The sequence below is a fragment of the Adiantum capillus-veneris genome, chromosome 9 (assembly GCF_014529385.1).
Source record: "Adiantum capillus-veneris isolate H3 chromosome 9, ASM1452938v2, whole genome shotgun sequence".
In the NCBI taxonomy this organism is placed as follows: domain Eukaryota; kingdom Viridiplantae; phylum Streptophyta; class Polypodiopsida; order Polypodiales; family Pteridaceae; genus Adiantum; species Adiantum capillus-veneris.
The window spans coordinates 54,911,671-54,983,759 of NC_140939.1; the positions used below are offsets into that span (position 1 = coordinate 54,911,671).

Here is a 72,089-nt window from a genome sequence, read left to right on the forward strand (position 1 = left end):
GCTCTCATGAATTTTAGTGTTGACCACATTGATCTTATGGCAAAGAGAAAGACAAGCGTGCAAAAGGACAAGCGGGTTTTCGTCGATCCTATAGCACCATTGATCATCTTGTAACTCTTCATGTTCTCATGGAGGAATGTCGGTTGAAAGGAAAGTGATTGTATTGTTGTTCTGTGGGCTTTAAAAAAGTCTTTGATATAATTCTACGTAAAAATTTATGGAGAAGGATGGAAGAACTCCAAGTTCCAAGTGAGTATGTTTGCAGTTTCTCAAATATATTATGTCAATTCAACATGGGAAGAGAAATTTCAAAAAACATTGTAAGCACTATTGGGGTTAAACAAGGATGTTCGTTGTCACCAACTCTCTTTGGTCTATGCATCAATCAATTGAAACAAATGATATTTGACTTTATGCAAGAAGAAGGTATTGAAGAGGTCACTATTTACAATGAAGTATTCATGTTTTTGTTCTATGCGGATGATGTAGTGCTTCTCGCACACACTTTATAAGATGCACAAAAGCTTATGGTTATCCTTGAGAACTTTGGCTTGCATAGTGGGCTAAATGTGAATGAATCCAAAACAAAGGTTATGGTTGTAAAAGCTAACCATAAGGAGAAGCCATGCATTGTATACAACAAAGAGACAACTTGAAGTTGTTAAGAGCTTTAAGTACCTTGGTCTTGAGGTTTCGTCTAATCACAAGTGGCATGAATTTGCTATGCATCATTTGACAGCGGGAAAGAGAGCATAGTATGCATTTGAGAACATGTGTAATGCAAGAAACATCAAGTATTGGGTTCTCAAGAAGTACCTTTTTGACGCATTGGTGACACCGGTTCTTCTTTATGGAAATAAAGTGTGGGGTGGAAGCATCTTAAAGTTTACTTGGTAGGAGTTTGAGAATGTCCAAAAGCATTTTCTTACAAGTTTTTTCCAAGTTAAGACACAAACACCATATATGCTCCTACTTCTTGACCCTTCCAATTGAGGTTATGGACATGGAAAGGGTTGTGGAGTACATGATAAAGATGAGTCAAAACCCCTCACATCGACTTCCTACAATTGCATGGGAATCAATCAAAAAAGTTCAAAAGACGCATGAAAGAAATATCTTAAGCATCATAAGGATGCAAGACATAAAGAAGTGGTTTGGGAGATGTAATTCATTACAATTGCTACATGATGCTTCAATTGACTCCCAAACGAATGAAGCTTTTCTACACGCCAATGTATTACCACTTGGGAGAAATCCGGTGGGTCATGCTTCATACATTACACCACCTATATTGCCCCCAACTACAAAACCATATTCTTCGCTGAAAGAGAAAACTGTACTCACACTTATATGCTTGAGTCTATCCCCTTGTTGGCAATATGCACTATCGCAGCCATCTGGTTTAGCTCGCATTCCCTTCGATGGGAGACAAGACGTTGGGGCAATGGAGAAGAGTCAAATCGATTGTGCACATTATGCTCACTGCAAGTTCGAGAGTTTGAGTACATTGTACCACAGACTACTAGAGTGCTCAACTTTTGGTCACATCCGAGCTTGCTTTTCTCACATTTTCAGCTATGACTTAGACCTACACACTTTCCTCTCTCAGCCACAGTGTGGGCTCTCCATTGCGACTCTCATCACCACAATCTTTAGGCATTGAGAGTCACTCATAAACCATACACATACTACATCACATGTAACCTTGGTCCCATAGGTCATATTTGACCTCCGAGGACGATAATTAATTCTCTCTCTCTCTCTCTCTCTCTCTCTCTCTCTCTCTCTCTCTCTCTCTCTCTCTCTGGCACGTGCTTAGGACCTACTAGTTTGTGAGGTGTAGGTTGTAAGCTGATTATGATATCTCTCAAAGCATAGAACATCATCATTGTGGTTAGAGATAAACAAGAAAGGTAAACACACAGAAAACTAACATCATCGTCTGATTAATTAGAGGTGATTGGAGAAAACTAAGCAAAGTAAATGACAATTACCTCTGCACCGACTTTGTCTGCGATAATAGCTGCTATGTGTGTGTGCACCGAACCTACTTGAAGGATTCATTATATGCTAGGGTGTCGTAAATCTGTAAATTTAGGGCCGTCCCTTTCATCTCTTTATTTTAAAGCCATAGCTTTCATCTACTAACATAATATGGCGGAAGGGGGAGCCCTTTACACGTGTCGCAACCTGCGACCTGAAAGCTAAAGTCCAAAACAAAAACAAGCCTGTTTGCATGTGACAAAGAGGGAGAGAGGGGGAGAGAGAGAGGCCGCCGAAGGCGGCCGGCCGTACTAGTCTTGTTTAAAAGCCATTGCTTTCTTCTCTGCCAACCCTTTCATCTCTTTACCTCGTTTTATTTCAAAGTTACACTCTCTCTCTCTCTCTCTCTCTCCACATGGCATAGCTAACATTGCTCAAAGCTAAAAATCTATATTACACAATCGAGGTAACAAGGTCTCGTGTGACCACCTGCACCTAATTGATGTTCCTAATTCAAAGATTCCTCTCAACAACAAGAAAAGAATAAAAGGTATTCCTAATCGGTGCAACAATTGCCAAATACGCATAGTAACAAAGTACTTTGCAGATCGTATATAACGGTAAGTATGCCATACATAACTGCTAACGTTGCTTCGCGTGACCACTGCCTTAAAAGTAAGCCTTGGCTTTAGGAACTTGGAAGAAAAGGAGGATAGGAAGCATGCAATGATAACAAACAGAAAAGCACAGGTTGACGGAGAGTAGCAAGATGCTAAAGTTGCCAACCAGAGCTGACGGCAGCTGCGATGGAGGCATCTTACCAGCAGTACTTACATGACAAGCACTGATATAGTAGTAGTACGAGCACTATACTAGTTGAGGTAATCATAGCAATGATAACAATATAATTGAGGGGCAAACGGTAAAAGAAGCCAACACGGCGGACTCGGGAGCAACATGCAAAATCTCAACAGCATGCCGCCTTGCGTGAGTGTGTGCGCGCGCGCGCGCGAGAGAGAGAGAGAGAGAGAGAGAGAGAGAGACCTGATTGCAAACTCTCAACAGCATGCCGCCTTGCGTGAGTGTGTGTTTGTGCGCGCGCGCGCGCGAGAGAGAGAGAGAGAGAGAGAGAGAGAGAGAGAGAGAGATACCTGATTGTCTATGCAATGAAGACAACGGCTCCGTGCGAAATCCTTGAAAACGTGGCGCAATATAGTCTCTTCACAATTGACTCCCCTTCCCCTTCCCCCAAAAGAGTCACATTTTTAAGGACCCTTTTGCCATCATAATTGTCTCTTTTGGAATCTTCCTTTCTGGGTCGTTCGGATGTTTCATTTTGCTTCCATTTCAAGTCAACAAAAGTATCTCTCACTCAAAGTTCGATCTTGTCTTTACCCAACCTACTCTTGGTCAATGGATTGATGCACAAACATGTACCACACCAATGTTACCTTTGGTCACTTGGCAATTGTCGCCTTAGCAAACTACCATAACTTCGATATTGATATGCTAACGGTATTAGAATCCATAATGCTAGGTGACATTCCCTACTTCCAAGTAAATTGGTTTTTATCGCTATATAAACCAGGTAAGAAAGCTTAACGTGGAGTACGTTAGTTATGCACTCCAATTCCATAACCATCACTAGTGTATCAACAAGGAACCCCACAAACACACATAGAGAGAAATAGAGGCGAGAGAACCTCATCCATGGTTTGTGACCACCTCAATTCAATTAAAAGTAAACCACTGAATCAATGAACCTTTGCATGCTTTGTTTTTTATTTGGAAAGTTATTATACTTATAGTGTATTTTTTAGCTTATCTAGACGCATAGAAATCTTTTGTTTACATAGAATCGGATGATTCTCAACCGAATACTTATTGTTGCACTTTTTTTTGCCAAGGGCATGGAGATTTTGACCAAGAGAGAGAGCATATGCATGAGATATTGAGCACTTGAAGCGAGCTTGAAATGTTGTTTTATTATAAATGTTCATGGCGATGGTCTCACTTGCTCTACCATGAGGAGTTATTTTTCACAGGCAATGAAGACGCCGAACCCATTATCATCATGCTTAAAGATAAGAAAACCTGAAGACGCTCAACTCCACGACATTGACTTGATCGTGCACATTGCAAAAAGAAAAAAGAGGGGGAGATCAGCTGGGTCTTACCCCAAAACTGTACTCATATAAACAATCTTGGTGCTATAGATAAAATAGGAGATCTATTGAATTTGGAATCATATTCACAACTAGATCTTTTCTAGACCCCTAAATCCATAATCTTGGGTTTGTATGAACAGTCGTGCTGTCTAAAATGTTGGCTTCATCTATACACCTTGGTAGAGATAAGCCCTTACGAGTTTAAGACGTTCAAAAACTCAACTTGATTTTCAGACTTAAAGTTTGTAGTAATAAAATAATGCCAAAAATTTGCTAATGGCAAGACTCTTGCTTGTCCATTAGAATTGATGGGTACTCAACTGAATAGAATTGTTCAATCTTGAATGCAATCACTAATGGATTACAAACAAATGGTTTTTAGCCATTCCAAATAGGTGGCAATAGATGGCTCTTAGCCCTTCCTGTTATTGTATTACATAGAAAGATGTCAATAATATCATGTCTAATTTCACCTTTCCCCCGTAGAAGAGAGAAAGAGAGAGAGACACAGAGAGAGAGAGAGAGAGAGAATGCAGGGCTGAGGAAAACTCCTTATTTGAATGTGATGTATGCCCCTTGCATATGATCCAGTGCAGACGATGTTTGTGTCTTCGCTGATTGTATAAGCATAGAACAATGTACTTGTACCACACCCTCGTAGAGAGAGGTACCATAAATCACATCTTGACCCACTTAACTTGTATGTGATCGTGATTGTTCAGGGTGCATATGTATGGCACTTTGCCTGTGATTAAACATAAACACAAAATGGTTTAAAATATCAATAACTGAGCGGTCCTTGACAGAGTAGCTAGTACTATAGCGAAAACGTATGCTATGATGGGTGTTGTATTATGATTCTACTAGTATCCCATGCATACAAAGCAAGCAATAATAGAATAACCCCTTGGCGTGAATGATAGTCTCAACCATGTGAGCCTTGTTATACATGGAATGGACACAATGCATTGTTGCGTAAACTTGTGAGCTTATATCCACGTAGTGCTAAAGATGTGTGCCGTTATCATTGATAAAAATTCAATCAATAATACCTTTTCACATAAGATAAGCCTTGCTTCGCATGAAATCTGGCAAAGCACTTTGCTTTTATAACGACTTTGTATGGAGTTTGCCCAAGCACTTTGCTTTACAGATCAGAGAGATCTTTTGCAAAGTAAAAAGTAAAAAATAGATAAAACAAACATAATAACCTTGTCACCCACTTGGGGCCAGATGTTGGGTTATTCATCCCAATGTGGCTCATAGCCATATGTACTGCTCGAGTGAGTTAGGAAATTTATTTTATACATCCTCATGGGATGTAAAAACCTACACATATTTTGACAAGTTTTTCCAATTTCGTATGCTAATAGCATATTCCAAACCGAGAAAACAGCAATGCCAAATGCCAAAAGAGAAGCCTTGCTTCACATAAGTACTCATGGAGTTCTGGTGCGCATAGCTAACATATACTCTTGCCAATTGACAATGGCATAACAAGAGAAAGGCGACCTTCTTGAGTATTCACAAATAATCGGCCTTGTCAAGTTGTACAATGTGCTGAAAAACAAAAACAAATTACTTGCAATAAATGTGTGTCATGCCTACTTAACTTGATTACATAGACGGAGCCTTTCGCGAGTGATGCAATAGGCCGTGCCAACCGTCATGAGATTTGCAAGCACTACCATGCCATGCAGGGGAATAAGCCTTTCTTGTAAATGAAACCATTTCTCACTCAAGCCCTTGTTGATTGTGAGTGGTTTTTGGACACCATGTGTTCAAAAACTAAAATATCATGCTTTTGGAAATGATCACAAGCCTTGCTTGTGCCTTGAGTGCTTAGTAAGCGCTCCTACCGCCCGGTCTTACCATCCTACTAATCGAAGGAAGTGGCAAACAAAGAAAACCTCGATGTCAGATGTCGTTGTCTGTTGCTCACATGCCTCGCATGTGTTCAAAAAAAGATTTGCAATACTTTGCAGCATGACAAAGTGGCTGCTTGCCAGGTTGCCTTCCCTCGATCCTTGGTATCTTTGTTGATTTTGGCCTTATCTTGGCCAATCTGAAGTCATAGCGAGGCTCTTGGCTTGCCTGAACAGTGATTGGTTTCAATTTTTCTGCTCCCCACTTGGCATGCCTTGCATGATTTGTGTGTTCGAGTTGCCATGGTTCTTGAACCGGCTGCTCCTCGGTAGGCTCTGTCCTTGGTGTCCTTATCAATGCCGACTATCCACGGCGACTACGATTGCACTTTTGTGCATGAGAACGTGAAAAAGACTTGATAACAAAAAAAATTATGCAGCTCATGGCCACCTAACAGGCCTTGCTTGGGTTGCACACTTCACATCTCTCTTGGCGGGAGGCCCACTGTGGGAACAACCCCTTCAAAGAAATAAAAACTCAAACAATTGGGCTCTTGGTGTGAACAAAGGGCTCATGCCCAAGAATGCCAATGGTGTCTCAGCGTCAGCGCGAACAACAAAGAACGACACCCCTCCGCCTGCACTGCTGAACGCACCCTACTCCAAAAACATGATTTGCTTGCCTGGCTGACGCGAATATATGTTCGTGCATGGCGTCCTGCAATTGATTCCATCATGGTAGTGCACCATCCCATGGACCCCCCGTCGGAGAACAGGGATGGTTTCTTGCGGAATTAGCTAGTCGAAAATCCCGTCCACAGCAAAGCGAGTGCTCCCATATCTGTGCACCCGAAACCCTCTCCATGGCTTTTTCCTTGATGAGTTTGAGGAAGAAAACCAAGCCGAGCGTCCATGCCTCTTCCATGCTTCATGAGAGAGAGAGAGAGAGAGAGAGAGAGAGAGAGAGAGAGAGAGAGAGAGAGAGAGAGAGAGAGAGAGAGAGAGAGAGAGAGAGAGAGAGAGAGAGAGAGAGAGAGAGAGAGAGAGAGAGAGAGAGAGAGAGAGAGAGAGAGAGAGAATGGGGTAGCGAGTTCCACTATTCTGCCATCGCCCTCGCCGTGTTGCTGCTACAGCTCCTAGCCCTGGAAGCAGAGCCTCGCCTTCATCCTTTCAGGTCTCCTCTTGACCCTTGAAGCATGTCCCTCCCCGAAGCGTTCCTCCTTAACCCTAATGGTGAAGCATCTTCTTCTGTGTTGAGTGGTGAGAATGTCCCGTTTGACCCCTTAGCTAGGTCCATTGCTCTTAAAGACTCTCTCACTTCTGACCCGTCTATCAAAGGACATCATAAGGTATCTCTGAACTCTGCTAAAGTCTGGAATGAGGTCACCGTCTTTCAAACAAGGGCTGTAGTTCTGTACTTAACTGGAAATCTCCCGACCATTGGGGAGGTTGCAGGCTTCATTGACCATGGATTTAGGAGAACAGTGGTGGACAAAATCTTTTATTCTGGTTCTGGCTTATTTGAGGTGCTCTTCTTCAAGGTTGAGGATCAAAAATACTTTCTTTCATCTTCTACTGTGATCCGCTGTGGGCAAGTGGTCCATGTGTTGCAATGGCAGCCAATCAAGACCATCAAGGAAGAGCTAATGCCCTGTGTGGGTAGAACTGGTAGATCTCCCCTCATACTTGTGGCATTGTATCTCTGAAATAGTAGCCCCCTTAGGGAAGGTTCTATTTAGCCTGACTATTAACTACCCTAATAGGAATAAATCTTTCATCTTGTGGGATACTGACAGAGAATTTCCATCCACTTTGAGCACGCTCTTGTTTCCATAGTGGAAAATTAGGCCACTTCTCCAAAAACTGTCCAACATTGAAAGAAGGCACAGTAGAGTTGATCCCTTCCTATCCAGGGAGCAAGAACTTGATATCTAGGAGCCAAATTCTTGGCAAACCCATGGGTAAACCTACTACCCCTCCTGTACCAACTCCATCTCAGATGGTGGTTCCTTTGGCTGGTACCAAAACCCCCTCTTATGCTAGACCGCCTGGGTCACTCATCAATACTAGAAGTACCTCTTCTCAACCCTCTTCCTAAAAAGTTTTGAGAGTAGGGAACAAAGGGAAAAGAACTGTTGATTCTGAAGGATTTCAGGCTCCCCCTACCAGGAAGACCTTCACACCAAGAAATTTGACCTTTGGCTACACCTCTTCTATTGTCTATGACATCTTGCAAGACATGCCCTCTCCAGAAACCCTGGAGGCTATTGAAGTTATGGTGAAGGATTATCATCAAAAGAGGACTACAGATCCTCGTGAAGTTAATTTGGAAGTGAATAGCAGGAAGTAGAAGAGGATACTCTGATTATTGTTAATACCCCTCAATGATTGTCACAACCTTCAATGTTAAAGGGATCAAGGATCCCTCTAAAATCCTATCCTTCAATGCTTGGTTGCTAAGGAATAATGTTGATGTAGGCTGTTTTCAAGAGCATAAATTTCATGAAAGAGCTGGTAAGATTTTCTTTTACAAAGGCTACTATATGTTCTATGGAGGGCAACTTGGTGGCTATTCAAGTGTCCTGACATGCATTAGACAGGATTTGAATCCCCAATGGATTCTGGATCATCCCTCGGGTAATTGTTCTGTTTTTCTTATTGATGCTGCCTTTGGACCCCTACATGTAGTCAACATCTATGCCTCCAATTTTTCTAAAGAGAGAATTTTACTTTGGAAATGGTGTTTGGATCTTCAATTGTATGCAGGAGTTGTAGGGGGTGATTTCAATATGGTATTACATAGTAATGATACAACCTCTCTAGCTTCCGTCTGTAACTCAAAGGAAGCTGGAATTTGGGAATCTCTTACCACTGGTTGCTTACTGATGCCTGGGATGAACACTCTCAACAGGTTGGCTACACATTTCATTCCCTTTCCCACCTATCCTCCTGGTCTAGGCTAGATAGGGTTTATTTCATGCATTTTGATTGGCTGCCAATGAAGAAAACTTGCTTGGTGGATGTTGGAATGGTGTTGTTTGATCATTTCCCTCTGATTTGTTCTTTGTCTGACCTGGATGCTAACTCCTACATGCATGGTCTGAAACGTCCCTTGATGGTTAATAATAAATTGATTGATGATGGCTGCTTTAGCTTGGAGGTAATACAAATGATTAACAAGAATAAGCTAATGTTTTCTCACCCTCTGCATGTCCGGATGCATATATGCTCTGATTTGCAACATATTTTAAGGAAATATGGAAAGAAGAATGTTGCATTCAGAAGGGGGAAATGCAAATCTGCTCAAGACAAAATTGAGCATTTCACTCAGTTGGCTAAGATCACTAACCTGTGTCAAGAGCAACTTGTGAAACTGCAGTAGGCTAGAGATGTATTGAAACAAGATGATTTGGAAATGGCCACAAAATGTAGATTTCTATGCAGGGTTCATGCACTACAGGACTGTAATGATGTCTCCAAGGGCTTTTTTAACAAACTGAAAGCTAAGAGGAAGAGAGATTTGATGCATTGTTTACAGATTGAGAATGACACTGAAATATCCATCCCTACTGACGTCATGCAATACTGTGAAAAATTTTACTCAGAGCTTCTATCTGAGAAGAAGACTCAGCCTCTTGGCAGGGATACTGCTATTAACACTAGTTTGGTACCAAAACAGGACACTTAAGTGTCTTTTTTGAGGTTTAAAAGAAAAAATATAGCGCTTTTTTCATGAAGTATCTTATCAAATACTTTTGGTGGAATCTTATACATTATATAAGGTATGTGCAAAAACTCATAGACGTTGAAAAAAGCACAATTAGACATGCCTTTACACCTTCCAAAGAAGACATGGTACAAAAGAACAGGTTCACATATAGACCAACGCGAATCCTAGTCAAAAAAAATCTCCTCCATAAGATGTAAATTTGTGGCGTCTCTATGGAACCAAGGCAATTGACAACCATTGGAGTTCCATACCAAAAAAATAAAATTCCACATGAAAAAATTCAGATTTGTGTGGCCTCTTTACTAAAACAGGACAGGCCGATTGTATAATCTTGCAACACGGCATGCACTCGTAGTGAGTCGATCATGTCCTGCCTGCGCATGATACTTGTAGAAGCATGGTTCTACACACAAAAATTTCTTGCACTTTGGACATCCATAAAAGGTTCTTGTTGGCTTAGAACCAAGCACTTCTTTCCCTCGCGCAATAACCTTTTTCTTTCGTTTGCACATACATAGAAAAACCTGCTTGCATGTGATGCCATTTTCATCAAAGCATGCCCACCCATTGCATCACTAGTGTACATGTATGCCCTTGAAGTATGCAACCCAGTAAAATGATTGTCTACAAGCTACTCTTGCAGACTTACCATAAAAGAAAAACGACTTGTGTTCTTCTTCTCATGTATGCATCTCCATATTATGTATGCATTTGCAAAGACCGAGTCCATCATGCCCCAAAACAAGGCATTCCACCACTTCCAACCATGAATGCTCATCTCTAAGCTATAGCCAGATCCCAACACCATTGAGTCAAACACATCACAACCTGCTTTACACTTGTTGTATTGGATAGCAATGTCCGGACATGTAACTGCCACCTTGTGGCATGATCCAACCTGCCTCTGAACTTCTCCTCTTTTCATCCCATATACATTTGAAGAAAAAAAAAAATGGGCTTCTTGTCCATCCAAGAGCATGCAACAAGCCCCTTCCTTGCATCAAAAGCAAAACGACATGATCCACGCTCATGACGATCCATGTGCAGCATATGAGCATCAGGAAAGTTTTTACGATTCGTCATATACGTTCCTGTAGCACCATATCCCTCATGGGTCAAATGCATCAATAGCTTAACAGAAGTAAACCATCGATCAAAAAAGACATGGTGTTCTCTTTGTTTCAGATCTTGCACTAGCTTTGACACAACATGGAATGACAATTCCTTACATGGCACCTTATCATAAATGCGAAAGGAGAAGCTATAACCAGTCTCTAAATCGCACAAATTCCATAATTGAATCCCAAACTTATGCGGTTTCTTTGGATTATAAACCCTGCATGGATTCAATTTACATTTTGAGGGAATAATCCGCTCATCCACAGTTACATATTTTCCACAATTATAGTGCAATTGAAATGTAGCATTTAATCTCTCCTCTAAAGGCAAGACCTGCCATAACTTGTATTCACGAGTCCCCTTCACAAGCGGGCGTTGAGTATTATTCCGTACATGCAAAAACCTCTTTATCTGCTGATATTCAGTCTGTCCCATCTTCTCTGAATAATTTGGGTATCGAACTACACCACAAGTCTCTCCCTTCCAATAATAATTCTTATCAGACATAAATTGCAAAGACATGCCGAGAGACACAGCCAAAAAACGCATAAAAGAGTGTCTATCAATTGGATTCCATTTCCATGTGGACTCATGCTCAGCCAAAACTTTATCACGTTTCTCCATTGCATCTATTGGTCTCTTCCACAATTGCATCAACTACATCCAAAGGAAAAAGAGCCAAGAAAATCAAAATTTCTGTAAACTCTCTTGGGACTTGTCCCAAGTCAGGACCTGCAATGTTCACAAACAACGCCAGCTTCTTGAATGTTCCCTCAGGCTCAACCTGCAACTTTTCACCACTTTTCCACAACGGCATGCATGTATTTGAACAATTAGTATCATCATCGCTATCACGCAAAACCGGACCTTCTGCTTCTAACCCACGGAAGCATGCTCATCTTCGGATTCATCTTGCTCTTGCATATCCGAAGGTCTACCTTTTTTGACAACCTTATTTTGCATTTTACCACGCTTTTTGACAAGCTTGTATCCCTTGTTTTGAGCATGCTTGCTCTCACGTACAACATCAAGAATAGGGGCATCATTGTGTGTCTCTTGACAAGCATTGGCATCACAAAAAAAATCAGCCTTTGGTCGGCCTCGACCCACAATGGTACTCTTTGGAGGGTGACCTCTCTTACTCATGACAGGAGGTGCACCACTACATCCAACAATAGGCATACTAGCAATTGGAGCAGCTCTTGATAAGCTTGGACTTTCTTCATGTGCATCCTCATGAAAAGATATAGTATGCATAGTCAAAGCAACGTCCAAAGCATAGTAGACATGCATAATATTGACATCATTGCAACCATTTTCGACCGCATCAAAAACCATCGGAATCTCCAGAGAAGGTAATACATCAGATCTCCTTGCCATAACACTCTCTCTTTTCTTGCATGCCAAAAACTGAGCAAGAGAGAGCTCATCATCTAACTATTCTGCATTCTGCACAGGCATAGCGATGGCTTCTTCCTCTTCGGGAAGAAGATGCATCCGTATGGATTCCCAAGAAAGCATGTATGTTGTTGCATCCCCATCAAACTTTCATTTAAACAAATTTTTGCGTGCAAGGTAGGACTAAATAACACCTGCATACATCTTGCTTTGCCAATCAACAAGATGAGCATGCTTTGCCCAATCAAGCCCGAAGCCAACAATTGGATAGAGGAGTTTTCGGCCTTCTAACCCTGGCAAAAAGAATTGGATGCTACCCCTGTGAGTGTAGAAGGGCTCGCCATGAAGCGTGTGCATAGAGATCGAATGCAGCAATCGACAAATCCGAGTACTGATAGCGCTCTGTTTTCGGCCAGGTGCAGCGAAATTTGAAAACGTTGGTCTTTTTTTCGCTTCTGTGAAGTCTACACGATAAGGCTACGTCCACATTGGTTGGCCACCTTGCCAATATGGCCTAACTTCAACCATGGGATAATAATTCTTGTCCGAACTTGTTAAATTTTCATGGTGCCTCTCTAACAGGCTTCCAGCAAGACGATCGCAGTTTGCAGGATTTGCTTCAAGAAATCAATCATTTCAATCGTTAAATTTCGTTCTATTGGACCCAGAAAAAATCAGCTGAAAACTTAAAGACATGGCGCATAGCGTGGCATATTTTTTAAGTCAAGTCGGTAACATTCGTGTATAACAAAAATTAGGCAAAGTTGATGCAATATCAGGACACTATAGTGTCTCAGGACACTTGAGTGTCCAATTAGAGGACTAGTGTTAAGGAACTGTTAGATTCTGTGGATTCATGCATTGAGTAGACTGATGCAAGGAGATTGGAAGCACCATTTGAGAAGACAGAGGTTAAATATGCTTTATCAAAGTTGGGCAATGAGAAAACTCCTGGTATTTGTGGAATCTAAAAAGAGTTTGTGCTGGCATTTTGGAATGATCTAAAAGGTATCATACTGTCTCTTATAAACTCCTCATTGTCAGCTCAATACATGGACCCCTGTCTCAAACAGGGACTTATCAAGCTTATCCCTAAGCAGACCTTTCCAAAAGGTTTGAATCATTGAAGACCCAGATCCATGATGGGTATTATATATAAAATCTTGGCCAAAGATGTGGCCATGAGGTCGAGCCCTCTTCTTAAAAATTTTATTTATAAAGCTCAATCAGGTTTAATCTCTGGTAGATCCATTTTTCATAACATTCTGTTAGTCCAACTTGGAATAGAACATGCTCAGAGATCCTCTCAGAATATAGTACTGCTGTAGGTGGACTATGAGAAGGCTTTTGACACATTCTGGTGGGACTTTATAGCTAGGGTTTTGCAAAAGATGGGCTTTGGGCCTGGGATTGTCAACTGCATTTTCATGCTGGGTAAAGATGCTTGGTCTAGACTTTTAGTGAATGGCAGAATGTCTAACAAGGTCCACATAGGACAATCTGTCAGGCAGGGCTGCCCTTTGAGCCCTTTCTTATTTGCAGTTTCTACTCACCCCTTTTTCTCTTATCTTGACTCTCTTGCAGAGAAACATATTGTGGAGGGACTCTCCACTGGAAGAGGCCAGATGGTGGGTCAGGGCTTTGCAGATGATACTTTTCTATTCTTGAAGGCTAACAATGTGAATCTTCTGAGATGTATGGCTACCTTGGGGAAATTTTCTGTTGCATCAGGTTCGCAAATTTCATTTGGGGGGGGGGGGGGGGGGGGGGGGGAAGACTTCCTAAGGGTCATAACTTCAGGCATTTAGGGTATCCTATACGGGTGCATGTTACCACTGCCGAATTGCAGGACTGGGTGCTCAAGAGAGTTTATAGTAAGTTTGCTTCATGGAACTGTGAGGAGTGGCCACTGCATGTCAGATTGAGGATAATTTAGTCTATTCTTATGCCATATCTGCTGTATTTTTTGCCTTGTCTGCCTTGGTCTAAAAAAAATATGCAGGTCTTCAACTCAGTAATAAATAATTTTTTGTGGAATTGTAAGAGAGCTTCAACTGTTTGGGTTACCTGGGATGTATTAGCTCTTCCCCAAATCATGGGAGGCTATGGAATTCTAAACCTGCAACTGCATGTTCTGGCTAGAAGGGAAACTTTTATTAAATACATGCTGCATCCTTCACATGATTGGGATGTATGCATGTGGGCTCTGATCAGATCCTCCGTCTGCTATTTTCATGGCTGCTTGAGTGATTGGGACAAATTGTGTACAGCTGCCCCTAGTAAAACTGGTTATGATATTTTAAATATGCTGATAGTGTCCTGGAAGCATGTCTTTGCACTTCTGATTTGGTAGGGGAGAATGAGATACATGAGCAACTCTCTTTCAATTGACAATGTATTTTGGATTATTTTTTTTAGGGTTGTGCCTACTAAAGCTTTGGGGAGGAATGCCCTTTCCTTTTTCAAGAAGGGCATCTGCTCCATTGGTCAAGTGGTAGACTTTGAGTCCAGGTTTAAAACTTTTCTGATAGCTAGAAGACACTTCAGACTACACTATGGCTTCAGAATACCATGGAACCTACTATGTGCCTCAGTCAACAACCGGCAGGTACCTATCAATACCTTGGAGGAGAACAGATTCAGAGACTGGTCCTTCCCAGATGCTCAAAAAAACTGGTGCACTTCACAGACAAGAGATTTTTACAGGATCTTGCTACCTCTCCTCACAATTCAGGACAAATGTAATAAAATCTGGGCAATGAATAGAGATAGTGATTGGTGGTCTCAGCTATTCTCTAGAATATGGCACTGTCAGATTTCATTTAAGTTCAAAGTGTTTTGGTGGAGATTCTTGATTGGGGGACTCCCCACTGCTGATGTAATGTTTAAAAAAGAGATTGGTGATCGGAAGTGTCCCAGATGTAACAGAGTTGAGACTATTAGACATGTATTTTCGCATTGTACTATGGTTGCTGAGTGGTGGCAGTGGGCCAGACATTGGTGGAATGAGACATGGAATTGTAAAATCTCTAAATTCAAATGTATATTTGGTTTGCTATCTTCTAAGGATGATGCTATGTCCTTTTGTCTGTTGTCTTTCAGTACTTGGTTCTTATGGTTTATATGGGACTTGAGGAACAAGGTTATGTATGATCACATTGTGCTTTTTGGTAGCTCATTTCCTGTGGAGCTTATCAAACTCAGGATGATGGAAGACATTGTGGTACTTAAAAGGCAGGACCTCAAACAGAGGTGTCTCATGATACTACACAAAATGTAATATGTAACAAAAGGATTTTCACCAAAAAAAAAAAGAGAGAGAGAGAGAGAGAGAGACAGAGACAGTCCAAGAGAAATAGCCCATGTAGCCACCATGCAAGTTCATCCTCCCCCCTCCTCCATAGCTCTTCCTACCTAAGTTGTCATACCAATATAAGACATAGGAGATTGAGATTGCGAATCCACCGCCCTACCACCCTATATATAGGCCGGCTCCTAGCCCTAGCAATAATACGGATCCCCAGTCCACACTGGTCCATTCCAAGCCCTTGGCTCAGGTCCCTGACCCCGGCCCCTAGGTCGAGCCTTGGTCCTTAGGATCCTTGTCCTGACAATTAATGACATAAACAAGCATTGTTTTGTAATTAGAAGATCACAAGCACACATTCTACTACTATCCAAAATTCATTATCCAAAAGGACTTTTTTAGATTACTTACATTTTTAATTTGAATTGAGGTGTCGTATATTTGCATTTTGTATATATTTTTCTTACCAAATTGGACTAGAAACTTCTTTGAGATAGTGAGTGTTATTACTACCACCACAACGTGTAGCTAAGGTGTGAGCAAAAGACTAGGTATACACGAAGAAAATATTAAGGATCATAATGATGTATGTGCCTAAGAGTGACTATAAGTTAAGGTTTAGACAAACCATGTATATTGCAATAGTGTTTACACCAGATTTCTCCACACATATAGGAGACCTATGGAAAGTGAACCAATTTTTATGAAAGCTTGAAAGACAAATGTAGCAAATACTTTCATGGTATCCTCTTATCATTTCATTGGCCACAAGCGTTCCCTATATGTAGAATTCAAATGGTTGTGAGTGTTATTATAACCATGACAGCATTGGTCAATTGCTTTGTCCCAAATTTTGTGGGTTTTAACTTTTATCATGCTGGCATAATGTGTCTATGGTATCAAGATAATGCACCCACCATATTGTTCAATTGTGTGTATACACAAGAATTTACAAAAGATATTTGGAAGTTCTGGTAAGGGCACCAATCTAAGGTGCATTGTTGGAAGGGGTTTTACAGCTACTTACTTCTAGCAAACATAATCTAACATCGAGCACCTTTCTAAGGTGGACACAAGCACGGGAATGTATAGGAGACTGTCTAATTAGGTGATGGATGGTATATATAGAAGACTGCCTCATTGAGGACTGATATCTATGAGCATCGTGAGATACATACAGAAATTGTAAGTGATTCAATATAAAAGAAAGTAGTGTCATTGATATCGAGCTTTAGCGACAGAGCTGGTGATCTCTTTGGAGATTGCAGGCTTTGAACCCAAGTGCATCTCAGTGTCCTCATCCTCATGCATGGTGCTATTGTTGTCAACTCCTCCAGCCTCTCCATTTTGGCTGCTCTGGTCCGACCTTGCCACGTCCACCTCGCTGGCCGACTCCATGCCAACGTGCTGCTGATCTTCTGACGACGTGGCACCTAGAAGAGCTTGCATGCTGGGGTGCTGGCCAATCACATGCTGGAAATGCATAAAAGGGCTATTACTAGCAGGCGATGACGCGGCATGTCCCCCAGTTGCCAGCTGGCATGTCGCCATAGGAGACGAGTCAGCAGGGCTGCTGGGCATCCAGATACCACCAAAAAGCACAAGGTGGTGCGGCTGCTGAGCTGGCTCATTGGCAGCTACTTGCATTGGAGCTGGCCGCCTTGTATGGAGCCGAAATTTCTGCATGCGCCAAAAGTAAACAAATTAGTACTGCATTTCCTGCTATTAAACCACTGATCAAAGTTCAACAAGGGATTTCATTCATCAAGCTCCACAAGGCATTCAAAGTTCCCGTCTATTAAACCATCTCTGAACAAGAGACTGATTAGTTTTAAATTAGCAACACGTCATGCATGCACAAGAAGATTTAGAAATTTTCTCATGTAGGAAAACGGAGTCTTTCTTAGTGTTTTTCATACAATGCATAACATCATGAGCTTCTGTGAGGGAGGTGCCGCAGACATAGATTGGGGATAGGGGACCGCGCATAACATCATGAGCTTCTGTGAGGGAGGTGCCGGTACCTAGCTAGGTACGATCGGCGGCAGTCCCCTACCCCCAATCGTACCTAGCTAGGTACCGGCACCTCCCTCACAGAAGCTCATGATGTTGAGGTAAGTCACAATGTGGGAAATATTGTGAGAATTTGTCCAAAAGTTCTTGTGATGCCCTCAAGGCTAGGTCCCCTCAAACTTTCCACTAACCATTGCTCCTTCGTGGAGAAAAATATATTTTGACCAAATCCATTATCCATGAAGCACAACACGGTTTGGTTTAAAAACAAACTTGGTGGTACTCAATTCTTACATTCAAAACCATTCGCTATTCTTATCATGCACAATATCATCAATATTTCCACACATTTTCATAAAGAAACACTCTTAGAAGCTCAAGACATCAGACCAAAAACCAATACCTGTAGATGACTTTTAACTTCATCATTGGTTAAACCCTCAACATGCATCACTTCTCGTATTTGCTTTGGTGTTGCCACTGTTGAAAATCATGCAAGTGTACCCGTTAGAAAATGCACCTTGCATGAAATGTTAGCACGAATGCATTTCGGAAAATTAAATTATACGTATTCCATATTTTTTAGAAATAATTGTATTTCCTCTTAGAACAACGCCATTCATGATGCCCAAACTACACATCTAGCATAGGGAGAATGGAACTTGATATAAACCTTGAGCAAGTAATTAATCTTACAAGACACAACATCCCCATCTTGTAGGGGTACTAATAAGGCTATCAACGGAATGACACAACAAATGTTCTTTAACAAGTCTTACTATACTTATAAAATGCCATATGAAATTTGTGAATTGAATTAGAAAATCTTAAGAACACAACCTATCTATCTAGAATATTTTTTACTGTGAATTCTAGCTAGTTCATTCAACTTCGGAATCTCATTCCACCAAAAATCCTTAAAAGCATTTTAGACATGAAACCCAAAATTTCACACACTATGCTAGTAGATATCCATTAGTTGAAGTCAAATATACTACATTTTATTGTTAGCAAGGTGCAACCAAATTAAGAACGAGATTTGAGATATAAAAAAAAATTAGACTACGTTAGTCAAAACATAACCTACAAAACGTCTCAACATGTGACAGAATGTTGCAGCAAAAAAAAAGAGCAAAAGACTTAGTGGAGACACTAAGTAGATACTAAGCATGTTTTCCTAGGACACTATACTTGGAATCTTTCCCCATCAATCATACTGTGTGGATTTTGTTGAGATGCTCTAGTCCCACTTGAAGCATAAAAAAATTGTGTGTTCAAAATCCTTAATTGCGTGCCTCGCACACACACACACACTTTATGGAAATATCTTAGAGACATATAACATGTGAATATGTGTATCGTTGAGTCCACCTGTACCATGCTCCCTTTAGATTTAGTCTGCAAATATATTACTTGGCCGAGTAAGGTAGGAGATAAGCTAGCCCCTTGCAAAATGATTATCTATAACACATAGGGATAAAAGAGAACTATATACAAACCTTGTACATTTTGAATTTTGAGCATCATAATATTTACTTTTGGAGAAGAAAAAAGAAATAATTGTATCTTGTACAAAAGTCTTATACACACTCATGCTCTTAGTATTTCCCTACATAATAGGCATATCAATCCTAGAATGTTTAGGTTTTTAAGCATCAACCTTTCAGTATAAAAACTTATAGACTGCTCAAATAAATTATTGAGCTAGTTTCGTTGCAAATTAACTAACCCACACAAATGATTTTGATCATTATAGACTCACTAACTAAATGATGTTGTACAAGCATATCCAGCAAGCATACAACCACCTTGAATTGGATCTTCAAATATTCAAACAAAAATACGTTAGCTTCCTCTTTTTGTTGCACTATTTCCTCAAGGTAAGGAATGGTGGGGAGAGGAGGAGGCCACAAGGGTGCTAGGGAGAATGTCATGGAGACCATGGGGGCACCATGCAAGGGGCATGCAATCATGCAACCCATATGCAAGGCATGCAACCAATGATGGGGGTGGATTTCTAGAAAGGTGGAAATCAACCCAGGTTCGCTGAAGGGGAGAAGCTTGTGGTGGAAAGGGATTCTTACACATAGAGGTGGGTAAGGGTGGCACTTTTATCAACATAGGACAAGTTTTGAAGGTCCTACCAAGCCAAGGAGATCCGCCAAAGGTTGATGATTTTGAAGGGTTGTGGATCTCCTGGAGGCCTTGAGAATTGGAAATACACAAGAAGGCCTCAAATCATATTGGAATCCATGGCTATGATCTTGACTTAAAGCAAAGAATATTGAACTACATGGCTAGGATACAATTTTAAACCACAGCACATAACAGTCCACGACTATGAGAGGTGGATTCACAACTAGGCCAAAAGGACTCCAGTTGGTGAATGAAGAAATGTTTTGATCACGACTTGACTTGAGATTTGGAGTCCAATATTACCATAAAACTTTTGGAGATCAAATACATCAAAAATTCATAAATAGGAGGATATCTTTGACATGTTTGTAGAAGGTCTTGAGGATGTCATCCATGCAAAGTTCATGGATGACCCAATGCTATAACAAGGCTATGCAAAAGCTCATGGATTCCATGTAAAGTTTTTTTATGCACAAAGATTACAAACTAATCTCATGCATGACGGCCACATGCCATTTCAAAAGAGGCAAGACTTAATTCTAAAGGTTATAGACCCTCTTGAAGGAAGATTCCTTTCAACCAAGCTAATAAATGTAAGAAAAATTTCCTTGAATGAAAGTAAAATCAATTGAGGATATTCAAACAAGAAGCATGTGGTTTTATAAAAAAATCAAAGATTGTGCATTAAGTGCACTTTATGGGAATTTAGCCATAATCAAGTCTCCTTACATGGAGCACACAAGGCTTGCAAAAACGAGTTTCAATTTTGGAAACCAAGGTTAAAAGTGAGTTTCTAAACCTCAAAGATATCAAAGGAGTATAAATGCTTATTGGTACCTCTGCATGTAAGGCATGCAAGTGGTGGACTTAGTTCCGCACAAGAAGGTTCTTTTTTATGTATCTGCTATGTTCCAAGGCATATTTCTCAAGGACATCATCAACCAAATAGCACTCAATTAATTCTTTATTCTTGAAAAGGCTGATTATAATTTAGATATACACGGTGTTACATTATGTATAAGTAGAATGTTTTCAATTATGTCCAACTTTTGCATGAGGGTGGAATTATCCCTAAGGGTACACACAAGGTTTCTGATTGGTATTTAATTTGTCATGTATGCATTTTCTATTGTGTTTTGGAAATGAAGATTTTCTTCTATGCATTTATTTTTTCTCTATAATCAAAAAATGACTCATGTATGATTGAGTATGATCATTTCTATATGCACATAATAGATACTAGATTTTGTGGTATCAGTTCATATGGTTACAACCCACAACTAGCTAGTTCGAGTGGAATTTACTTTGCTTGATCTTTTAGAAAGTTATCGGCTAATATAGTCATAGTATATCCAAATATGGAGAGAATATACCAATATGTTTCGATCATGCATACTTCTACATTTTTTGAAGGAGGTTTTTATGATGACTATATAGCTAAGAGCAATTACAATGTATGTTTCTATTCTTGGTTTTCAACGATTCTATTGCACTCTATATATGAGGTGGTAAGGTGTATCTTTGACAACATGAAAATCAATTATGTTTTTTCCACATCTTGATATTATGTTTCTAAAGTAGATGTGTATATATTTCATTTTGCCAAAACACTAAGAGTGTGTAGTTTGTGATTGTCACATGTTTGGCAACTCTAATTTAGCACTCGCAAGCTAGGGCACACAATTTTGAGCAAAGAGATGAAGGTATATTTATTGTGAATCTATGATTGGGAACATTGCAACATCCATTGGATTGTTCTTAATAAATTTGAGGAATCAGGTCAAATTGAGTCATCATATTTCATAGAAGTCTCATTTTCCTTGATGAAGAACATCACAAGTTTTGCGAAATGCTCTGCATGTGTCCCATGGACTTAGAAACAAGGCCTCAAAATCTTCTCGTGTGTCAAAGATGCAAGCGCTTAGAATAATTCTATAAAGTTGTAGAAGAATCTAGAAGACTTTAGAAAGTTGAAGAAGACTGCAGAAGTTTCTAGAAGAATCTACTAGATTCTAAAAGGTTCAAGAGGTATCAAGAAGATTCTAGAAGTAGTTAAAAGACTCTAGAAAGTTCTAAAAAGTTATAGAATCTTGAGGAAGAACCAAGAAGGTTATAAACAAGCTAAAAGTTTATAGAAGGAAGAACCTAGATGTTCCTTAACCTCCTTGGGTTAGTCGAAATAGATATCTTGGGCTAGAAACCCCTGGGTCTTGCAAACACCAATTATGAGGCTCGTCAGAGGTAAGCCCTCTTGTCTTGTATTCAAGTCTTGTTTTGTACTCTAGCATTATGATGCAAGTTTTGTAATCAAGTTCTCCTTATCAAGTATTACGTCTTGAAATCAAGATTAAAGTCATGATCAAGTTTGAAGCTCTTGTATATTGTGAGTGCCTTCTCTCTCTCTCTCTCTCTCTCTCTCTCTCTCTCTCTCTCTCTCTCTCTCTCTCTCTCTCTCTCTCTCTCTCTCTCTCTCTCTCCCCCCCCCCCCCCCTAGCTTGAGATACTCTCATAGTAGTATTTTCGAAAGACTCCACTTCTTAATCTTGTAGAGACATGGATTTAGTATCGGAAGGTAAAATATCCACCTTACAAAGCTTATAACTACCAATTTAAGAGATACATGAGCACAATGCACAATTACAAGTAGAGCAACTACACTCTTTAAGTCTGATGTTCCAAGCTTAAACATCAAGTCTAGGAGCTACACAAAGTTAACCATTTCCATAATCAAACCATACCTTCAACAAATCTACTACAAAATAGAAAGTTGTCACAGATTCTTGAGAGTTTGTCTCCTTGAGTTTTCTACAACAAAGCACAAGAAGATTCTAGAAGGTTTTATAATATTCTAGAATAAAGGTCTGGATGATTCTAGAAGATGTTTTACATCATCTCTTATATCATCGCCCACATCATCACTTATATGATTGTCTACATCATTATTTATGCCAACCTAATCTTGAAGGTTCTTAACCTCCTTAGAAAGAAGAACCTAGACAGATCTTAGCCTCCTTAAGATCTATTATAAATAGAGGTCTTGAGATACAAGTCTCTCAATCTTGCCAACACCAATTGTGAGTCTCTTGTAAGTCCTCTTCTAGTTCTTGTCTTGTCATGAAGTCTTGTTCTTGTAATCAAGTCTTGCCTTGTAGGTCAAGCTTTGTAATCCAAATTATTTAATCATGTCTATTAATTAATTATTAATTTTTGTATCTAAGATTAAGTTTATAATCAAGTCTCAAGCTCTTGTATATTGTGTGCACCTTCTCTCACACTCTTCTAGCTCATGACACACTCATAACAAAAAGAGCCCAACAAGGTCAACCTACCTAAAAGTTTGATGGGATGAGATCAAAGTTTAGAGGCTTCCTCCAAAAAGTGAAGCTATTCATTTACATGCAACTTAAGCAATAAAATGATGGTGATTCTCAAGCTGGTTGATCTCATTGGCATACTCCTCTCGGGTATATACCTCTCTTGATTTGCAACCCTACCTAAAAGGGACTCTCGTCTATTCTATGACCCTGGGGACTTTGTAAGAGAGTTTATAGAAACCTTTCGGGGAGTAGACAAGGAAATATTTTCCAAAACCAAGCTTTGTAAGGTACGATAGGGTCCTCTCTTGGCATCAACCTATGCATCTAAATTTAGGTACCTCACACATGCGGTTGAACCTAGCATGATGATTTATTTACTAGTCAGTTTTGGTAGGGTCTAAGAGATGATGTAAAATATATCGTTCTTACTATGCCAAATATTTCAATCCTAAGTGGATCCATGTCTCAAGCCATTGAGTGTGATAATAGGCTATTTGAAAGAGTAAAAGAGGAGAGACATGAAGTAGCCCAATCCACTGTCTTCACAATAATATTCCCTACTAAATGGAGTTCAAGGAGTCAATAAATTGATCTCAAACACATGCACATTAATGCAATAGGTCAAACCTGCTTTCACCCCCACAAGAGAAGTAGCAAAGAAGAGTATATAATTTATGCATGTATTATGGGGCGCTTGGACATATTGCTCACATCTTTCCAAACAAAATAAAAAATAAGATACAAAACATTATAGCTCCATCAAGTTTATTAGGAAACATGGACATCCAGCCTCACTAGAGACTGTGTGGGTGGAGAATGTGCAAACTAAAACTCTACACACTCTTTGCTAACATGTTGATGCAAAATTTATTTTCAACATACCAGTAAGGATTCATTAATATAAGATCAAGTGGATATGAACGCTCTATTCGATAATAGTACCATCACTTGTTTCATCTCAATGAACAATTTGCTAAGAAAAAATGAGTATTATTGCATGTGGAAAAATGTACTCCAGCATCTGTGGAGGTGATGAATGGTTGCCCACTTACCTCAAGAGACATCACTTATGAAATCCAACCTTTGTAGGTGACAATAAATGAGCAAGTCTCTAAGATAGTTTTTAATGTCATATGTTCTCCATCGAACCTAGTCATCATCCGCATATCTTGGCTCAAGTTATACAATCTAGATATTGATTGGTGGATTTCTTAAAGGACCGTGTTCAATAAGACATCCACAACATGACAAAACCAAGCTTGTCAAGCCACTCTATATATATGTTGGAGCCAAGGTCTTCATGCAAGTAGCCAAAAAAAACCCGTCATTCTTGATTTATGCAATAGAAATTGACTCGTCCATGACAAGGAGCATGGAAGCATTGCCACCTCACTATCATGATTACAAGGATGCATTTGAAAATAGGAATGTGGACATGGTTCCTAAGAATAAACTTTATGATTGTGGAATTAAAGTTTAAGAAGGGATTCAACCATTCTTCTTGGACACAGATGCCTCACATTTTGTGCTTGGAGCCATGGTATCCGAGCTTGGCGATGATGGTCGAGAGAAATTTTTTTATGCATTCTCAAAAATTCTCAAAATCCTAAAATTAATTATAAAATTCTTGACAAGGAGCTTTCGTCTATTGTTGACTCTTTTGGATGTGGTGGCATCATCTTCAAGGAGCACCCCACAAAGTCACGGTTTATACAAACCACAAGAACTTGGAGTACATTATGGAGTAACTTCTTATCCACATTTGATTTTTTTATTTTCTATTGGCCTAATAATGATAAAGGTAAATCAAATGCTTTATTGCAAAGATTCTATATTGCACCTAAGAGGGGAACCCCCCCCCCCTCCCCAAAAAAATGATAAACATGAGTCAATGCTTTTGATGCCAAAAAATTTCAAGCTCTTTGTAGTGATTGGCATGGCTCAAAATGACTCTAACTTCCTTGAAAAGATAAAGGAAAAAGAAGCACTCTACAAGACTTTAATGAATGATTTTTGTATTATAGGGGACTTCTATATATACCATTACAAGAGGTAAGATTGCAAATACTTCAAGAGAGACATGAATCCCCAATTGCATGCCATTTTGAAGTAGCAAGGAGATTGATCTTATTGCACGGCAATTTGGTGGCCCCAAACGTGGAATCTTGTCAAAGAATACATGCACACATGTGAAAATTTCAATAGGGCAAAGGATCCATGTAATGTCCCACATTGACTACTTCAGCTCTACCTATCCCTAGTAAACCATGGTCATCTCTTTCCATGGATTTCATTATATCTCTACTCCCATCTAAGGGCTATGGCTCTATTTAGGTGGTTATCGATAGGCCCCCAAAGATGTAAATCTCATCCCTGGAATTAAGTAAATCACTGAAGAAAGAATAGCAAAGATCTTCCTCGAGAATATCGATCATTATCATGGAGCTCCAAATGGAATTGTCTCATATCAAGGCAAAAATTTATATCCATATTTTGGAAAATATTGTTCAAGATTCTAGGAGTAAAGATTAACCTTTCTTTAGCTAATCATGTACAAAGCGATGGACAAACAAAGAGGGTGAATCAAGTTCTAGCATAGTATCTCCCATGCACAGTCATCAAGAGAATTGGGTAAAATTGCTAGCCTGAGTTTTCCTTTAAAAACATTGTTCATGCTACATCTTTTCACACCCCATTCTTTGCCAGCTATGGTCAGCACACAAGGATGGATATCCACAAGAATCATTGCTTGAAGAATCCGGCTTCCATTGATCTATCCACACATCTATAGAGCATTCATAAAGATTTGGCAATCCATATAAACAAATCTCAATAGAGGTATAAAAATAGCAAAAGGACAAACACCAAATTTAATATACATCATACAAGATTGGAGATCAAATTTGAATTCATCTACATTCATCTTGCCCCTCCCAAAATCTGGACTAGCATAGACTTGGACCATTCAAGATAGTTGGCCATGTGAATTTAATCTTGCATGTTTCACTTGTGAAGCCTTGTTATCAATGACAGATTCCTAGGAGATTCTCACAACCACCACGACCCATAGAGATCGATGGTTGTAAAGAATATGAAGTCCAACAAATCCTTGACTTCAAAAACTCTTCTATATATTGTGAGTGCCTCCTTTCACTCACTTCTAGCTAGCTCAAGATGCACTCACAATAGTTCAAATTGTCATCAAATGTTTGAATAACCTACACTAGTAAGAGGCATTCATGTTTAAAAAAGAATTTCTTGAGAAGAAAGAGCAATAATTTTCGCTAATTAGTTAGAGTATATCGCTTGAGGCAAGATCTACTACTAGTCTGAGATCTATGTAAAATTTATTGTTGGCCAAAGGAAAATTCTCTTAGAAGGATATTTGATTCAATCATCTATTCAATTATTTCTATGAGCCAATAGTTCCACATGATTACCAAATTTGGTAGTTTTCCAGTGGCTCAATTGACTTGATGCACGTTTAGAGAGGAAAATTTTGATTGTCTTTGGAAGATTTGTTTCATTTGATGTTTTTGAGGACAAAAAATATCCTTCAAGGGGGGGTTAATGCCAAGAAAAGGGTAGGACTAGAGGGGGGCATGTTCCCTACACAAGACTACCTAGGAACGTATAGTTCAAGGGCTCCCAAAGTTAGGCTAGATAGCCTATAAAAGGAGGTGGTTGGGCATGCAATTAGCCTCTTTGTTGGTACAAACTCACAAAATTTATTTTCCTAGATCAAACTTCTAAGTTATTCTAGCAAAATACGCTCAATCAACCCTTGCAAAGACAAGTTATTGTGCCTTAAAATGTATAGTTTATAAAATATGTTTATCAAATGCTATGAGAATGTGTGAAAAAACATTATCTAAAGAGGATATTCCCAAAAGAATTCTCCTAAGAATATGAAAACCAAATCTTTTGAGACATTCAGTTAAAGAAGAGAGTGATAGATTCATGGATATCAGGAAAGAGATAATTGACTATCTGTGTTAAGTACACTTCCTCCTAATGTATACTCATAGTGATTAAAGAAAAATCCATCTCTAGACGTAGTTGTTTTAGTTGGTGCAATATCTATAATATTTGTTGTGTTTCATACTCCAAACAAGTAATTTCTAGTTCATCCAGATCTTGTCCAAGTTTTCCAAAGTAGATACCAATTACACATCAAAAGGGGTTTTATCCATACCCTTAAGTAGAATGGCAATGGATTCAAAATTGAAATTTTTTTCATCCAAACTAGTATTTGTTGTTTGAATGCGTTAAATTTATTAAGATGCAAAGTTTTTGTTTCATAATATTGCTTCTGTAAATTATAAAATGGCATCAATAGATTAGTTTTAAAGCTATGTAATGCGTCCGAGAAGCTCTATTAAGTGTATTCATGCTTCCTTTGCATCCTTGATGCCAGCAATGTTTGATATCACATCAGTGTCTAGTGACTCTGCAATAAGTCCACATGATTTTTTATTTGGAAACTACGGTAAAAAACTTGTTGAGTCCTTTTTTGGATTGATCAAGTTTTATTATCTCCTCATCAAAATATACATGATCTTAATCTTTCAAGTGAAAAAATTATCACAGTTGAAGGTGGAGATGACTACAATTTTATGCTCCATTATGCAAGCCGAGTACACCCCCTCGATGAATGCACAAATACAAAGGTATTACCAATGAGTATTACTCTTGGCACTGTCTAACCATGTGAGAGTTTTTAACTTTTGGTTTATTTTTTTTAAATAAGATAAATATATCTAGGAGTTTTTCTACCCCAACATAAAACACGAAAAATGTAAAGCTAGATACCTTTCCTCACAAGTGACAAGTTCAAAAGTTAAAGTGCTTGTGGTAGAAAGAAAGGTCACCACCATGACAATTTTCTCTCCTCTCAAATTAAACTCAAAATAACATCGTGTCAAAATAATAAAAAAAGCTAAACATCTCATTCCCTTGTTTGCGACAACTGTGACAAACTTCTACACAACCTATACCAATATTTCCCTTCTCGTTATCTATAGAATCTTGGATTATTGCTCTCTATGTGGTGGGTGCTTTTGCTGCATGATGAAGTGTAACAAAGATAAACCCATTAGTACTATGGCGAGAGTGATACCCTGAAGCGTCCACTAGGAAATATGTACGATAGCACATGCAAAAAAAATAAAGGATTTTTAATTATGTACATTCACAGAAAAATGTACTTACAAAAAGGGTTTTTTAATTGAGAAAGTGAAAATTTCCATACATAAGGGCTAGTTTTTTTACAAAAATGCATACATAAGAGATACATAGAATACTTGAAAATATACAGGTAAGGGATTATTTAAATACCTCTTGCTTGCATGTGATATATGAAATTTTACATGGTGGAGTCTCTGGGAGTGCTACTCACTTAGGAGATGCACACAATTCCCTTTCTATATTGCAATATGGAATCCTTTCATAGACAAGCTATAATCCAAGACATATGGTGGGGTAGAGCATGCTCCATGAAAATACCAACAGTTAATCCGAGAGATTGTTGAAGATCTAGTGGGGGCTACTAAAGAAGGCATTGATAGAGATAACCACCAAGGGGATGATGTTAGTTGTACATGATTGCATGTGTACATGTTTTGCTCACCAAAAGTTGTGCAAAAGAATAGACGAGGATCTGTCTTCTCACACTTTTACCCTCTAAACCTAACTCTCTAATACCATCGTTTGTTGGGTGAGGGATTTTGGTGGTATTCTTAGACTACCATTCATTGCAATAGAGAGATTTTTGGTGAGAGAGAAGAAACGCACTTTCTCATATGGGTACAAAACACCCATATTTTTTGCCAAAGTAGGCCTTTACATACTTTTCAATCTATACACTTGTAAACAGTCAGAATAGACCCTAGTCAAATACAGATACAATCATTAGGAATTGGTACTTGTACAGTCAAAGCCTAGTTTGATACCTATAAATATGACATATTACTTTATTTTGTGGACTAGTCATTCCAAAGTCCCTTTGCACTCATTAAATATTTACTACGAGCATCATTTAGCTCTTTCATGGTTGTATCTGATACTAGTTTTACATTTTCAATATCTAAATATATATTTGTGCCAGTTCTAATCTCTTGTCATTTGTTTACATTTCATTTTTTTTTGTTTTTTTGTTATCTAAAATCTTAATCTGAAGTCTATATATATGATCTGATCTGACTAACTCTAAGTTTCCAACCTAGAATAGCTCTCATAAGTGACCAACTCATTCCATTCTGGTGATCACGATGGGATTAGGCGGTGATTTGTTGGAGCCATACATAGAATCCATACCTACATTTATATAGCTAGGGATCTCCACTATATATGTGCACTTAGTGTGCAGTATATACACACTTTTGGGGTTTCTCACTCAGGTGTTCTTATTTCTTGTTTACACTAGTATGTGCGCTTTGTCCCCCCTCAAGTTTAAACCTGGTAAAAAGTGTGCAACCAAAAATACCAAGGTTTTCACATGATCAAGATATCAAGATTATGATGAGCCTCAATTTGCATGCCTTCTTGTGATCATGGATATAGCTTCCCAAATATCTTAGATATATCTTCATATTCTATGGTTTATGCATGACTATGGAAGTCCTCTCGCCTATGGATGTTGAAGTCATTCATCATTTATATTTGTATTGAAGTCCTCCAATGTTGGATTTTATGTGTGTTTTTTCCTTCTATGTTTGTGCTTTGCACTCAAGCTAGGGATAATGCTCTACCATACAAGTACACTGAACATTAACCATCATTGTCTTGAGTTGAGATGGAATGTACCAAGGGTCTAGGGTCTAGCCCGTTACAAAAATACACAGGTCTAGCATTCTATGTGTGTTGGCAGAGTGTTGTGCCTACATAGTCCTTGCATGATCTCATGAAAGTGTTGGGATTCTTCTCTACATCCCTTCCATGAGCCGTAGACAGCATCATCCGATGACTACTTGACTAGAGCCTCAACATAAAGCATGGCGTCAAACTAGTTGTGAGCCATAATTATATGCATTGATTTGGCTTACCCTTCACAAGTGTCGAGAATGGCTTGTTTGAAAGAGAACATCTTTTGGCTCCAAAATTATCCACGGACTATCCACCATTAGCTATCAACTACAGCTTCGATTCTTGTTAAATTGTGCAAGGTTCAGCTTTGCATATCATATCATCAAAAAGTTCTAGCAAATCAAGTTTTCATATTTATCTTTTACTTATGATGGAACAAGAAAACTTTGATTTTTATTTCTATAGCGTTATTTGATCATCGTTATGATGATGAAAACATTTTTTTCTTGTCATATTGTCATTTTGGTTATGATTTTCATATTATTTACAATAGGACTCAACCTTCTATCACTCAACATAGATGATGTTGGCTTGATTTGGTGCAACTAGCGATTGTAGTTCTCTTCTTGATCCATTTGAAAAATTTAACTAATGCATTTAGAGTTAGGTGGGAGCATTGCCTATATTTATCAACATGAAAGCACCATTAATGCATGTGTTGGTTGTTACTACCTAATTACTATTGTTAGTTTAACTATTCAATTAGTGGGCAAAGCCCCTATGCATATGACTACAAGTGAAAGTACATATGGTTGAATCATCATGTTGTTAATACCATTTGTGATAATTTTATGATCAAATCCAATATTTCTACAAAGGAAAGTACACTATGGTTGAAGCTATCGATCTATCATCCTGTCAATGCCATTTGTGATGTGGCTATAGAAATGGAAAAAAAAATCTCGTCTCCATGATGTTGGAGTTAGCCACTCTCTTAGGATAGCTATTCCAGTGTTGGATTAATATTTAGTTGTTTGTTCAAACTCTAGACTTTAGATTCAAACGTCCAGACGACAAATCAAAAAAAGACCTTGATAGTGGAATGGAGCTAAAAATACTAACTAAAATGGTAATGGCACATATCATGGGACTCAGATTGGATTTGGATTGTACTCAAATTAGATCAATACAAATTGAGTAAGTATAGCATGAGTCAAAAGACTACTCTAAGCTTATCAAGAAGAGAATAGAAGAGCATAGTGAGCTCCAAACACTGAACTTGGGAATACAATAGCATGTGGCTCCCAAATCATAGCTGAAAACATTCCCCAAAAGTGTTCCCTCAAGTCATCCCCCATCAAATGAAGTAATATACCCTATTTATAGGTGTTAGGTTATGTGTCTTGATTGCATTTCCACTATATAGCTACCACGATTACTTGCTCAATATTTACTTGTTTAGCCACTAGTTAGACCTCCAGCGTTGGAAATATTCCCACTGTCTACATATATTTACTTCCCTCCTTTCTTTGAAATATTTTCAAAATTTTAGAGTGGGTTTTGAAAACTACATTTTTAGGGTGGGTGTTGAAAACTAGCAATCTGAACTTTGTTTTGGGACTAATGTTGCTAGAAAATATTTGAAGAGCTGTGTGTATATGTCTAAAATTGCTTGAGTATATATTTGATCTATCACTTATTCACTAATAATTAGATGTTTTGCTTGTCAAATGACTAACCTTTTTTACTATGATTCTACATCGGTCAGCTGTCTGATAGCCAATTATCTATCAATTAAGCTAACTATCTCTCACAATTAAGTCACTATAGCCAATTAACTCCTTTAATTAAGATGATTATCTCTCTCCCAAGCATCAAATCTTGATGAACTCTCGTAATTTAGCCACCATGGCCGATTGTCACTCTCAATGAAGCAGAATTATATCTTTGTTTATATTAATTAAACCCATTTATCTCTTATCGAGCTACCCAGACTTCAAAATATTCAAGAATATTAATCAAGATTCTTGGTTTTGATCAACTCACAATGACAACTTGTTTCAACCGTGGGTTATTTTGATTAAAGGTTTGGAGATTGAGAGGCATATCGATGATGCTTATGCAATTGTTTTGTATTAGGGTTATCAGAGTTCATTATTGAAGCTTTTGTTTAGTTCTAGCACCAATTTTGTGTTATCTATCTACTTTTTTATTGCTTGAAACATCAAAGAGGTGTTCCAATTTGTGTCTTCATGTCATAATTCCTCTTGAATCACGAATATTTCTCTTATTAATCCTCAAAATATCCCTATCTACACTCTTTCCCCTTGGTTTCAAGCTATGCTAAGTATCCGTCTACAACCCAAAGCCTGACACTTTCCTAGTCAACCTTGGATAGCTGCACATTCTGACATCTTTGGTGAACCTGAGGCAAAGCTGATCGGGGTAGATGGAGTCAACCTTGTCAACAAGCCAAGAGAAAGAGCTGTAGCAAATTATGAGGCTAATGGTTGCAATCTTGTAGCAATAGTATGCAAAGCAAGTGCAAGATATGAATCAAAAATTTCAAATCGATTTGAAGATTGAGAATTGAGAATTATAACACTTTGCAAAGGGTGAAGGAAGCTAGAAGCGAGAGATGTGGCAGTAACTCTAAAAAATGGCAAATGATCAGTTTTTTCTAAGCGGAGCATGTTTTATGGTTGTGATCCAGTACACTACTTGAAGTGCTATGAAGAAAATCTAGAGTTATATGCAGTACCGAAAGAAGAAAAGATTCTAAAGTTCGATAGATTTGTAATCTCGAACTCTATTGAGAAAATTTAGGAGCTTGAGCAATATAATATTCATAGCTAGAACAAGTTTAAACCTATTGTTATTCGAGAATTATGGGATATTCGAGTATGTATAAGGGATGATCTAGATTATGTTAATGAAACTACCTATGTAGAAGTTTTGAAGCAGATTTGGGCTAAGCTTGAAACTGTTGTCGAAAGTGATTGCTTGAAAATGACAACTTATTACAAGTTGAAAGTGATGAAGAAGTTGTTAGAGCTATCTTTGTAAATCTTGGAATTATAGATTCCTTGCCAATGGCTTAAGATGAAGACTTACAAGGTCCAAAAATGGATGACAATTTATAGAGTTTGGACACACAGGAGGACTTTCAAGGATTGGGAAGGAATCAGATTTAGAGGGTCTGCACACACAAGAAGGCTCACAGCCTATGGATGTACAAGGGAATTTAGAATTCTTATGTATACTAGAATAATAGTAGGATATTACATGTTATGAGGTAACCCTACAATTCTAATACATGTGAATACCACGTTATTTTGAATCCTTCTTGGTAATTTTGAAGTAATAATCGACTAGTAGGTGGAAGGAATATCCTCGATACAGTATCCGACATCATAATAGAAGCATAAAACCTACTTGTGTAAAACTAAGCCCACTATATAGGCATTAATTGCATGCAATTCATAATAAATAGATTGATAAGCCCTTAGTTATAGTGATGGACTCACTGGTTTCAGCCAATATCTTTAAGTGCCTTGCACTATCCAAAACTAAAGTTGATACATTCAAGTATGATTTGACCTTACCATACATAAATGTGAACTTGTATCTCAAGAACACAAATTTTCCATCCCTTGGTGCCTTGGCATAGATCCAAACTCAATGAGAAAGGCATTACAATTGGAAAGAAACCTTGCTTATCCATATGGCTAAAAACACATAAAGGGTAGAGAAATAATGAAATGTTCAAGCCTTCTCACCAATGTTGTGCTAGTTGTCACAAAATCTAGAATCTTCAAATGTTATTGAGGATTAAAATCCATGTTCAGGGCCCCTAATTCAAGTCTCTGCATTTTGGATCTTGATCAAAGTCATGGATCTGTTGAAGTGTCTGACTTTGAATTTGGCTCATAGCCATGGATTCCTATATACATAGAGCATGTCTTAGGCTTCTTGTAAGTCTCTTGGCTTGGTTCATGCCTACACCCATTGGATGATTGTGCATATACACTGGCAAAGACCCCAAGTCCATATGTTAATAGCATATTGCAAACTTTGGAAGCGAGCAATATATAGTTAGAAAACTAAAGCCTTGATATAGATAATGACATATCAATAATGAAATCCTATCAAACTTCTTTGTCCAGAGCCTTCTGAGTTGTCACATGTCATGCATTATAGAACTCTTAAGGGCCAAGCTATGAGAGCCATGAATATACCAAACTAGTGTAAGCTTAGAGTTGCAAAGATAATTTCAAAATTGCAATGTGCCTTGTAGCCAAGGTAATAAGAACCATGTCATCTATTTATGTTCTTTTGTTGAGCCTTTCTCAACATGTTTGTGACATTTTGTGGATACCGTCTTGTCACAAAAAAAATTGAGATTCTTCAAGGAACCCTACTACTTGGTAATTCTTCTACTAGTTTCTCTGATGCACATAAAAGTTTTCCATTTTGATTGGCCTACATAATTAGCTTAAAAAGTTACAAAATTTTATCAAAATAAAACGGCTAGTGTCCATGCACCATTTTCTCTTGACCCTTGACTTGCATCCGAGTTTTAAAAGGCACCCCTACTCCAATCAATTATAAAAAAATGGGATGCTAAGGTAATTATTTATGATGTGGATATTCTTCTCAGCATGCTTAGCATGCATACTAAGAGAGAATTTTATGGGCTTTCATTTCAATTCCTAATTAGATCTATGAAAGACAAGATTTGTTTAACCATGTACTTTCCTGAAGCTATGCTTAGAGCCTTATCAAGGACCTTTCCAAAAGCACATGAAGCTCGATGATTGAACTTCAAAACTTGTGAAGCCTTGAGGCTTCAAAATTGGACACAAAACACTTTTGGCTTGCTTTATGCATGCATGCAATTCCACTTTCTACAAAGGATTTGGGGAAAAAAAAAACAATGAATGAAGTGTTCTTGTAAGGCTCATGGGACTCCACTTGAATCCATCGCTAGGTCGAATTAAGTAGATTGAAAGCTTGTACAACAAAAAAATTTGTAACTTACCCCCTAAAGGGGTGTCCAAGCTAACCTTGCAAAACAAGCATGGTGGCTTTTTGTTTGGTAGCATTGAAGGGAGAAAGTGGATTGCAAAAATTGTGGTGTTTCTCCCTTGCCCATGATATATGCACAAGTGGGAAATGCCGAGCATGCTAGGGCACTCCTCTCTGGAGAAGGCCCAAAGCTATTTCATGCAATCCACCCTTGCCTCCTTGTGTGTGCAAGGAAACTGTCTCGCAATTTCAATGTGCACAACTCTTTAGGGTTGGTAGGGAAAGCGCTATGCCTCTAGCTATGATAGAGTTGAGATAGGAGTAGAGACAAAAACAAGAATACAGCGTGGAATGAGAGATGCTCGAGAGTTAATATCAGAGTGTAAGTTCCATTAGCTATGATAGAGTTGAGATATGCCTCTAGCTATGATAGAGTTGAGATAGGAGTAGAGACAAAAACAAGAATATAGCATGGAATGAGAGATGCTCCAGAGTTAATATCAGAGTGTAAGTTCCATTAGAGGCCAACTTGTAGGCCCGAGAATGAATTTACTAAATATCCTATGATTAATATCAACATACAATGAAAAAGAATTCAATAGGAGCCCAACTCAACACTAATTTATTGAATTGTAGAATGTATACACCAAACATTAGAAACCTAGGAAAATTTCTCCACAGGAGCAATGGTTTGCGCCTAAAAACGGTAAGATTTTCAATTATAGATTTTAAGAACTCCAATTTGAATCCAATTGTAAGTTCCATTGTTGGTATGGCGCAGCTCAATTTGTGAAGGCAAACCTCAAAATATACTTTCCTTGTTAAACCGCTGCCTACAAGTATCAAGTACACTCTATCTTCAAACCTTGCAAGAAAATTCTTCAAAATCCCTACATCTTCTTCCCTACCCTAGATCCTTACTCATCTTTAACTTCCCTTTCTACAAACAGGCCATCACCAAAAACTTTCTTTTCTCCTTTTTTGATTCATCGTCTTTGTCCACTTCCCCTTCTCTTCACATCGCTTCTCTCAAAGTCCATATAGGATAATACCCCCCCCCCCCCTCTTGCTTTGCTTCCCCTTCATCTTCTCCTATTTCTTCCTAAAGCCTTAGAAAACTAGCAAAGTATGAAAACTTCAATGTCTCCTAATTGGTATGGAATCTCTCTATGTGCGTGAGATGCAAAATTTTTTAAATGAACTTTTCCTTGTCTTGTGTGTTCCATTTTTGAACAAAATGGATTTTTGAAAAAAAATTATAGATTAACATCTTTTGACCTCCTTCATGCAGTAGAGTTAGTCTCTCACTCACTTTTCTCTCTATCGGTGGCCACATGGCTTCAAGCTACCAAAATTTCCTTGCATATTCTAAGAGGATTTTCATATAAAAACACTTTTTTTGCAAGCATCGAATTCATGCAATTGGGCTTGCATACCTACTCTAACATCTCCTTATCTCGGTCTACAATATGCTCACAAGCATGCACTTTATTCATATTACATTTAGGCTCTTACTCTTGCTCATGTCTATCAACCACATCATGATAAGCATCTTCTTCTAGACTCAGAGACTCATCCCATACGTGTAGACAATCCATAGGCATGATATCTCTCTATGAGCCAATCACAAAGTAGCAGATAGCTTTCTTAATCTTACTATTTGGGTTTCTAATGGCACATTCATGAGCTTCAAGTTTCTCTGAGAAATTTTCATTTGGTTAAATTTATGCTTCCGATGGCCCTTCAACCTGCTTAACATCCCAAAGTGCATTACCCTTCAAGAGAAAATTTGAGAGACCGAATTTAGCGATAATACTTCGACTACATCTTCATCCTTAGCATGTATTAACTGCTTATTTTGTAGAAGAAAATGCATCAACCATAGCTTTTAGCTTGGTACAAATAGATCCTTGAATGCTCGAATGTCTTAGCATCTTCTTGAGTAGTCAACTTTTTGGTTCTTTTAGAGCATCCTCATTGTGAAACCAAGACTTCTCAATCTATGATGCTAAGTAATGTGTACTTACTTGAAAGCTGAACACTTAAAAATGCCTTATGGTCTTCATATTCTTTGAATAGCCCTTGAGTGTGTACTCATATAGATCTCGACTCACCAGTTTCTCAAATCCCAAGTTCATACGCTCATTTGATACACCTTTGAGTTTCATGTTGAATCCATAAAAGGAAAGATGTTCTTTTGTATTCTTCTCATAAAAATTCCCTTTGTAGTGTATACCAGGTCAAGTTATGCTCCCATTGTTTCATCCAATTATTTTTTGTTGAATCTACTTCACAATTGACAAAATATCAATCATCTGCTTCAAATTAACAAGATCAAGAATTTGTCATATTTCTTCAATTAAGGATGTTGCTTGAATTTACCGCAAAATCTCTTCCATTAGCGGCACGACTCTATGGGTTGACTTTGAAAGCCTTGAGCCTCTAACTATGATATACTAGAGAGTTAATATCAGAGTGTATGTGCCATTGGATGCTAATTTGTAGGAGATAATATAAATTTTGTAAATATTATATGATTAATAGAATCATACAATGAGAAACAATGCAACAAGAGCCCAATCCAACACTAAATTTTTTGAATCTTGTGAATCCTATACACAATGAAATGGTGAAAATCAACCTAATCATTAAAAACCATTAGAAACCTATGGAAAATTCTCCACATGAGCTATGGTTTATGCAGATTCCACTATTGATTTTAAGAACCCCAGTTGCAGTCCAATTGTATACGCCATCATTGGTATGCACCTCAATTTACAAACTCAAACCCCAAAAAGCTACATTCCTCGTAAAACTTGAGACAGTAAGAACCATAACAAAACCTTCCCCCTTCTTCTTATTTTTCGCTCTGTTGAGCCAGAGCATGTCAAAGAAGAAGAATCTCTCTTTTTCTTCCCCTTCTCCATTGTGTATTTGTGGTCTTTGTCCAGCTCTTATTCTCTTCACATATACTTCCTTACACAAAATCCAGAGAGAGAGAGAGAGAGAGAGAGAGAGAGAGAGAGAGAGAGAGAGAGAGAGAGAGAGAGGATATGTCTTTCTCTACTTCCCCTTGTTCCTTCCTCTTCTCCTATTTCTTCTTCCAACCCTAGAAAATATATAGTAGAGCACAAAAACTTCAATATCTCCCAATTGGTGTGGAATCTACGACCTATGTACGTGAGACACAAAGCTCTTAAAAAAATTATTTCTTGTCCTCAATACCCTTTTTTAAATAGAAGGTGTGTTTTACAAAAAAAATTCAGATTACCACTTTTCTGACTCTTTCATGCAGTGGAGTTAGTTTATCACCCACTTTTCTGTCTATCAGTTGCAACATGGCTTCAAGTTACGCAGTCCACCTACATGGTTTGAAACTTTTTTCATATAAAATTCTTGTTTCTCAAGCATCAAATCCATGTGATTGAGCTTACATATCTGCTCTAACATTCTGGCATGATTGCGAGATAAGAAAAAACACTAAAATGCATCTAAATGCTAGTCTTTCACCCCATGCCTACAAAATGTCACGTTAACGAGCGTCATCATCCACGAGGGAAAGAGATATATAAGTTTATACATACATACATAAGTTTATATAAGACCCAAAAAATACACCAAATAAGCAGCCAATATAGTCTCTCTCTCTCTCTCTCTCTATACATATACATATATATATATATGTATATGTATAGAGAGAGAGAGAGAGAGAGACTATATTGGCTGCTTATTTGGTGTATTTTTTGGGTCTTATATATATATATATATATATATATATATATATATATATAGAGAGAGAGAGAGAGAGAGAGAGAGAGAGAGAGAGACTATTTTGGTTGCTTATTTGGTGTATTTTTTGGGTCTCACAGTACTTTGCTTAGAATCATATCTATATATGTGTTAAAAACTCTTATGGGGCTGATCTCATAAAGCTTGGTTGGCATGGGAATTTGTTGCAATGCCAGTTGAGATGGGAGGATTGGGTATTTTGAACTTGAAATTCCACATGCTTGCTAGAAGAGCCACTCTCTTGAAACACGTGTTAGATTCTTACAAATGCTGGTCTCATTTGTTATGGTCTTTGAATGATAAGACATTTGTTTACTTTTATGGAAGTTGGGACATGGGATCTTAGGACAAGTTGTTTATTGGTGCTCCACTTAAGGTGTGTGGGTATGCTGCGAATATGTTGGTGAAGTCAGGGAAAATGTATGTAGGAAGCCATTGCTGAATTTTGCAGAAAAATAGTAGGAACAAGAAGTGTTGCAGCTCGTTTTTGCTGTTTTTGGCTCTCGAAACAGTGTTATTTGCATATCTCCATCACACGGAGTTGGATGGATATGATCCAGGAGTATAGGTTGGGGTTTTAGAACATTTGGAACGTGATGTTGATGTCCATTTTTTGAAATTATTTTCTAAATTACAACATGTGCAACAATAGCAACTCTATGCACCATTTTTGGGCTGAAAACGGAGGTTTTTGGCATATCTCACACCCGGACTCGGATATATGTGATCCACTAGGAGTCTACCTGAGGGTTTTGGCACGTTCAAGATGCATTGGTCATATCAGAATTTTGAAATTTTGAGTGATGAATTTATTGCGGCAACCTATCAACAATCGCGACATATCGAAGTTTTGTAGCTTGATTCCTATAGTGTACAGAGTGATGCGGTTTGTATCTTTGGCTATGTATAGCACATTGTGGTGCTATTTGAGAGAGAATTCACCTTGTTTTTGAGCATGCAAGTGATACTTTGGGATGTGAATTTCGGATCGTTACACATCTGGATGCGGTCTCATGCGCATTGCTTGAGCATTTTAGAGACTTTTTTAGCATGGTTTTGTGCATTTTCAATCTATGCATGCATTATGCGGATACAATTTGAGCTAGCCATAGCTCGCAGATAGCAGGTTTACAAGTTTGTAGTGTTTTTGGAAAGGTACACGTCCATAGAGCTACTGGGTCAGGAGTGAGCCAGTACTTTGCCAGGCTTTTGGCATTGCATGTAGACCATTTGTGGATTTTTCTTACTGAGAAGGTGTCTATTGTCATGCATATTTGGTGAGGTTTTTTTTTGAGTTTTTGCTCAGTTTCCAAGGGAAATTCGGCCGAATTTTCCCAAGATTTCTTGTCATGGTTTATGCGTATTCGCAATTTGCTCTCTGATGGTTTAGTGGTCGAGTTGACTCCCACTCTGGCAGTTATTTGCAATTTTTTGGCTTGCGATTTGCATTGAGTTTTGACTCATTTGGAAAAGGAAGTTTTGTTCATCTTTTCCTTGTCTTCTCGCCATAAAAGTTTGCAGTGTTATGCCATCTTATACAGTGGTGGATATATTCCCACATTGACAGTGATCGAGTGTTTACTGTCAACTTTGACAGGTTTTGTCAATTTGGACACGATTTGGTGTTCTTGTACCCACTCTCCCAGGAGTTAGGATTTGTGTATGCTTGTGTGGCTACAATACAAACTAGTCACACGTTTCACAGTTTTTTGCAGATTTCTGCAGGCAATTTCTCTTGTGGGACGCATTTTGAGCTAGTTTGGTCTCTACTTTTGTATATGGTTATTCACTTTACGCTCGACTGAGCAGTTTGTGCTAGTTTATGCATGTAGAGTTTGCAGATTGTGGAGTTTTTTTATGCATATGTGAGCATCGCTTTTCATGTGATTGATCATGCTTCTGAGCATTGTGTAGGGGTCGAGTTACCTCCCACTTTGTTGCCAGTTTGGCATGGTTTATGGTTGAGATTGTACTTGAGGTTTTGCTCAGTTTACTGGGTAGATTCTGCCAAACGTTTACGAGAGTCCTCACCATAATTTGTTTCTTAGCCATTCACTTATGGTTGCAGATATGTGTGACAGTGAGAGACGACGGTCTCGTTCTTGATGATACTTGTGTTGTTAGCATTGTGGTCACACAAGGAAAATTAGGCGCCATTGTTTCAAACGTATGAGACAACAACAGAGATGTATGCGTGATGCAGATGACTTTGACATAGGTTACAGAGGCAATTCCAGTGGAAGTATACCCCAGGGAAGGTGATGTCATGCTTGCCTTGAGTGTACCTCTTGCAGATTTGTCTAGCACACTTTCTCCACAGTGGTTACTAGATAGTGATGCTTCTTTCCATGTCACACCATGTCGTGAGTGGTTTAGCACTTTTTCTAGTGGGAGACTTGGTTGTGTGCGACTTGCTGATAGTTCGGCATTTGACATAGAGGGTGCAAGAGACATTTGTTTATCTTTGCCCAATGGTGTGTCATACATACTACGACATGTGCGCTATGTTCTTCAGATAAGATAGAGCTTGATCTGAGTGAATCAATTGGCAGCTTTTGGTTGTCATGTACTACTTACAGAGCAGTTTTTTCATATGCATTGGGGCTCATTAGTGATTGCCAGAGGAGCCCACAATGGCCTGGTATATCCTATGCATGTGTCTGAGGTTCGTGATGGGGTAGTCTCGATTTTGTTGTTGGAATGTTGTGAGTGAGAGACGAGGCGTGTCTCTTTTGCGGATGTGCTACATGGAGAGTAGTCTATGAATTTGTCTTGTGTGACATTCACGCAGATAGTGGAATGTTTGGGGATGCATAGCTTTTTCAGTCATCAGTTGAGGTGACATCAATTGAGCCAGAGACTGATGCATTGTTCTATGATGCGTCTGATACATTTTAGGGCAACACTGTCCTTCAGACAATTGTGTGTGACTGGAGTGTGTTGGTTTTTTGGTTTTGCAGTCATTCTCAGGAGATATGCCTTTGCCAGACGATGCTGACATGGTGATGCATAGTCAAGTGGTTCCTGATGAGGATCCATATGGAACTGAGGTTGCTGATAGGGATAGGTTGGCACACATAGTGCATGTTTCACCGGCTTTCGGGTCTCTCATGTCTGACCTTTTGGTATCGAGACCTGATCTTCCTTATGCGGTTGGTGCATTTGCAACGGAGTTGTCAGTCGTGCGATGACTGACCCTGGCATTGTGCATTGTGGAGCCATGCAGGTTGTCATTGGATACCTGCATGAGGAGTGTCATCATAGCTCTAGACCTATTGGTATGCATGTTACATCTACACTAGAGCGGTTACAGAGTGATCCAATGGGCATAGGTTGAGAGCCGTCTTCTCTCACCTCTTCTATATACTAGTTGTAGGCTAGTCTTCTTGCCACTTATCAGCACACATCCTTTAGTGGGAGAATGTTAGTTAAAGGTGGTGTGCCTCAACGTGCTTTGCCGGTGTTTGCCGGCCAGTGTCCGACCACCCACATTTATCTCCTTATTCTTTATACATACAAAGAATAAGGAGCTCTCACTCATTCTCACATTGCGCTCATACAATGAGATTTGGGAGCTCCACCCACACACTGTGTACTCTGTCCCTCTCCCCTTCTCACTCTCCACACGCACCACATTCACACACTCACAAGATATATTTTGGGGCTTCTCTAAGTTATTATGTAGCCTCTAAATGATGAACAACAATGACTACACCTAGAGATGGTCAAGAATGATCCACCTAGAGTGCCAGTAAAGAAGTTACAAATTGCTTTGAAACCAATCATTATGGTTTCAATAATATACACATACCTCTTGGCAAAGATGAATGAGCTTGAGAGAGCACAATAATTTTTATTTGTTAATTTTAATATATAGAGAGGAGAGGATTGGTCGGGAGATTGGATTCCTTACAAAAAGAAGGAAAAGAAACCCCCAATTAGTGAGGGAAAATACACTCTCGAGTGTGGTCACTCAAATCATGACTTAGAACATCATAGAATTATGGAAGAAAGATATTAGAATTTTTTAATTTGTGACCATCATTTCACCATCTTATTTTTTTTTATAAAGGAGAATGAAGCTTTTGTTAGCAAAATTTTATTCTAAAATATATATCCATAATCCACAGAATCCAAAGGGACAATTTTATTAGCAAGAATTCTATACTAAACTTATTATCATTATTTACTAGTTGATATACAATGAATTTATTTGGTTAATCTAATACAAAAAGTATAGATTAATACACTCCTCAAAACCTCCATACTAGTTTATATATACGGGTTCTCTCTATTTATTATTTTACTTGCTTGTAATAGAATTTTTATACTATACTCAAAAACAGTTCGTACTTGTTAATATATGATGGTTTTTTGTATTTACTATGTTACAACCAACATAAGATAAAATCTATCCCATGCTAAATTTAGGAATAGAGAAAAAACTTAGGAATCTTTTACATTCTGTTCATATAGAGAAAAAATGTAGAGCTTAGTTAACATATGTTTGAGTTTCAAATCACTTTTTTATACAAAATATCAATAGAAAGCACCAAATAAAAAACAAACTAATGATTTTATGACTTAAAACAATGGACTTGTGAGAGATTATACTCCTTGCCCATGCGTCTCAAACATCTAAGGAATTCCTAGACTTAAAATAATTATTGGGGAGAATATTTGAATTTGTTGATCATTGAGCTTGATCAAAATATTCCAAGGTCTACCATGAAAGATCTTACAATGATGAGAGTAACAGTTGTACGCCATATGTATCCTAGCCATCAACACTTATTGTTATGCAATAGTAGTCACACTAGCGGAACATTGGAACAAATTGTCTTTATTTGGGTCCCCTTTATCATAGCTTCGTGACTAATCCATCACTCCTCTATTAAGTTTGCTCCACATTGCTCGTTTGAATGAGTAGCTATTTTACCCCAAGAACAGTCTCATTTGCTAAGATCGTCTTGTCAATTTCACTTTCCTTCTCATTTTTTGTTAAATTTTGGCATCATTAGTAGCTTTTTTATCCCTAGCACACCCTCATTTACTAAAATCCTCTTGCAACTTCCAATTAATCTTCTTCTTCTTAGCATATTTACGACATACTTTTGGTATTTAGTTCATGTCGTATATCCATGATAGTGTGGGGATACATAGAGCGTTTTGAATCTCCCAAAATTTGAAAGCTTCCCCCGCAACTCTATGTTCTTAACTAGAGTATCATTGAGATGAAAACTTTGACTATTCAATATAGCATAATTCTCTTTGTAAGTTCCATAAGATCTCTTGATCTAAGAGTTCATAAATAGCTAGATCCTCATATGTTTCTTCTTCAAATTGACAACCCTAGGGTTGCATCTTATTTTTGGCACCACAAATCACTTCTTTTTTGAAGGGACTATCATATCCTCCTTGGCTTCCACATATGAGCCAAACCTTTTGAGCTTCTTCTTCTTCCATGAAGGATAAACTCCTTCATGGTGGTTTTCTAGAACTTACTTTCCAATTTTAAAATGCTTTATTGTTCCTCATATCTCTTCCTTCTTGAAATATCTCAGAAAAATCTAAAAAATCTTGCAGTAGCCAAATGATCACATGACACTTTGTGCTTAGTTACTATCCCTTCCTAATCATCAAGTCATAGAATACCTTTTCTTTAATGTGGCTTTGTTATGACATATATCTTCGCATTGAAAAGTTTTTCTCTACTCAATAGATAGACAAAAAGGAAAATACAAAGGATCCATCCATCCTTAAATGGAATTATTTTTTCATTTTAGATTTGGTTAGTAGCCTAGGTCTCAGCCTCTATGGAGGTTCGTGATATGTCTATGAGATAAATCTTTGTTGGCATCTCAAATCTTTGAAGTGACGTTTGAAATAGCCTATTGTTAGGCTTATCAAACAAAATACATAATTTGATTTGTTAGTTTCTTGTCAGTATTTTTTCTTTTTTATTTTGTTAAGAAGTTTTTTGTATAAGCTTAGCTTTTAAATAGATTACAAGTTCTTTTTTTAATACTCTCTTTGTGGTATAGTCTGTTTAACCTTTTTTTCATAAACGATTAACCTTCTTTTTCTTGACACTAGGATGAAAATATTGAATTAGTTTGAAAGAAAAGAAATGGAGATCGAATGGACTTGATAACGCATACTTTTCCACATTAGGTTATTAACTCCCATCCATTGAATAAGCCAAGTAAGATACATGTCAAAATATAAATGAAGACAGAAAATATATAGACAAATTTGGATTTAGGATGCAGAGATACTAATATAGAGAGTTTAAAAAGACACTAAGAGATGTAGATGAGAATACAAACAGGTAAAGAGATAGTGACACAAACTTTGAGAGAGACAAACAAGCCCAAAGAAATAGAGAGAGATAAAAACGAAGGAGGCAGTTGGATAAATAAATGGAAAAAGAGATATAGGGATAAAATAAGGCAAGTTAAAGGAATAAAGAGAGGAACAACTCAGATTGACGTACAGAGTAGTCAAAATATATATTGGGAGAGATACAATGATGTAGATAAACATAGCTAAATGTACTGTAGTATTGTATAGTCTTTTCTCATTTAATTGACCCAACAATTGTGCTTTCAAAGTGTGTGCCAAAAAAAGGTTACATGCAATCAACGCTTGGAGAAGAGAGAAACAACTGCATTGAAAGTGGGCTAGTAGTGGCATTGGTGTTCCAACCCACAAGGGCCTTACAACAGTGGCAATAATGGCCTCGATTGGGTCAAATGAAGGGCTAGTAATATCAACATGACAATGCAACTCACATTGTTCAACCATATCATGCAATTCACTTTGAGTGATGACAACTCTATACGAATATAGCATTTCAGCATGAATCACTAGGATCAAAATCATAAAGTAAGGCACCCTCACATGAGGCATAGGTATGAGTAACCTTATTTTTAACTATGCCTCATTGATGGTCACATGTCCGTTGGGTATCAAAAAATATGTTGGTGCACCTATGCGACAATTGGCATAGTTATAACAACAATTATATCGTTGCATGTAAGACAAGCAATAGGGTACAAGTATTACTACGCATGAGGCATAGTCAGACTTGTACCCGGCAAGTCTATCTTATGCATGAGTTTCAAAAAAGAACCAATAACTATGAATTTTGTGAGCTCTTCCTAAGTATGCCCGAGGCTGATGCAATTGTGCCAATTTTGACTCTTTGGTCTAGGGAGTTAGAACTAGAACCCTCAACTATATAAAGGATAATTCATGGGGCCACATTGTAGATGCTTTAACCAAATGCAACCGGAAATTTAACAAGATGCTGCAAGAGATAAGACTTGCCTTGCGGGCCTCCAAGCTGCTGAAGGGCATGCAAGAAGCGTTGATGAAGTTCAGGAGACCAGCATCTTCTTGCCTTCCGTGGAGTTTGACCCCCATTGGGACTAACAATATGGTTGTAGTGAATTGAATTGCACCTTTCGTGTTCAGCTAATTGCATGCTCTCCACTACCATTTCTTGATAGGTGTTCACTTGTCGAGCCAGAAGGCCGTGCACTGCATTCTCATCACCACTGTTGTTTGGACTTGAGAAGCCGTGTGCGTCGAAGCTGTCGTGGACTACCCTTGCAGATGATGGAGTCAATAAGTCTGTCAAGGGCGCGCCCGCGCCCTTGCAGTGACTTATTGGGGATGATCCTTCAGTACTCTACTCAGAGGAAAACGTAGAATTCAGTTTTTTGCCACAATTTTATGCAATTGTTTAAATGAAAATTAGATGCTCTAATTCTATAATAAGAAGTAAAGTAAGCCCTGCGTATATTGATTTCAAACGCTGGCATGCAGGGAAAGGCTGGACCTGGAGATTAATTGGCCTGTTCATGTCGCCGGCGTGGTTGGGATTAATGCGGAGAGAGCCGGGCGTATTGAGCTGTGGCCGAGGCGCAGACGCAGCCACATGGCAAAAGTTGTGGACATTGGGGTAGAAGGCATGCAGGGGATTCAGCTGCAGGCGCGATGGGTGGTCATGCAGAAGAGTATTAGAGGTAGCTTGCGTAGTGCAGGCGGTGGCCTCGGGCCTCGTCAGCACTTCATGCGGCTGCTGATCATTAATATTATGCTCATGATGTTGTGCATGTGCATGCCGGGTGCCGCACGTGGGCAGCCCGCCCGGCCACATGTGAAGCTGTCCGGCCACAGCTGTAGCTCCTGCTCCCTGATCCTCGTCTGCGCCCTTGTCTCGCGGTGCAGTAGTTTGCACGCTACCACCTTCCCGCTGCTTATTGAAGTTCACAACGTAGGGCGCAGCAGTACTCATGTTCTTAATATTGAAGTGGGGGCCCCTGTAGCTTCCAAACGACGCTACCGTCCTGGAGCTCGCCACTGCCACCGCCAGCGCAAGCTTCGTTCTCGAATCTTGGATCGCTGCTCCAGTTGCAGGAATATAGTGTTCGTTAGAACAAAAAGAGACCAAGTACGCTGAGAGAGAGAGAGAGAGAGAGAGAGAGTAGAGAGAGGTACCCTGCTCCAGGAGCTCCACGCAAATAGGAACCTCTCTTCGAAAAGCGTCCAGCTTCTCCAGCTCTTCTTGCAAGGCCTTCACATACCTCTCCAGCCCTGCCACCTCATCATCCCCTCCAACTCTGCCACTCTCTTGCATACTGCCATAATTACAGTTAGTAATCACTGCTCCCCCCTCTCCACATACTGGGAACACCGGCCTGCTCATGAGTCGATCATCCGCAATGTTAGCTGGTGGCCTCCCCAGGCAGAGGTCCGAAGCCATGCCTAATTTCTTATTATTATTTTGCTCCGCCATTTTTTGTGTCTCTTCTTCGACTTGGTCACAAAAACGCTATGTGGTCCCGATATACCATCAGAACTTTGACCTAAATTCTAGGGTTTCTCTCACGTTTCTGCACAGAAGACTCTCTCTCTCTCTCTCTCTCTCTCTCTCTCTCTCTCTCTCTGTGCCTCTGCCTCCGCGGATTCTTCTTACGCTCGTTAGGCCTAACAGCTTTCCTGTCTTCGTCTTCTTCTCAGCTCCTCTAGCCCTTACATACACACAGTGCCATAGAGCTGTTCAAGGTATGATCGAGAGCGACCATCGTACTCTCTCTCTCTCTCTCTCTCTCTCGGATCTCAATTTGTTGTTATTAGGAGAGATGCCAAAGTTCTCAGAGGTATCCGAGATAACAGAGGTGCATCTCAGGTCCTCTTAATTCTGGCGCATTATAAGCATGCCAAAAAGAACAGTATCTCTCAAACTGTGCTCGACAAATCTTTGCGAGAATCGCAATTATGAGGCATGGGGTCTGTGTGTATGTTATAGATAAAAGGAGAGTCGTGTCTTGGGGGTCGGAGAGGGAGAGGGAGAGGGAGAGAGAGAGAGGGAGGGAGGCAGAGAGAGAGAGAGAGCTCAGAGCGTAGTGTGTCTGTGAGAGAGAGAGAGAGAGAGAGAGAGAGAGCGCTCAGAGCGTAGTGTGTGTGTGTGTGTGTGAGAGAGAGAGAGAGAGAGAGAGAGAGAGAGAGAGAGAGTGTGAGAGTAGCAATGAGCAAGAGATTGAGTAGTATAATAAGTAGCAGTACATGCATGTGTCAAGAAGGAGAGAGTTTTCCATCTCGATAGAAAAGGCCAACTTTGTCCAGAATCCTCACTTTTTTATTCGCCCTCGGCCTCTTTTTAACGAACCGAATGATTGCGGTAGAAGGTGGCCAAGGCAAAGAAGGTCCAAAACTTTCAAAAAAGGCCTTTGAATAGCCAGCAGTAAAGGTTATTCTTCTGGTGCTGTTACTTTATGATTTGATAAGCTGCTTGTTCACGATAATGAAGCCTCTTAAGTGAATGTGCAAATTGCAAGAGTGGATTCACACTCCAACCTCAACTCCAAGTACAACTCTCTTCGTATATTTTGGAGTCCTTCATGTGTTATGTGTCTCATAGCATGTCTATGTGTGCTAGTATATACCACAAGGCATCATGCCAACCAATGTATATGTACAAGGAAGCACCTTGAGACCTTTGCTACCAAGCCTGTAGATCTACCAAGTGTAGCAGCAACACGACAAAAGAAACCATATCGAGAAATCTTTCCGTTGAAAAGCTAACAAAGGTAAAGATGCACTAATCTCATGATTATGTCTCTCTCCTCAAATCTACATTTGATCTCTCTTAAGCAAAAAAGTAAATGTGTCGAATGTGAATATTTCATGTCAAAATCTCTCTCTTAATAGGGAATAGCCTCTCCAAATATTTTGCTTTTTGTGTGGCCCATGCTCAGTCGATATACCAGCTTTTGAAGATGTTGTTAATCCCTTGAAAATAGTCTAGTTAGGGGGGACTATGATATCTACTTAGAGAGCTGCTCCAAAATGAGAGGTTAGTACATTCTCTTTTGTGGTTGAAAAACACCTAACTATATAGGATTTATTATGTGTTTGTGAGCAACATTGTGAGCTGGTGGCTGTTACCTGCATGATAATGTTCCCCAGAATCCCATTGTGTTTCTCTTTGAAAAAACTCTTTGATTATTTAGTTAACAATACCATGTTGGGGTTGCACCTACCAAATGTTACTTTTCCAATGAGCTCACTATAGTTTAACACTACACTCGTAATGAGACACTTTTATGTCCTCTTAAATGATAGATTTCCTTGCTCTATACCCACAAAGTTGTCTCATGAGTTTTATATTTTTGGCCATTTTAAATTTGTTTGCAACTACACCATCCTAAAAGTCCTCTGGGTGAGGTTTAGATTGCTAAAGGATTAGCCTTAGTAGTTCTCAACGTGATTTTCTACGTTTAAAGAGAAAACAATGTTCACATTACACACTATAATCTATTCATGAAAATTTTCCAATATTGACTTTTGGGCAGAGTATGCCCTTTTAAAAAAAAGTTGGTCGTTCTTTTAACGAAATCCAAAAGAAAATTGAATGTGTACCATAACATATAACTCTTCTTCTGGGTGTTTTACACTAAAACACTAAATGAAGATATCGACGCGTATATATCGATAGCCATGCTTTTTCACGCGTATATCGACGACATTAGCAGGCGTCACTATACGTATTGCTATACACGTCGCAGTGTGCGTCGATATACACGTGGAAAGGCTTTTATTTGCCATGCGTATATCGACGCGTATAGCGACGCAAAAAAATCTGGGGAAAAAAGCGAAACCCGCGCGCAGGGGCCATTTTCGCTTTCTCGGGTCTTGGTCGAAACTTGCTGCACAGGTATTATGTCCATCTCCACCCTCCCCAACCCCTCTCTCTCTCTCTCTCTCTCTCTCTGAGAGAGAAATGTGTGTGTGTGTGTGTGTGTGTGTAGAAAAGAGAGAGAGAGAGAGAGAGAGAGAGAGAGAGAGAGAACGGGTGTGTGTGTGTGTAGGAAAGAGAGAGAGAGAGAGAGAGAGAGAGAGGAGAGAGAGAGAGAGAGAGAGAGAGAGAGAGAGAGAGGAGAGAGAGAGAGAGAGAGAGAGAGAGAGAGAATTAATGTATGCTTAGGAAATTAAAATTAAAGAAGAAAAAATTAAAGAGAGAAATGAAATGAAATGTTATATTAACGTCTTCGAAAGGCCAAAGTGACCTATGAGACATGAGACAAGAAAGTTACAATGTGATGGATCTGATACAAAGTCGGAGTAAGACGATGACAAAATAAAATATGATGGAATCTTAAACTGCTGGGTGTGGAATAAACGGCTAAACGAGCTAGTTGGGATAGGTAGATCTCCTCCATGGTCAGTACTCTGACCGGGCGTTATGCATGTCGAGCCAAAGTGACCTAGCTAGATCCTCTAATGCAGCCTCTGTCGATGTTGTGTAGTCCTCCACAGTTGTGGGCATCTAGATCTCCCTAGATCAGTCGCTCGTTCGATCATTAGAGAGATAGGGAAGTAAAGAGCGAGAGAGAGAGAGAGAGAGAGAGAGAGAGAGAGAGAGAGAGAGAGAGAGAGAGAGAGAGAGAGAGAGAGAGAGATAGGAAATAGAGAGATAGAGAAAGAGAGTTATATATATATATATATATATATATATTATAGAGAGAGAGAGAGAGAGAGAGAGAGAGAGAGAGATAGGAAAATAGGGAAATCGAGAGAGAAAGAGGTATAGCGAGAGCGAGAGCGAGAGCGAGAGAGAGAGAGAGAAGAGAGAGAGAGAGAGAGAGAGAGAGAGAGAGAAAGAGAGATAGCAAGAGCGAGATCGAGAGAGAAAGAACAGAGAGAAGAGAGTAGGTAGTAGAGACAGAGAAGAAACTATGGAACTAAAAGAGGCAAAGGGGTTTTGCCTGCTACATGCATTGCCATGTACACTTGGGAGTGCACGTATGTGTCTACCCATATAGGATTTGACCAATAAAGACGAGATTTGGACCCGGTGGTCTTGATCTCCGTACACATCTGGACCGAGGTGTACGGAGATTGGGCAAGACTAGAGAATGCGACGTAGTTTACATTGTGAGGAGTATATATATATATATATATATTTTTATATTAAAACAACATTCATAATCATTGTAGATGGCAACATCATCAACTAACATGGAGGAAAAGATTGCATGCTCATGCATGCTCTGCAAGTATCCAATCCTACGCAAGCGTAGGATATGTAATGAGCATGTACACAAGTACGGAGAGTTTGCTAGAGAAATCGTACAGAATCTGCGATACGACTCCTACGGAATGGGCATTGATTTCGGCGACATAGCACCTACATCTGAGAGAGAGAGAGAGAGAGAGAGAGAGAGAGAGAGAGAGAGAGAGAGAGAGAGAGAGAGAGAGAGAGAGAGAGAGAGAGAGAGAGAGAAAAGATTATGCGTGAAGGTCCGACCAATATAGAGCCATGGATGGAAGCAGAAAAGGGCTTACAGACAGAAGACGACGGCATGGAGGAGATGTTGGATGCCTTCTTCCAGACAAGCAAGAAGAACGCGAATGAAGCAGCACCAGAAGCCGTGCGCCTATCTCCTGAAGACATGTTGAGGAAGTTGGCACGTCAACCAATCTATGAAGGCGCCAAAATATCTGTGCTTCGTACTTGTCTGGCGTTTTTGAATCTTCAGTCAGTGTACAGGTGGTCAGATGCAAGTGTCACTACTTTGTTTAGGTACGTAATTTACAAAAGAGATTTTCCGATTGCAACGGTGATGTGCTCGGAGAGATTTTTAATTTAATGTGGCTTAAACAGATTATTGCGGGAGCAACTTCTCCCGGCTCGCAATGAAATGCCCCCCTCCAGGCCAGACGCAAAGCAACTTCTGACCTCAGTTGGATTGGACTACAACAAGATTCATGCATGCCCAAATGATTGCATTCTTTTTCGCAATGAATTCGCAGATTGTCTGTCGTGTCCTAAGTGCGGAGTAATGCGCTACAAACAAGATGCAGTTGGCGAGACAGTGCCAGCTAAAGTGTTGCAGCATTTCCCTATTATTCCTAGGATAAAAAAACATGTTTTGTTGTGGTTCCATTGCAAAGTTGATGCGGTGGTATTCTACGAATAGATCCACTGACGCAACATTTAGGGTGCCCGCTGATTCGAAGGCTTGGAGGCACATTGAAGATACCTGGCCACATTTTAAGAGTGAACCACACAATTTGCGTTTGGGCATGGCAATGGATGGAGTCAATCCATTTGGCTTGAGAAGCTCGTCATGGAGCACTTGGCCTGTGTGCCTTATCAATTACAACCTCCCGCCGTGGCTTGCTATCAAGAAGGGTCATTTGATTTTAAGCTTGATTGTACCTGGTAAGTTCAAGGCAAAAAACATGGATGTTTATCTAGCTCCACTAGTTGACGAGCTTCAGGAGTTATGGCATGCGATTGACATAGCACATGCGGTTGAACCAGTAGGACAACAACATGCAAGGATCCATGGACTTCTTATGTGGACTATGTATGATTGGCCAGGATACGGAGAAGCTTTTGGTAATAGTTATTGATTTACAAAATTCTCGCTATTCGCAAGCCCTTTGCCTTGGCCTGATTCATGCTTTGATATATGCAGGACTAACAACGTCGGGATACAATGCATGTCCAATTTGCGAGCAGTCTTTGGATGTGCGCTATTCTACCTCTCTTCGAAAGACAATTTATCAAGTCCACCATCGTTATCTTCCAGATGGCCATCACTTACGTGAAGGCCAGCTTGGTCGCGTCGAATGTCGTCCTATGCATGTACAAGAGTGGCGTCGCCGATGGGAGCAACATGAGGGGCAACCTGTTCCAGGAATGAAACGTTTGTCCATTCTCCATACGTTGCCGTACTGGGGTGATCTACTAATTAACCATTTGCTGGATCCAATGCATATATTCAAGAATGTGGGAGAGCTCCTCTGGAAGACAATCATGGGAATGAAAGACAATCGAGCTTCACGAGATGATTTGCAGTCGGTTGGAAAGATGCCAGAGCTGTGGCCTTTCACCAATGCAAACAAAACTTCCAAGAGCACCATGGGTATTGCTAAAAAACGAAGAACGACAAGTGAAAAGGGTGATTTCAGAGTTCAGGACGCCAACAGGATATATGCGATGTCTCAAGACAGCATTCACCCTTGACGATCAACTGTGAGGGTTGAAATCGCACGACTGGCATAAGTTCTTGCAATTCATTCTTCCAATTGCGATCAAGGGGTGTTTAACGAAGGAAGTACGGACCTGTATATACAAGATTTCAGAGATAGTGCGGTGGATCTCTTCCAAGTAGATACGGGAGGAATCTATTGCAGTGGCAAGGGCTAACTCCATTGAGGCAGTTTACATGATTGAGAAGTATCTACCCACGAGCTGCCTAACTATCCAAATGCACTTGCCGAAGAAAATGAACCTGGCCATGCGAGAAAATATCATGAAGTTCTGTATACTAAATTCAGCGCCGATGCAAAAATGTCTTGAAAGGTACGAAGAAGAGAAACAGAGACGCAATCTAGAGCGACAGGATTTTAGGCTTACCCTTGCCAGACTATCTCGTTCCTCTACCTGAATTCCCTACAATGGCATGGTTGGACAAGATAGTGAGAGCAGCTCGACATATCGGAGAACCCATATCTCTAGAAGAGGAAGAGCTGGCTATTGGATGTGACTGGAAGTATCATACATACATGGCACTGTGGTCGCATGGAAAGCATTTCAGAACACAACAAATTGACAGCAAAAGAAACACGTTTGACAGTGGGGAAACAGTTAGTTTCATGCAAAAGAGCAGGGCCAGTGCTAGAGACACGAATGAGAGCACTAGCAACCTGGATTACTGTGGTATGGTGTCACATATCCTGAAAGTAAGCTTCAGGCGGTTTGAGATGTTTTTGTTGGATGTGAAGTGGTTCAAGGTGATTACTTCTCGTCGCAATGCAACGGTACGAAGAGATGGAAACAAACTTGTGCAAATAGATTCTACAAAGATTTGGACAGATGCGAGCGACACATTTGCTCTCCTCGAACATTGCGAGCAAGTGGTCTTTGTATCGGACCCTCGAGAGCGACAATGGTGGTTTGTGGTTCAGGTTGCTCCAAGAAATAAACAAGTATTTGAAGGGCGAGATCTCCTGGAGGAAATTCAAACAGACGACGTCCATACTACTGTGACATTAGATGAGATGGACGAAGGTATGGTAGAGGAAGCTGACAGATAAACGAGGGATAACGCAGACGAGCCAGAATTGACACTTGTAGATGAAGATGCAATGGATGAAGACAATCTTCCAGAACGAGTTGGGGCAGAGTTATGTTTGCAATTAGAGATAGACGATGATACGGTGCAAGATCTTATCGATGATGCCTCACTCGTCGAGGCCTAGGCCTGTAAGTGTTTGTGTGAAGACTTTGATTTAAAATTAAGCTTAAAGTTAATTTAAACAACTGTGTTCTAACGCTTTATTTTACTTTCTTTGTGCAGGACTTTAGTATACATGATACGCTTTTTTTTTTCTTTGTGCAGGACTTTAGTATACATGATAGCATGTAGGAGACGTATACATGATATGGTTTTTTTTGAAAAGTTTATGTAAAAACAAAGGGAACTCTGCCGAAATTTCTGCGCGCGGGAGCATGGTTAATATTTTGGTGCTGCTCGCTTTCTTGGGCAGAGGGCAGGAAGTCTGGCTATGGCTGTGTCCATCTTTTAACTGGGCACAGGCCAGGCTACCTGCCCTCTGTCCAAGAAAAAAAATTTCTGTTATGGTCGACGCTATGTGCGTGGCAATCTACGTCTCTATACACGTCTATACCTGCGTCGCAAATAGCGACTGGTTTCACAGCGACGCGGATAGCGACGCGCCATGTCGATATCTGCGTCGATGACACCTTATTTTGTTGTAGTGATGTTACAATTGTGAAATTTTGATTTGGGCATTTTGAAAACCATCCACAAGTTTCTCAAGCATATGGTTGCTTATGCTATAAGGGGCTTCAATAACCACGCTGATTTATCATGGAGCATAAACAAAGTCATGGAGCATAAACAAAGGAAAGAAAGATTCGAGAGAATATGGATAGGGAAATATTTTTCAATGGTTTGCTATATGTAGGTAGTAGTTTTTACAACAGTTTTCTTGATTACATTCATGGGTAAATATATGATAGTAGTTAAAAAGTTCAAAACTCGAAACCTTTTCTTTCAGATGCTCTAGAACGACACTTTCCACCCAAATGAGCATTTGGGTTATGCTTGGGGGGTTCACAATTCAGTATCCCCTATATAACGTGCGTTCGTGGGGTATTAAAAGATCCTGCTTTTAACATGTTGAAATGAATAAAATAATCTCTTTGTTTATGATTTTTATCTAAAATTGAATATAAAACTCTTTATTTTAGTGTATCTCTATTAAATTGCCTAATTTTTTTACATTTTAAAACCCCTTCTTTCAAACTCACATTCTACATAAACATGATTACATAGTGCACCCCTTGAGGGGTTATAGACATACTATAAAGAGATTAGGAAACTCTTCTCCTATTCTTCTCCTTGCAATCCATACCAACTCTTTCCTTCTTTACTTATCCTATTGTCCCTTATTCTTTCCACCCATTTTGAAAGACATTCTCTCATGTGTGTGTAAGTGAGATGATTATTTCTATGTGTGTCAATGAAATGGTTTTCAACTATGTGTGCTTTGAGATGCCACTATAAGCTTTCATAGGTGTATTCTTGTAGGTGAAAATTTATTCTCAACGCTCCAAGGTTTTCAATGTGACTGGACTCTCCCTCTATGAGCATTGCACATAGAGACACATACATGCACACAAAAATACACACATGCATACACCTTTTTTTCTCACCTTGGCACACAAACTTTCATAGCTACACAAAAATGTATTTTTGAAAACACACACACACACACACACACACACACGTACACATTGAACAAGAAATCCCATTAGGGAAAATTTGGACTCTCAAAGGGGCCCTATGGACTTTGACTTTCTCTCTCTTGTCCAAAACAGACACACGGTAAAAATTTTACAAATGAAATCAAAATTTGTTGGACCTTCTCGATTTAGAATATAATCATTGATATATAGCATGCCATCAAATTACTCACATTTTAGAATATTTTATTTTTTAATGTGACAACTCCGTCTTATAAATGGAATCTCTCCCCACATTATAGCTTCAGTGGGGAGGCCATAATCTCTACAATAGAATCCAAATTTGTCAGAGTTTGGGGATTTGAACCAACGATATGTTGGCTGATGGGGTTTTGACAAAGTGTTTATGTATTTCACTGGATTGCCCACTTTGGAGAAGAGAGGAAAAGTCAAACCTACTTATAGAGCCCCTTTGAGAGTCCAAATTTTCCCTAATGACAAACTCAATCAACTCACAATAAGATTGCACAAGGAAAGGCTTCATAGCAATCTCAGCCAGGCAAAGGAAATATGGGCTTCCCAGTTTGTTATGCCAACAGACAGCTCCACACTGCTGAAAAGAACTACACTACCACTAAGAGGGAAGGGCTAGGGATGATATATATTGTTAATAAATTCTTTCATTATCTCCTTGGAAACCAATTTTTGGTTTTCAGTGTCACATCAATCCCTCTTATACCTTATAAACAAACCATGCAATACTGGACGCATGGTACAATGGTTTATCATATTACTAGAATTTTACTTTACAGTAGTGGTTAAAAAGGGGAAGACACATCCTCGAGAAGATCGTTTGTCCATATTTCCGAATTGAGAAGCTCTAGAAGGCGTAGAGAGTGATATCGAGATGCATATCTTTTCAATGTTGAAATGGTACCCGGGTGGTCTCAAGAGATAGTCAGTTTATTGTCCTATGGAGGAGAATTTGGTAGAACTAAGCAAGAATTTAAACGAGAGACAGTTCCGCAATCCAAGAATTTCTAATTAATTGGTGGACATTTTTTTCATCTAGTCTCAAATAACATTTTACGATTATGCATAATTCTAGAAGAGTACGATTGCTATCTTTTAGATGCGCATGTTCAGACCTTAGCATTTCATTGCTCACAAACAAAAACATATCAGCACTTGAAACGATTAGGAGTTTATTGGCCAAATATGTGCGATGATGCTCATGAGTAGTATACTAATAATTGTGTTACATGTAGATCTACACCACCATCCGGACATGAAACACTGTTTAGGTGACAATTGCACCAAAATAGAGTCAACATATAATTGACTACATGAGAACAAGAAAGTCCCCTGAAAGTACCTCTAGAGCACATCAACGAGCTATAGAGATAGAGGCTCGATACTTGACATTGATTGAAAATTAGCTCTATAAGACAGGAAAATATAATCATCTGAGGATATGTGCAATGGAAAGCACGTATTTACCGATCTTAGAGTAAACACATGGAGGAATAAGTGGAGGCCATTTATGAGGGATTTAGACAACAAAAAGTGTATGAACTGTGGGGATATGGTGGCCAACATTACATATGGAAACTGAAAAATATGCTAATAGATGTGTTCTTTGTTACCAAAGTGGTAATAAAGAGGAATGAGATGTTGTTAAAGCCAATGATGGGAGCCAGAGCATTTGCTGAGTGGGGCATAGGCTTTGTAGGACCAATTTCACGACCCGCTTACAAAACTCACATCCAATATATCATTGTTGCTATGGACTTTCTCGCTAAATGAAGTGAAGCTTAAGCCACACAGAAAGCCGATGCAAGAACCACTGCAGTGTTCCTACATAAAAATTTGCTTGTTAGATACGGGTCTACCAATAGAGCTTGTCAGTGTGGCACACGTTTCTTTAATGAAGTTATCGAAAACCTTCTAGATGAATTCATGGTAATTCACAAGAATTCTGCTCCATACCATCCACATGCTAATAGATAGGCTCAAACTACAAACAAGATCCTATGCACAATATTGACAAAAATAGTATCTAATTCAAGGATCAATTGGGATCAAAAGTTGCACTCTACATTGTGGGACTTTAGAGTTTCTTATAAGACATCTATTGAAACAACACTGTATAACATGGTGCTTGGTCTTAATGATATCTTTCCCATGGAGTTTATAATCCAAACACTAAGTATAGCTAAGCAATTGGAATGGATAGGCCATGGACTGTCTTTGATAATAGATGAGCTTTGCTTGAAAGGTGTAGCTTCCATCTACGCTAAGAGAAGAAGGCAAAATGAGTTTTTTGATAAGCACGTGCACTCGCAAGAATTTAAAACAGGGGATTATTTACTAGTTTATACATTGAAACAATATACCAAGAAGGTTAAAAAGCAAAGGATGGGACCCTTTGTGATCAAAGATATATCACTAAGAGGGGCTGTCAAGCTTGCTATGTTGGGGTATAGGCGTCTGTGCCTTGCCCGGCCGCCCAGAGTCTGGGCGCCCACTGACTTGTATACCTTATACATAGCATAAGTGTATAGGGGGCTGCTCACTCTTTGAGTCTCCCCACCCACATCGTGTCTGTCTCCTTCTCTCTCTCTCACTCTAAGTCTGTGGTGCTCCCCGATCCCCTTCAATTGGTATCAGAGCGTAGGTGCGGAGGCAGCGCATGTGTGCACAGTCACGACGATAGCGGAGAGCCAGTTTCATTCCCGAAATCGCGTCCGTGCGCACGCACTTTCAAGAGTGCAAACAGGGTTTCGACTTCGGCATCGGCAAATTCAGCATTCCGAGAGCGTTTCCATCAAGCGTCCTGGCGATTTACTCCCCTATCGAAGCCATTCGAGCCATCAGAAACCTCATTCGAGCTACGGTTGAGGAGCTGCATTTTCAGGCCTCTTTTGGTAGTTTATGCTGCGTTTTTGGGTCAAAACGGAGGTTTTTGGCATAGCTTTCACACTCGGACTCGGATACATGTGATCCAGTAGTCTACCTTGGGGTTTTGGCACGCTCCGGACGCGCTCGTCATATCAGAATTTTAAAATTCTGAACGCTGAATTTTCTGCAGCAGCAGTTGTTAATTGTGTGTCGAGGATTCCACACATGGTTTGCTCTCAGATGTGAGAGTGACATTTGCTGCAAGTTTCCTCACAGGTGGGAGGATACGATGTATGCCTTATGTGGTTTGATGCTCAGGGAGACTAATGTGATTGCATTTTGAGCTCGGCAATGTATGCCTCGAGCATGTTTTTTTGGCAGTCACAGGTAGAGCAGATATTTGTGTACTAGATTTGCAGGTGTTTGCAATGATGTATGCAAAGTGTGGAGATTGGTGCATGCATTTGGAGTGAGGTTTGATGTGCTTTGGTTGCTCATGATTTTGAGCGTGCAGTGAGTTTGGTTACTGGTTTTGTGGCCATTTTACTGACGAAACTTTGGCAAAATTTTCCCAGGAGTTTTATGCGTATCATTTGTGCGATCTAGGTCGAGATTGCGGGTTGCACTCAGCATTTGCGTGCGGTGTTCTCTGCAGGTGGGAGATTTGTGTGTGTGTATGCATCGATACCGCACATTTTGGGCTTGGTGATTAGCTCACGGGTTTGACAGACGTACAGTTATCTTGGCACACTCACAGGAGTGAGTATTGTGATGTATGCTTGTGTGGCTACGAGCTAGGTAGCCGGATTCGAGCACTAATGGCTTGAGGTTTTTTCAGCAGGTTTCAGCTACAGGTTTACAAGTTTACAGGCAGGTTTGAGGGCTTATTTGGGCGCTGAATTTTCAGCCATTGTTTCCTCTTTGCAGGTGTCCATGTATGACTCAGTTGTAGGCTGATCTGGGACACGTTTGTGACTTGTTTATGCAGTTGTTTAAGAGCTGAATTTTGGGGCTGTTTTGGGGCTGATTTGTAGCCATATCCATATTTGCAGACTTTTGTTGATGCGATTCGAGCCAGTTTAGGGCTGATTTGGTTGACATTTGCTACTCATTGTTGGTTGCTCTTTTGCGAGCATTATGGCTGATTTTTCATTTGACTTCCAGCGTTATGGTCTGACACAGTTTGATGGTGTAGATTTTGTTGCTTGGGAGGAACATATGCTTGTTGCATTGGCGGATTTGGGGCAGGATAAACTCTTGCGTGGTTTATCGGCGAAGCCCAATTCTATGCGTGATGATGATTGGCAGGATCTTGATGAGTTAGCCATGTCTACGATTTGTTTGCATCTGGTTGAGTCTGTTTACTGGCAGGTCTCGAGAGAGACTACAACTCATGCTTTATGACAGAGTTTACATGCTATGTACGCGACATCCATGTCTACAGGGGAGTCTAGTCCCACTTCTATGTCCATGGGAGAGATTGATCCCACACGCAAGTCTCGACGGCATAGAGACTTGACATGTTGGCATTGTGGACATAGAGGGCACATTAGGCGTCGATGTTACAGGCGTTTGAGACAGCGGAGGCGACAGATGCGTGATGCAGATTTGGGCATGACAGATGCTAGTGAGATCAGTACGGTGGTTACTGAGTATGATTGTGACGGCGATGTCACATTTACATCTAGCTTGTCTTCAGATGATCTTATGTCTACGGATTGCATATCGGATTGCACATTGTCTTCATATTGGTTACTAGATTCAGATGCTACTTTCCATGTCACGTCGCATCGTGAGTGGTTTAGCACGTTTTCTAGTGGGAGACTTGGTTGTGTGCACATGGCTGATGGTGCTGTGTATGACATTGAGGGTACAGGAGACGTATGTTTGTCCTTGCCCAGTGGTATGAGATTTACCCTGCGTCATGTGCGTTATGTGCCAGATCTGAGACGGGATTTGATCTCAGTTAGACAGTTACGGGATAGTGGATGTCAGATTTCGCTACGAGAGCGAGATTTTGTGATGCATTTGGGTTCGCTAGTGATTGCGAGAGGTGCCAGGAGTGGTACAGGTTACCCATTGCATGTGGATCATGCTAGAGACGGTGTTGTCTCTGTGATCATGCAGCTAGGTAGAGAGCGAGAGAGCAGGCGAGTCTCTTTTGCTCATGGGTTGCAGGGTACTTTGCATGGAGTGCAGAGTAGTGAGCTCGTTGTGCACACAGTTGGGGCACGACTTGAGCAGTCACACAAAGAGGTGACAGAGTCAGACATGCATGCTTTGCTAGTGACTGAGCAAAGCAGAGAGTCAGTTGTGCGAGATACTTCTATGCAGGATAGACAGGTAGAGCGGTCTTGCTCTAGTGAGTCACGACAGAAGGACGTTGTGGAAGAGTCTATGCATACGGAGTTAGAGCATGAGAGCTCTAGTGAGTCACAGCAGATTGAGTGGTCATGTTTGCAGTGGATGATTGCATAGGAGACTGAGATGTCAGCGATTATGCAATCATTCCTTTCTATGCTCGACAGTGAGCATGGGGATATAGTTGTGCAGGATATGTCTTCCAGCACACATCTAGAGCAGCTGGTTTGCTCTGAGGTTGCACGACAGGCTGATGCGTCTTTTGCAGACAATCAGGAGATGCATGTGGTTGACACGCCTTGTCACTCAGAGATGCCTATTGCCAGGGATATATATGTTGATGCATGCTCCGTAGAGCTAGCAGGGCCCGCTAGCATTGCATCGGCATTCGGTGGTCTCATGTATGAGATGTTGATCCTGAGACCGGATATCGCAGCTGCAGTGGGAGCATTTGCAGTTGGGGTTGTCAGTTGTTTGTTGACTGATGATGACATAGTGCACGAGGGAGATATGCAGGTATTGCATACATACTTGTAGTACGTGTGTGGTACGTCTGGTGGTGTATGGACTTACACGGGAGCAGGACAACCAGATGCACACGATCACAGCCAGCCAGTGAGCATCGGTTGAGAGTGGTTTTCTCTCACCTTTTGTAGTCTTTAGACTAGGTTCCCTTGCTTAAACGCACAGTCGCCTTTAAGTGGGAGGTTGTTGGGGTATAGGCGCATGTGCCTTGCCCGGCCGCCCAGAGTCTGGGCGCCCACTGACTTGTATACCTTATACATAGCATAAGTGTATAGGGGGCTGCTCACTCTTTGAGTCTCCCCACCCACATCGTGTCTATCTCCTTCTCTCTCTCTCACTCTAAGTCTGTGGTGCTCCCCGATCCCCTTCATGCTACATTAGATGGGGAAGAAATTCCTAATTGGATTAGTGGATGTAGGCTAAAAAAGTATCATTTTCTACTCGTCCAGGACATGCTTTAAAAAATCCATGAAGAGAAGAAAAGAACTAAGGAAAAACATCAAATAGTAGAAGAAGCTCAAGTGGAAGCAAATAAAAAAATGGCAAAGAGATCTTCTATGATAAGGACAGTCGCCAAGACCACCACTACCGATTAATGCACTCAAACTAACAAAATTTTATGAAAAGAGTACACTGGATCTCATAATCAAAGTTAAGGTTCACAATAACCAAGTGGAAGCAAGTGTGCTTCTAGACTCAGGAGCTCAAGGAAATCTTATTTCCTACAACCTATACAAGAAGCTTAACCTACAAGAGACAAAAGAGAAGATGGAGGATGATCTGGAGTCAACTCGTGAAAAAATAATGAATCTGAAGGACAAATCAAAGCTCCAAGAGTTGAACATACAGAGATTGAGAGGAACTTCAAGAGCTACAAGAGCAAGTGCAGAAGCAAAAAGACTTGTTGTACAAGCCTTGGAAGCTCAAATTATGGCTCTACAAAGGAATTGAAGTTGGATCAAAGGCAAAGAGTGCACATTGCAAAGGGTTCATTAGTGGCTGAAGAAAGACAAAAAGAACAGTAAGAGAGCTACAAAAAGAGAACGATCAAGTGAAACCACAATTGGAAATGTTGTAAGCTGAGCTTACAATCAATGATGCACGAGGCTATGAGAAGAGACACTATGGTGCAACAACAATTAGCAAACACATTAGGAGAAATACGGTCTTTTCATGGGCCTTGTAAGGAATCCTAACTTATAGGGATTAAGACTAATGTTGTGTAGGGTTAAGGAGACAAGGACATTCAAAAAGCTAGTTTTCAGTAGACTTTTCTATCCTTTTTTTTAAGACACATGTAGGATGTGGACTAGGAGGTTACTTTCTCTCTCTAGCTTTTTGAAAGTAAAGGGAGTAAAGGATGTGGCCACATTAGCAAAAACGTGGGTCATTAAGAGCCAAAATTTGACTTTTTTTCAAAATTTCATTTTTACTCACTACAACACTCGCGCAGAAATTGGCACAGATATTGAGAAAATAAAGTTAGTTTTAAAACTTAAAAGCGCTAAAGTAGGCCTCAAAAAGGACGTCGATTTTGTGACGTCAGTATAAGTACCGATATTTTATGCGTCGTAATAAACTATGAAATGATCATTGAAATAAGCTATGAAATAACCACCAAAAATTGAAAAGAATATTCGGACGCTTGTTCCAAGGCCTCTACCAGTCTGTACTGACGACCAAACCTGCAAATTTTTTTTGGGCAGAGGTCTGGGAACTGATGTTGCATGTAATGTAGAAAAAGAAAACACCCCTCTCTTCCCAAAGGAAGAGTGCACAAGCAACCGCACTCCACCTACAAGTTGATGCTAAAGAGAGAGTGTATGAAAATTAGCAAAATTGTAAGAATAACATAACCACAAAATCAAAAGCTTGATCATGGCATAACGGCATAAAGATTTTATAACCATAATTAAAACATGAGTCAAAAACTGCAAAACCATAAACATAACCTGTTTGCCATACCATAACCATTACCATAACTTTCTTGTCATACCATAACCATAACAGCGACACCATCATTGCACAACCATAACCATAACCATAAGCATAAGCATAAGCATAACCATAACCATAATCATAACCATCACATGATTGCCATACCATCTGTCATAATAATCAATATCTAATTCTCCTAAATGATTTTCTCATATTAAACTGATCATTTAATGTGGGGAAGTGCCAAGGGAGAAAAAGCTAGAATATTGGTTAAGTTAGCAGACCGGCCACAGTAGGGATCCAAAGGAGGGAAAATAGGGATCCAAAGGGGGGGCCATCTGCAAAAGAGCCATGTAAAACAATGGGCCAAAAAGACCCTAAGGTTCAGCCCATTAAGACTTCCAAAATGCTAAGGTTCCAAAATTCAAAGGTTGTGTCCAAAGGTCAACCCTAGGGAAAATTGGATGCTTAGTGTGTGCCCAAAAAGTCTTTCTGCATCCCTACATGGGAGGGGGCGAGCCCCAAAGCTAGGGGATGAGAGAGAAAGCCACACACACACACACAGGCTCCCTTTACACAAAGGGAATGAGGGACACATGTCAGCTCCCTAGGCCAGATGCCCACAAGGTGTGCCCAATTCCTATTGGAAGACCCTTGAAGTGGACCAATGAGAATTAAGCTAGAGTAAATCTAGTTTAATTAATTTAAAAACATTTAATAAAAGAAACCAATAAGAATTAAGTGTCCTAGAAGACTATTGGGCAGTCTCCCAAGGGGTCCAATGAGCATTCAGGAGCCCCATGGCTTGCCTGATTCCTATTGGCCAGGAGGCAAAGGGGTCCAATGAGAGTTTAGTTTAATTATTTAATTACCTAAAGCTCTCACAAAAGGGGAAAGGGGGACACATGTCAGAAGGCTATCACTTATGCTGCTTAATCTCTATTGGCTTGACCTGGGGAGGTCCAATGAGGCAAAAGCCAGACTTATTTAGCAGCTAGGGCTCGCCCAAGAGAGAGGGGGGGGCTGATTTTTGCTTGGCATGGACACACACACTCTCACACTTGACCATGTGTGAAGGGAAAATACTCTATCTCCTCCCAAGCTTTAATGGAGAGCTCATCACCTACTCCAAGCTTGTGAGATAGAAGCCTACATCAACTCTCTCTTGGCATGTGGATGCAAATCCAACCAAGAGTCAAGCTTCAATGCATGCTCATCTTCTCTACCAAGCTAATTACTAAGCTAAGCTATGCTAATATGAGTGATTATGTGAGGAGATGTACTTCTTTCTCGTAAGATACTTCTTTTTCCTCTCAATCTACTCTCATACCCTGCTAGCTCTCACCATCTTCGAAGGTGTGTGAGGTCTTGGGTCTGAGAACGGGGATAATTCAAGTTGTGTTTGATTAAGTGTTTTGCTTGGTGTATGAAGCTTCCATCTTCATTGCACTAGCTAGTCTTGAAGGAACACAAAGAATTGTATTGTACAATGTCTCTCTTGATGGGAGAAACCATAATACAAAGCCTTTTGGAGGGGGGACCGGCTCCATTCAAATCCGGTCCTCAACTGTTGTCAATAGCTTAATTGCTCTCTCTTTTGAAAGTATTGTCGATGCTATCTAACTAGGTGTTATGCTTTTTGTTGCTCTCTCCACCCAAGCACTCTTGTAATTCTCATTAGGAATCAACTCTAATGAAATGCCCACTATGTTCATGCTAAATTCCGCTACACAAAAGATTTTAGGCCATTAAATGTTACATTGGTATCAGAGCTCAAGGTTTCTCTTTTCTTGCTCAAGAAGGGAGGTCCTCAAGCTAGCTACAAATGGTTGGTATTATTAATTGCCTGTGAGTAAGTAGAATAGGGATTTTTCAGCCTTGCAGTGCGCCTGCCTTTGTGCAGTTAACGGGGCATCACCGTCGAGAGCTATGGTCTTAATAGTGGAGTCCTACGGGGCTTGCCTACGGCTTAACCACTATTGAGCTATTAGAAGCTTGACAGGAGCCGGTGCTGTTTTGGTGTCGAAAGACCCTCTCTTCTATTCCTTGCAATTAATGGTATTCGAGCCGCGGGTACAGTAGCTTGAGTGCTTTTTCTAAAGGGGTAAAGAAAGGCTTCTGAATCTTTCTCAAGTTGCTCATCCATCTCCACATTATCTTCTGGCTTGGACATGGAGGCCCCATCCGGTTTACAATCAGGTAGAAAACTTTCATTGGGCTGAGAACTTCCATGGCTTGTGCTTTCATCAAGTGCGGCATTGGAAAGCTTTCTCTGACAGGCTACCTTGGAATGGAGGCAGGTGGGTTTGTAGACAAAGAAGAAACTATGGAACTAAAAGAGGCAAAGGGGTTTTGTCTGCTACATGCATTGCCGTGTACAACTGGCTAGGAAGCTGACAGATATACGAGGGATGACGTACACGAGCCAGAATTGACACTTGTAGATGAAGATGCAATGGATGAAGACAATCTGCCAGAATGAGTTGGGACAGAGTTATGTTTGCAATTAGAGATAGACGATGATACTGTGCAAGATCTTATCGATGATGCCTCACTCGTCGAGGCCTAGGCTTCTAAGTGTTTGTGTGAAGACTTTTGATTTAAAATTAAGCTGAAAGTTAATTTAAACAACTGTGTTCTGACGCTTTATTTTACTTTCTTTGTGCAGGACTTTAGTATGGCAGACGAGATTCCAGATCCCTCTTCCATGAGTGCAGATGCATTCATGGGCTTTGTTACACGGATGACGCCTGCTTAGATGGTAGAGGCTTCTCAGTACTGGGTAGCCAGAGGCACGGGTACTACGTCTCCAGGCTTCACACCCGAGGGACCGACACCTAGGGGGGGGATGCCTACGGGGTTTAGGACGCCTATGGGTACGATGCCTTCTTCTCCCATCACGACCGCTTCGACACCTAGGGGTGGGGTAGAGGTGGGTACGTCCTCATCTCTGCAGCACAGGCGCACTCGCCGATCTCGGCGATCGTCAGGTGGAGGTGGTGGTTCCTATGGAGGAGGGTCCACAGATGCTTCGACCCCTCCTCGCTCACGACCCCCGTCTTACCCAGGCACACCTCTCGACACACCTCTTGGCACACCTTGGACACCTTGGGGGGCACACGATCCTAGTGCCTCCAAGCTCTATACTATACGGGGAGATGGTTCTATTGACATGGATAGAGTCGGGACTGAGATGCGACAGCGGATTCGTCAGCTCGTAAAGCTGCAGTTTTTGATCAGCATTCTGACGTCTTGGGATCAGCAAGACAAGGAAAAAGTCACTTACATAGTGGAGACCATCCTGAGAGAGTACCAGCCTGCTCCGGGTTCTTCCGTTGTTTCGGCGCGGTGGATCAACGGTGCTGCACGGGACACCATCAAACATGGACGAGATGCAGCTCGGAAGGCTTTCAGGACCGGCTCGCCGAAGCCTTCGGGCATCCCACACGAGACGTGGCTGCAGATCAGGGAGGATGAGCGGACAGCGGCCACGCGGTTCAGACAGCAGCGTGAGGCCGCGCATGTATGATAGATGACTAGGAGGACATCTCATCTTGGCAGCGGAGGCTTCGACACCTTTCGCTATGAGTTTGTGAGTTTCTAATCCAATCTTAACTATGGCCTTTTTTAAAATGCGATGAATCATGTATTCTTATCACTTTGATTTTTGTATAAACGCAGAATCTTGCGATGCATCGAGCTCCATCACGCGAGGAGGAGTCAGATGGATATCGCAGAGGTATCTATGAAGTACTAAATGATCTTGAAGCTTCAGGAGAGCCTGTAGACTGGGAGGCCTTACAGTCTCGCTGATCGCTTGAGGTGAGACGCTAATATGAGTGAGTTGATTTAATTAAGTCAGTATATGTGAAGTAATATCAATACTAATTTTGTGAGTTGTCCTATGTGCAGGTTGCGATGCCTAGTCATTAGTGGACCAGATTTCATCTATATGCTTTGTGAGACACAGACACGCTTCTGTGTCTCTTTTTTGTACAAAGGGTTAGTGTTCAGACAGTTATTGTTTCCCTTATGGTTATGATTATTGTCATTGTCATTGTATAGACAGTTATTGTTTCTCTTTCTGGTTATGCTTATGGTTATTGTTAATTTTGTTTATGGTTATAGTTATCTGCATTATGGTTTTGATCAAAGTGGTTATAGCCGGTTATGCTTTTAAGTTATGGTTATGCTTTTAAGTTATGGCTATGCTTTTCAGTTGGTACGGTTGTCTTTCATCGGCCTTAAATCTCATGTGAGATCCTACATGGATAGCATGTAGGAGGCGTATACATAATATGGTTTTTTTTTTTAAAGTTTATGTAAAAACAAAGGGAACTCTGCCAAAATTTTTGCACGCGGGAGCATGGTTGATATTTTGGTGCTGCTCGCTTTCTTGGGCAAAGGGTAGGAAGTCTGGCTATGGCCGTGTCCATCTTTTAAGTGGGCACAAGCCAGGCTACCTGCCCTCTGCCCAAGAAAAGAAATTTCTGCTATGGTCGTCGCTATATGCATCGCTATGCGCGTCTCTATATGCATCGCTATCCGCGTCAGTAATAGCGACTGGTTTCACAGCGACGCGTATAGCGACGTGCATAGCGACGGGCAGCGTCGATATATGCGTCGATAACACCTGTTTTTGTTGTAGTGAGGGTAGCCTTGGGACAAGTGTCCCCCTTTCCCCTTTGAGAGAGAGGACTCCATAAATGCAAAATAAATTAATTAAATCCTCTAAATTATCATTGGACTCCTTGGGTGGCCAACCAATAGGCTTTAGGCACACTATGAGGGCAACATAAGGAGAAACTTGACAAGTGTCCCTTTTTCTTTCTTTGTACCATGCATGCATTGTGTGAGTGTGTGGGTGTTCTCTCTCATCCCCCTCTTGTAGGGTTCGCCCCCTCCTTGTAGGGATTGAATCTTGACCTTTTGACACCTCAAGACCCTCATGCATAGGCCCAGTTCCCACCACAAGCTTGACCCTTAAGCACTTTAAGCTTGGGTTGGGTTCTCACCTCAAGTGAAACCCTAACATCTCAAGCATGGCAAGCACCTTAATCTCAATCTCAAGCACCTCAAGCATCTCAAGCGTCTCAATCATCAACCACCTCAAGCATCTCAAGCACCTTAAGCTTGGACCGGGTTTCCACCTCAAGCACCTCAATCTTGGGTCGGGTTCCCACCCCAAGCTCAGCCCTAGCTTACCTAAGGGCAAAGGACTTTTACATTAACTATTGGAGGTCTTCAATGAAGCTCACCCTAAGGTCTTACGCTCCATTAGTTAGCCTTGCTCTTTGATTGACCATGTCTTATTTAGGCCCCTTTACCATTGGCCCCGTGTTGAGATAGATCTATAAGCACATCTCAATATCTTAACCATTGTTTTCGTTTATTCTCCCACATTAAGTGCCAGTATAATATGAGAAAATCATTTGGGTTGGTTAGATATTAGTTTTTATGACATTACCTCTCTCGAAATCATAGTCCTCCTCGACTATGAGGTAGAAGAGATAAAGCCTTAGTCATTAGTCAATCTTACTTAATAGGTAGAAGATTCCTTTTTACCCTACGACACCTTTCCAAGGTGGACGACTAATCCATTTGGTGCATGGGGACATAGATGCCGCAAGCATGTCTGCTCTTTAGTCCATTTCGTTCTCCCAAAGTAGAGTAACAAATTCTACTTGGTGTTTCAGAGACGTCCTCATCACAAACATGATTCTAAGCATGTATACTATTTAAATTTGTGCACAATGAAAAGAGAACTAGTCTTATAAGACAAAAACATTGGTCATTTAAAAGAAATTTGTGCATTTGCTTACTCTACTGTAGAATTGTAAGCATTGACAATGTTCATACTATCCTTAAGTTGTATTCCTTGTATCCATCTAGCATCTTCAAAAGGATAATTTTTTATCTTAATAAGATATCGTCGGATAATCTTACCATTTCGTAGTACCTTGTCTTCATGCCAAAGGATAGCTTTGGGTTGTAGCACCTCTTCTTGGTCTTCAACTTCGAGAGGGTCTTCAATAATTGGTTCACTTGGTGTCTCTCCTTTGTAGGGCTTAAGTAGGCTTATATGAAACGCATTGGGTGTGAGACAATTAATGGTTGGGCAACTTGAGTTGATAATATTTTTGCCTTTATTGAGAGATGGATATAGCCTCCTTAATCTTTTGAAAAGATTATTGTAGGTCGTGGCTATACTCATCGGTGGCGAAGATCTTCCCATGTACTGTAAGGAGCAAGGGAAGTTTAGGCCTTCCCTCTGATGGGGGCTTTTCACAAGCCAAGCTCCCATACCCCTCTTCTCTCGTCCCCACCCCATGAAAACCCCCTCTTAGGGAGGGAGTGATAAAAGGCATTGGAAAACGTAAGAAAAAAATAAAGTATGATTATTTAAATATATAAGAAAGGTAAAATACGCCACCTCATGCCTGCGGGGCAGCCCATCCCCACCTTGCCTCCTTTTTCTTCACTGTTGCCCCACCGTGTGTCCCTTTTTCTCTCCTCCACTCAAAAGGTCAAGCCCCTCTCTCTTCCCCTTGTCCTTTCTCCTTTCTCTCTCCTCTCAAGATACCCCACCTCTCACCAAGAATGCATTCTAACTCACCAATAATGCACCCTAACTCACATGCAACTTATCCTATCTTCCAAAATAGTATACCCCACACCCCCTTTCTCTCTCGTATCATATCCCATGACCCAAATATCCCCCCCTCTCTCTAAAGGGCGCCATGTCTCTTGTCTTGTAGATAAATAACCTCCCCCACACTCACACACACTCAGTTTCACTTAAAAAGGTTCCCACAGACCCATCCCCACCCAGTGGTTACCTGATTTTTCTTGTGTTCACACGCATCTGCACACAGATTCACCTCTGAACACACTCCCCTCTCTCCCCTCTTGTAATTACTTTATTCTCCATGTCACCTCTCACTTTTTTTCATCAACCCATCTCTCTCTCTTAGTCTCTCTCTCATGAGACTGCTGTTCTGGCACATATACACACAGCCAGACAAGTGGGGCCCACAGTCGCATGGCCTATGTAGATAATGATTTCTTCATTTCTAAATTCTAGAATTTATCCCCCCTCCTCCCCTATATAAAGAGGGGTCACCATCACACTAAACACACAACATCACCAAACAGTACACTATGTACTGTGTGTGCCTAGTGCACACACACACACCCACACCATCACCATCACCGCAATCACCATGCTTGTCTTGAGCATGACCTCTACCCCCTTGGGCTATGGAAGATGAAGGGCAACTAAATGAAGGATGATGGCCAAAACCCTCGTGCGAGTCTTCACCATCAACTCCCACCTATCCGCCATGTGCTCTACCACTCTCTCCCTTCTCATTCCCCTACCCTATGCTCCCCATTTCATCGCCTTATTCTCTAAATAAAGCTTGAGGTTTGTGAGTATGTTTTCCTGCAATGTTTTGCCCATGTGACGTGTGCGGAATTGCTACCTAGTATTGTGTTTGGAGTGAGCTTGTGTATGTGTGAAGGGTGTGCGGATTCGCCATCCTTGTGTGGTGCCTAAGTACTAAGCCGCCATACCCCCTCCCTCACTCTCTCTCTCTCTCTCTCTCTCTCTCTCTCTCTCTCTCTCTCTCTCTCTCTCTCTACTGATCTCATTTCCCTTCGTCTTCATCATTACTCCCAAGTATCCATCTCTCTTGGATGAAAACTTTGTTATGGTGGTGTGTTGTTCGCGTCCTAGCCGCTGAAGCTAGGTGGTGCCTCCCTATTTGCTTTACCATGACAGGCTCGAGGCGCGCCATTCAGTCCCCGGTGTTTTAGAGGCCGTCGGGGGTTCGGGGTTCACTTTGCTCCCGTCATTTGGTGATCCCACTGAGGATATTTTCATGAAACCCTTCAGTTTACAAGACTGAAACCCTAAACTATTGTGAATGGATGAATGGCTAGCAGGATTTGCTAACTGGAAGACAGAAGAAGAAGAGCTCCAAGCACAACTAGAGGAACTCCGCATCTCCATCGAAGCTCGAGTGCCAGGCGTAACGGTAATCGATTTGCAGTGGGAGAGTCAAGGAACACGCCAAACCCAGTGGATATACATAGGCCAAATTCCAAGAAGAAGAAGGAGAAGGTCGAAACCATGTCCGCAACCTACAACCAACCCACAACAACAAAATGTAAGGAGCTCTGCACAATAGAGAATCAACACTATTCTACTTTGAGAATCGGGTAACTCAAGTCATCGAGGTAATTATCATAGTCAGTTTTCAAGTCGCACCTGATGCTGCAGCACAGATAACGGAATCATTGGATCACACTCTCACTAGAAAAACTAGGGATCTACTGAGTTTGTTTCAGGAAAGAACTCCACCCTCTCCCACAAGCTTGGACAGTGACTAAGCACCTCTAAGCTTCGC

The 72,089-nt window shown here is 40.3% G+C and overlaps 1 protein-coding gene across 1 annotated transcript; it reads right to left on the minus strand.

Annotated features, from left to right (window-relative positions):
* Positions 1–16,410: 16,410 nt before the first annotated feature.
* Positions 16,411–48,094, minus strand: LOC147450500 (uncharacterized). Its single transcript, XM_086519719.1, has 5 exons — positions 47,166–48,094; positions 46,504–47,069; positions 45,990–46,353; positions 17,987–18,063; positions 16,411–17,250 (listed from the first exon to the last, which is right to left on the minus strand). Exons 1-5 carry the CDS (start codon positions 47,461–47,463, stop codon positions 16,786–16,788), a joined length of 1,770 nt encoding a protein of 589 aa, XP_086375845.1. The 5' UTR covers positions 47,464–48,094; the 3' UTR covers positions 16,411–16,785.
* Positions 48,095–72,089: the final 23,995 nt, after the last annotated feature.

Bases quoted from the DNA above. Each gene is read 5' to 3' on its own strand.
- LOC147450500 (XM_086519719.1), bottom strand. From the start codon at position 47,463: ATGGCGGAGCAAAATAATAATAAGAAATTAGGCATGGCTTCGGACCTC. The intron at 46,354-46,503 runs GTCCAGCCTTTC...TCCTCTGAGTAG, and splicing joins ACAGGCCAATTAATCTCCAG to AGTACTGAAGGATCATCCCC. The intron at 17,251-17,986 runs GTATTGGTTTTT...TGGCGCATGCAG, and splicing joins AAGTTAAAAGTCATCTACAG to AAATTTCGGCTCCATACAAG.